The sequence below is a fragment of the Pinus tabuliformis genome, chromosome 8 (assembly GCF_031772625.1).
Source record: "Pinus tabuliformis cultivar Carrire ecotype Pingquan chromosome 8, CPIR1, whole genome shotgun sequence".
In the NCBI taxonomy this organism is placed as follows: Eukaryota; Viridiplantae; Streptophyta; class Pinopsida; order Pinales; family Pinaceae; genus Pinus; species Pinus tabuliformis.
Genome location: NC_142294.1, coordinates 1,737,403,100 through 1,737,475,188, shown reverse-complemented (window position 1 = coordinate 1,737,475,188; position 72,089 = coordinate 1,737,403,100). Strand labels below are relative to the sequence as shown.

Genomic DNA, 72,089 nt, shown 5'->3' with positions numbered 1-72,089 from the left:
AGAGTCACTATATGAAAGGAGAAAAACCCAACAATAAGAAAAATATCAATAGACAGTTGGGGGACAAGACATCATCCAAGGAAAAGACAATTCCCATTGGCTAGGACATGTAGGATGAGGTAAGAGTGTGGTTCAATTTTCCAAGGAGAAAGGTATAAGACAAGGGGGAAGTCAAATTTATAAAGGCAATGAACATAGAAAAAGAGCGACTAAACTTTGAACTGCAGAGAACAAGTAATCAAATATAATAAGAGAAACATAACCATAATGAGAAAAACATAGAGAAAAGAAGTGGTAAGTCAAGAAAAACATAGAGTAGTAGATCTATTTTTGCCTTTCATGTACTAAAATATGCTCTTTAATTCCACTTCGAAGCCCAAACCCTTTTAATCGCGATCCAATTCTGTAGCCATCGCTCTTCACCCTCCTCACTAGGCCAAGGCATATTTTCTCTCTGCATCTTATCTTTCAGTTCACCCACCAATTGCAGAACAATTTCCCGAATTTTGTGGAGTTTGCTTAAGTCTCCTTTTCCTACACAAGTTTGTCTAGAGCTTCTATTTTTTCAGCAACACCCTTTTTCGTATCTTCTCATAGAAACTTATCATACTTATCAAAAACACAACACTGTAAGGCAATTGACACTAGAAACTTATCAAACTTACCAAAAACACCAAACTGTAAGGCAATTGACCCAGGAATTCACACCCATGAAGGCACTTTCCCTCTCAAATAAGCAATATTGCGAAATTTAGCCCCCAACCAGTTCATTAGAAAATTCATCAGCTGAGATTGCATATTTTCCATTGAATTTTATTTTTTTTCTTTAATGTTTTTTTGTGAGATACTCGATGCCCTTGATGGCCTTGTCAAAGATTTTCTGAGTCATCCAAAACTTCATTAACCTTGATTTCATTATAGACTAGGTCTGATGAAGTAGGCTGTATCGACAATGCTTTTCCTTCCTTTGCTCGAAGGTCATCGAGAATGTTTGGATCAAGGCAGGTTGCAAAGCACACCTTGCTATTCCTTTGCCCGCACCAACACATGAGATAAAACATCAGGCATGTCAGGCGTCAAAATGGCAACTACACCATCCGTCATTTCTTCCTCTCCCTTTACTCTGTTTGTGATAAAGATTGTTTTCTGACCATAGGCTTCATTTTGAACTTTAGCTAATTCATCGATCGTAATTCCACTCACTTTAACTGGACTGATCATCTTCCAGGTGCCAAGATGTGCTCGTAAGTGGTACTTTTTCATTCTCCAGCCCTTGGACGAGGGTTCCAAAGCCGCAGTGAAAACCATTGCGATTGCAGTCGAAGCCGGAAAAGGCTGAGCCGTCGTTCTGAAAGTCCGAAATGTTTTTGACTCCACTGCAATTGAGCTGCCCCCTTGAAGCACTACGGTGAAGCCCTTCACCGGTGGCTCATACTGATCAGAGCTCTTAGGAACCAGCATATTGAGTCGAACAACTTGGTCTGCAGCCATATGGAATAATTTCCATGCATCTTGGTCCGCAGCGTTGCTCGAAAGTCTCGAGCCCTCCTAGGCAAACAACGATTCCTCCTCGGCCCACTGCTTAATGTAGAATGCAACGACCTCAACATTTGATATTGAAACAAAGTCCAATGAAAACCAAAAACATCATAAATCCATTCAAGCATAAAATCGAAAGCAAGAAAAACTAACACCATGAACATACCTTCTCGTTACTGTTGTCCACAAAAGCTCGTTGCTTCGAAGAAGCCCAATTCATGGCGGCATGAACACAGATGATCACTTGTTGACCGTTTTCATCATCACCCGACATAGCGTAACTAACCCCCTCGGCCAATCTGACAATATAGTCATCTTTTCAATCTGTTTTACTCAGCTCGGGGTGATTCTCCAGGGGAATCGACCTCACCCAAACCCCATTCCATTCATAGAGAATACGAGCATGGTAAAATAAGGAGTTCGCAGAGGGGTAAGCGCAGAGCATCAGGCGCGGGTGAGTTCGCAGAGCCGGAAGCGCAGAGCATCAGAGCTTGAATGGGCGCGGGTGGAAATTTCGAATGGAGGGAATTACTCTCCCATGAATTCCAGCTAATTACTCCCCCCAGGAATTACTCCCGATCGGTCAGGGATGTCAGGCGATCGGTCAGGGATGTCAGGGCGGTGAGGGAGGGTGGCCGAGGAAGGTGGTGGTGGAGCTGAGAGATGGTGGCGGAAGAGGGAGAGTTTTCCGGTAGCCGGAGCCGGACGATTTTCCGGCCAGTGCCGGAAAAAGGTCCATTCTACTGGCTAGGTAGACTACTCCATAATAATGTGCTATTCAAGCTGGTGTCATGGAATATTAGAAGAAAATTTAGAAGTCTTATGGTGACACTAGATTCAAATGATTCTTAAGCCTAGGGGCACCCGTGGAATATCAATCATGGTAGGAAGGTCTAGAGTTTTGAAATTCCAGGAGAAAAAAGGGGAAAACCACCTTAGGATAAAGGTTGTGTGCATTTAGCCATTAGGAGGTTGTAGGGTAGCTAGGAGGGGTGCTTATAAATGACACAATATGGAATTACTAGTTTAGAGTAGTTACGTATAGGTTATATGTCTTTTTGGATGTGTGCTTATGCATATGATTGAGATGCTTAAAGAAGATGAGGAAAACTTCTAGAATAAATACATATAATGACAAAATGAAGGTCACTATTGATTATGAGACAAAATGTGGCAAGCCTCTTCTTTAATGAGTTTGTTATATGGATTGAGTGGTATGCATAAGACGATGGGATATTGTAAGGATGATTGTAATAAGCAGTAATAAATTGGAAGTTGAAGTTAATTTTAGTGTGCTAATATAGGGATCTTAATCAAGGACTCTCACATTGGTGAGGCAAGGTTGAATGTTGTATTTTAGATGTTTTATGGTGCATTATATGTATCAAAACCTTTAAAAGCAAAGAGGAGATTATATTGTAGTTTCATTTATTCCCAACTTAGAAGTAAGATTCTTATATATGCTTAGTTGTTGTTGGATTAGGTAATAAAATCCTTTGGATTACAAATTTTAATGATTACATGCAAATTTGTGCAAGAGGGTAAGTGGTTTCACACCATGGATTTCTTTGTTGTGGATGAGAAGGGTGGTTTCTTTTGTATTATGATGTAAGGAAATTAACTTCCATGATTTTTATGAACATCTTTTATTATGGAAGTTATATTATAAAAAAGTAGTATGATGGACATTTTGACATTTGGCTTATATTTTAATAAGAGGTTTAATAGTTACAATGATTGTTATGTTTAAATTTTGTGAATTATAAACTAATTACTATGGATTCAAGTAAAGAACCTAATTATTTATTATTTTTAATAATTTAAAACCATAAATATCATATTGAAATGATTAGCATGGCATATGTAAATGTATAAAAACTTATTATAAGAAAATAATAAAAAAATATTTTAAATTATAAAATAAAGTTTTAAAATTCTAATAGCAAATTATAATTATTATAAAAAAATAAATTACTAAAATTAAATCATTTTGAATATTAGCGACTTTATTATCAAACACTTTACCTTATAGGGGTATATTGATACTCGGAACAAGTTAAAGTGGAAAAATGATATGATATTAGAACATACAATGGGATATGATTCAAGAATATAAAAATCTATAGAAATGATGAGTCAGTGACAATTCTATTAGTGATAATTATATTTGGTATAAGATAGTGTCTCATCTTTATTTCTAGTGGTGCAGTATCTTTATGGCATTGGGTTATTCGTTATCATCTATTGGTTATAAGTTTTTAGCTCTGGTCATGGAGTATAGATTGATTATAAATTTTTAGCTCTACTCATAAAGTATGGATGTAACTGATGTTAATATTGAAACTCTAGTTTTAATAACCAACCCTTCCACTTTTCATGCTATCTATATAAAATTATTTATATATTAATAGAAACCTTTTTATATTAACTTATAAAAAATAAAACATCATGATTTTAATATAATGATTTAAAATATTTATTTAATAAAAATGTATATATAAATTATTATATTTTTAAATAAGTAAATTTACTTAAAATTTCAACCTCATATTTAAAGAAAAAAACTCCTCACATTTATTTATGCATACTTTATAATCTAAAAAAACTCCTAACATTTATTTATGCCTACTTAATTTTTTCAATAAATTATAACTGTAAAATAAATTGTAACTAAAAGATATTGTAGTTGTCCTTACAACCCGATCACATGAAGTAAGAGTGACCAATTTAAGATTCTGCCATTTATTAATTTCATGGTTTTTTTTTACCTTTATCTCATACATAACGAAAGTCACAAAATTTCATTAAATGTATCTACCTACAAAGTAAGAGGACTATTTGGGATTTTCGAAGTGTTCCGAGCATGGTTAAGGAGTAAAAAAAATTATACATAAATTAAATCATTCAGAGTCAGCCGAAAAGCTTCACTCCAAGAATCGTTTCAAAAAAGACTTGTTGAGAACAGTCTCAAATTATAAATAAGATATCACAACATTTTGAGCAGGGAAACATTGTTGAGAAATGTGATTCGTTTCTTCTTTTTTCCAAAGTAATGATGGCCACTACTACTATTGCCTAGGAGACAATCCACACCTGCTGGCAGAGTCCAGGGTGAGGTAAGCGTCTTCTTATCCGTCTTCTTTAGATCCCACGGCAACACTTTCAACCGTGATTGGCACTGGGTATCAGCGTATTGGTTAACATACATGAGAATACCCAGAAACTACAACAACAACTCCCAGGAATCTGAAGACTTCACAGATCCTGAAAGGTTGTGCTGAGTGCCATAGGCGAATATACAGATTTTCTGGTAATCATAGTCCAAAAGTGGGCTTGACTTCACAGAGGAACCAATGGACTCGGATTGGCAAAGTTCATTTCACAATAGTAAATTGAAATAAAATACACACTGTTTCCGTCTGGCTCGTTGGAGACCTGCAACCGCTGTTGATGTTCCGGCTTGGCCAGGGTAAACACAGTCGCGAAGATAGCCCAAGCCACACAATACATTTCGACTCTTTGAAAGATAATATGAGAAGTGATCCTACGGATTTTCGAAATATTCATACAGTCCCTCCCATATTTCATTTCAAATTTTGAAATTTCCCGCTGGCTGAGTTTGAAATATCCTAGGAAGGAGTGCTCCGATGGATGTCGGGTCGGGCTGTACTATATCTGCATTAATTACATGGAATACTGGAGCTTGCATATGGTAGAGTGATGGAGTTGCCCGAATGTCCATGGATATGTATGGCTTTCATGGCTCATGGTAGCCATAAGGTACTGGCAACCAATAAATCTTATGCATTAATAGCCCAATAACATGGGATTTATTGGTTGCCATTTTAAAATACTTGGTCTCCTCCACCGTCTCAAGCTTCTGGATTGAGCAAGGCCAATGTGGGTTGCATTAATTCTTTAACTCTCGTCATGTCTTCTTCATTTGTTTCCTTAGATTCTGAAGCTCATTATGCAGTTGGGGAGAATGTGACTTCAAAAGGCAGTAGATCATTTGAGTCTCGTGGTATCAAGTAGAGTTAGTATGCTCCCTATAACGATCCAGTGAGATCTCGTAAGTTCAATAGATAAAGCCATTGCCCAGACAAGGAGGAAGCTTTGAAATGCCCAGGTTACAGAGCATATATGATTAAGAAACAACATCAGAGTTTAACAAAGTATCGGTGGTATTTTTGTGAAAAAGGGATTTCAATTCCGTTAGGACCGAGGAGACTCAACACTATATGCTTTTGTTTATTTGTGTTAGAGACTATGCCTATGGTTTATGGTCCATCGACCATTTAACTCTCTCCAAATGATGGTTTATTTTTCAATAATAAGGATGCAACAAGAGTAGGAAGATCTAGCTAACATTCTTTTCTTGTATCGCAGCCCATTGCAGATCATAGGGTCCCTGTGGATGCATATGGAGGTACAGAGAATGTTGTACGAACCGCTAGAGGTAAGGGCTATAGTTCCTTTCTCGGCTTCCATTCGTTGCACATGACTCTGCTATGCCATAGACAAGTCCGAACTTACTATGTCACATTGATTATGTGCCTCTCTTTTGAGCAGGTCCAAAGACACTTGCAAACTCGCATGGAGGTAACATAAGAGTACTTGTACACAAGGGAAACTGTAGCAAGTTACGACCTAGGCCAGGAATTGTGGCCAACTCGAATTTCCATTTCCCAATTTCCGAAGGTTTTTATGGGTATTTATTTCAAGCTATTTATGTTGAATATTTGTAGGAAGGAAGAGTAGGGAAGTAGTATAGTGGCCCTCTTAAATTATACTAGTTAGAACCCAAGAGGAAACGTATACCATGGATCCTTGGAGTCATTGGGCTCTGCGCTCTTTTCTACCTCTTGGGTAGATGTTAGAATACTTGGTCTCCGCCATCTAAAGCTCCTAGATTGAGCAATGTCAATTTGGGCTGCAATTCCTTAATTCCGGTAGTTTCTTCTTCATTTATTTCCTTTAGATTTTGGAGCCCATTATATAGTTGGGGGAAATTAGGCTTCAAAAGACAGCAAAACATTTGAGTCCAGAGATACCAAGTACAATGAGTATATTGCCTGTCGTTATCCAGTGAGATCTCGTAAGTTGGATGGAAGGGGTTGATAAACAGATAATGCCATTGCCCAGACAAGGAAGAAACTTTGAAATGCATAGTTTACAGAGCATATCAGTTTACAAAACACCGTCGGATTCTTGACAAAGTTTCTATGGTGTTTTTGTGAAAAACGGATTTCAATTCTGTTAGGACTGAGGTGAGTCGAGACCGTGTGCTTTGGTTTATTTCTATTAGGGACTGCAGATCTGTTTTATGTTCCATGGACCATTTTGTCCTCTCCAAATGATTGCTTATTTTTCAAGACTAATGAGGTAATAAGAGAAGGGATATCTAGCTAACATTCTTTTCATGTATCTAAGCACACTGCAGATCATGGCGTCCTTGTGGATGTAGATGGAGGCACAACACCGTTAGAGGCAAGGGCTATAGTTCCTTTCGTGGCCTCCATTCATTGTACATGACTCTGCTATGCCATATAGAAATCTGAACTTAAAATGTCGCGTTGATTTTGTGCCTCTCTTTTCAGCAGGTCCAAAGACACTTCCAAGTTTGTAGGGAAGTAACAGAGAAAGTGCTTGCAGCTAGTTCAACAGAAAGCAAGGGAAACTCTAGCACGTTACAAAGTGGGGTCAATCGGATTCGTTGGCCTCAATAGTTAAAAGCGAATGTTTTAAGTCTACATTTTTTTATTTGATTTTATCTGATATGCCTAAAATATCTTGGCTATTTCCAGCATATGAAATTTCCCGTTAATAAGTCTAGCCATATGGCCACCTCACTTCGAATGAGAGTTCAGAGAAGATCCTGCATATAATTTGCAGGTTGGTGGTAGAAAACAATCGATGCATGCATATGATAAGGTAGTGCAGTTTCATCCAGAAGAAATAAGACAAGATATGAGGCTGCAAAAATTGGCAGGAGAAGAAAATATTCCTTCTCCTTTCTCTAGGACCAAGGACTCTTCAGTTGTTTTGCAAGAGAAGTATACTAGCTACATAGTACGAGCAGAAGAAAATGGAAATGATAAAAGGGGAAGCGTGGGAATGAATGGTGTGTTTGTTGTTCAAACCTTGGAAACAACATTATGCTTTTCTGGTGCTCTATCTCTGCATAAGGTAATCAGCCTTTTCTGTTGCTCTATCTCTGCATAAAAGTAATCAGCCTTTTTTCTGGTGCTCTCTCTCTACATAAAAGTAATCAACGTCTTTTCCGGTGCTCTATCTCTGCATAAAAGTAATCCGCCTTGTTTTTGGTGCTATATCTCTGCATAAAAGTAATCAGCCTTTTCTAATGCTTTATCTCTGCATAAAAGTAATCAACCTTTTCTAGTGCTCTATCTCTGCATAAAAGTAATCAGCCATTTCTAGTGCTCTATCTCTACATAAAAACATTTAGCTTTTTCTAGTGTTTTGTCTCTGCATGAAAATAGTCAAATAAATGAGACAAACACAATTTAATATGAATAAATATAAAACATGTTCCAATGGGAATAATAAATTTTTGAAATGACCACTGGACTTGAATTCCAATGGTTATACCACCATATCCCCCAGGAAAGGGAGGTTGATGTGAATGGTTTTGGATTGAGAAAATGAGCATTGTATCTCAATGTGGCTTAGTTTTTGGCACATATGAGCAACCAGTAACTGCGTTCATGAACGTGATTCATAGCCAGTAGCCATTGCATTATGGCTTTATACATTGCTGGGAGATGAGAGATCCTTTCTTCTTTTCCCCTTAAGTTCCAACCCTGATCGAGTCCTTTTCTAGTGTACCAATAAGATTGGAACCATTCTATAGAATGTACGATGATGTAAATAATGCCATTATACAATATTACAACTATATACTCTGGAAATTCTTTGTCTCCGATTGTTCTTTGTACGACTGAGTTGGGTCAAGATTACTTTTAACATTGAAAATTTCATATAAATTACAATGCATGCCTAAGAGGTTTGGTTTGATCTATCTTCCAAAAAACATTCATGTTAGCATGACAGAATTTATGTATATACTAACTAATATTGTATTTGTAAAGAATCTCCCGTACTTTTTTTGAATCTTGTGTTGCTGAAACTCAAAATTCAAATTCTCGTGAAACAAATATTTTTGTTTAGCATGAACATACACACCAGTCTCTCTCCCTAGCCTTTTCCTTGTCTCTCTCCCTAGCCTTTTCCTAAAAAGAAAGAGGTTGAAGTGACCTAATGAAAATATGGATTCGATGATGTAAGGCATTGTGAGTACTTAACGTGGGTGTATTGTTCCTATTTAATCATAGCTTATTATTAATATGTTTCTGCAGAGTCATTATAAAATAGTTGACCGACAGGTAACAAAAAGTCCTCAATTTTGAGTTGTAAAGCTAAGGGTTCAAAAATTTACTCCATGCTTATTAAGCACTCAGTCAATGTTTATTAGGCACCCGCATTCTCCTTTAAGTCTGCATTGGCAACTTATGACATTTATATGAACATTGTGCCTATGGTTTATTTTTCAATAGTAATGATGCAACAAGAGAAGGAAGACCTAACTAACATTATTTTCTTGTATAGCAGCACATTGGAGATCTTAAGGTCCCTGTGGATGCAGATGGAGGTACAGAGAAGGTTGTATGAACCGCTGGAGGTAAGGGATATAGGCTCTTTCTCGGCTTCCATTCATTGCACACGACTCTACTATGCTATAGACAAGTCTGAACTTAAAATGTCACATTGATTGTGTGCCTCTCTTTTGAGCAGGTCCAAAGACACTTGCAAACTTGTAGTGAGGTAACATAAGAGTACTTGTGGTCAGTTCAAGAGTTAACGCAAGGGAAACTCTAGCAAGTTACAACCTGGAGTCAATTGGATTGGTAGCTACCTGTTCGAGAAATTCTGATTTCACATCAAAAGTGAAAAGCGAATGTTTTAAGTCTATTTTTTTTGTTTTTTTTACTATGCCTAAAATATTTTGTGTATTTCCAGAATCTGAAATTTCCCATCAATTGGGCTATACTACAGACTCATCTGCATACACCTTCCTCACTTTGAACATTGAGAGTTCAACTACAGAAAATTTGCAGGTTGGTGGTGGAAAAATGTCAAGGTATGCATATGATTCAATGGTGCAGTTTTCGCAGGAAGAAATAAGAAAATATATGAGGCTGCAAGAATTGGCAGGGGAAGAAAATATTTCTTCTTCTTTCTCTTTCTCTGGGACCAAGGACTCTTCAATTATTTTGCACGAATTGTCTACTAGTGGCATAGTACACGCAGAAGAAAATGGCAATCCTTTGTCTGAAGAAAAAGGAAGCTTGTGAGGGAATGTCATGCTTTCTGTTCAACCCATGGTAACGGCATTAGCGTTTTCTAGTGCTCTGTCTCTCCATAAAACTAATCAACCTTTTCTAGTGCTCTATCTCCGCATAAAAATAAGCAGCCTTCTCTACTGCTCTATCTTTGCATGAATATAATCAACCTTTTCTAGTGCTCTATTTCCGCATGAAAATATTATATGAATCAAGTTAAAAAAATGCTCAAACAAGAATTAATGAATTCTCAAAATGGCAGCGGAATTGGACTGGAATTCCAATGGTTATACCACTATATCCACCATGGAAAGGGAGCTTGATGTGAGTGGTTTTGGGTGAATCAGATGAGCATTGTATATCAATGTACCTTAGAATTTGGCACATATGAGAAAGTTGTAATTGCATTCATGAATGAGATTCAAAGCCAATGGCCATTGCATTATGGCTTTGTACATCGCTGGGAGATGAGAGATGTTATCCTTTTCCCCCTTAAGATTCAACCTTGATCAAGTCCTTTTCTAGCGTACCAATAGGATAGGCAACATTCTATAGATGTATGATGATGTAAATATATACAACTATATACTCTGGAAATTATTTGTCTTTGAATTTTCTTTGTACGACTAAATTGGGTCAAGACTACTTTTAACATTGGAAAGCTCATATAAATTACATTGCATGCCTGAGAAGTTTGGTTTGCTCCATCTTCCCAAAAAAAAATCATTCATGTTAGCATGGCAAAATCTGTGTAGCTACTAACTGATATTTCATCTGTAAAGAATCTCATGTATGTTTTTTAAATCTTGTGCTGGTGAAACTCAATATTCAAATTCCCGTTAAACAGATATTCTGGTTTAGCATGGACATACACACAGGTCTATCTCCCTAGTCTTTACCCAAAAAGAAAGAGGTTGAAGTAAGCTAATGAAAATATTGATTCGATAATGGAAGGCATTGTGAGTACTTAACATGGGCAGGTTGTTCCCTATTTAATCATAGCTTACTATTAATCTATGTCTGCAGAATCACTATAAAATGGTTGACCAACAGATAACAGAAAGTTCTCAAGTTTGAGTTTTTGAAGCCAAGGGTTCAAAAATTTACTTACTGCTTATTAGACACTCACTCAATGGTTATTACGCACCCGCATTCTCCTTCAAGTCTGCAGTGGCAACTTAGGACATTTATATGAACACTGTTGTCAATGTCAATGATCACGGTATGAGAGAAGTTTGCAGCGTTAACATAAATATTCATCACAAACGTATATTATTGACATGTAAGCGCAAAGGAGATAGAAGAATACGCAAACTAAGAAAACGTCACTTTATAGGGTGAAAGAAACTATTAACAAATGGATTATGTACTTCCTATTCCATATAAGCGATGGTGGAATTTCGAAAAAAGGTTTCTGCAATTTGTCTTCATACATTTTTTCGTTGGTAAAGAAGTGTCCTTCCATTTAGAAAGAATGTTTGCACTGTGTCATGTCAAATCTACCTAGGTATTGTAACCAATCAGATTTTGGGATACATATTTTTATATTCGACATAACTAGTTTGATAAACAGATAACACCACTGCCCAGATAAGGATGAAGCCTTGAAATGCCCAGGTTACAAAAGCAGGTCCGTTTAAACAACACCGTTAGGATTTGACAACGTCTCCAAGGTGTTTTTGTAAAAAATGGTTTTCAATTCTGTCGGGACTGAGGAGAGTCACAACTATGTGCTGTGGTTTATTTCTGTTAGAGACTATGCCTCTGGTTTATGGTCCTTAGGTCCCTAGACCATTTTAGCCCCTCGAAATCATGTTTTTTTTCAAAGACTAACGATGCAAGAAGAGAAGGTATATCTAGCTAACACATTTTTATTTTTATTTTCCTTGTATCTCAGCACTTTGCGGATCATATAGTCCATGTGGATGCAGATGGAGGTACAGAGAAGGTCATGAAAACCACCAGAGCTAAGGGCTATAATTCCCATAATTCCCATCTTGGCTTCCATTCTTTGTATGTGACTCTACTATGCCATAGAGAAGTCTGAATTTAAAATGTCATGTTGATTGCGTGCCTCTTTTTTGAGCAAGTTCATAGACACTTGCAGCTTCGTATGGGAGCAAAAAGAAATCTTTTGCAGTCAGTTCTAGAGAAAGCGGGGAAACTCTCGCAAGTTACAACTTGGGGTCAAGTGGATTGGAAGTTACTTGTTCAAATTTTTTTGAGAAGGCCTCAAGACTGAAAAGTGAATGTTTTTACATCTACATTTTCTAATCTGACTTTCTTTACACTGACTAAAATAATATCTAGTCTATTTCCAGAATTTCAAATTTTCTGTCAATAATTCTAGGCTGCAGATTGGTCTAGATACAGTTCCCTCGCTTCGAATGAGAGTTCAACGAAGATTCCCGCAAAAAAGTGTCAAGATATGCATATGGTATACAATAGTGCAGTTTTAGTAGGAAGAAATCAATAAAGATACGAGGCTGCAAGAATTGTCAGGAGAAGAAAATATTTCTTCTCTTTTTTCTAGGACCAAGGACTCTTCAACCATTTTGAATGAGAAGGCTACTAGTGACATAGTACAAGCATAAGAAAATGACAGTCGTTTATCTGGGAGGAAAAGGAAGCTTGTGAATCAATGGAGTGGTTGTTCTTCAACCCATGCCAACAACATTAGCCTTTTCTAGTGCTCCGTCTCTGCATAAAAATGTGTCAGCCTTTTCTAGTGCTCCGTCTTGGCATGAAAATGGTCAAATGCACGAGGCAGCAAAATTTTATGTGAATCAAGATAAAACATGTTCCAATGGGAATATTAAATTCTCACACTCGCTGCGAAATTGGACTTGAATTCTAATGGTTATACCATTGTATCCTTCGAGGAATGGGGGCTTGATATGAATGGTTTTGGGTGGAGAATATGAGTCTTTGGCACATATGGGCACGCAGTAGTTGCATTCATGAATGGGGAATAGAGCCAATAGCCATTGTATTATGGCTTTATACACCGGTTAGAGATGAGAAATCATTTCGTCTTTTTCCCTTGAGTTTTAACCCCGATCAAGTCCTCTGCTAGCGCATCAATAGGATACGTGGCAATCTACGTTATATGTGCGATGATGTCGATAATGCACTTACGCAACTACATGCACTGGAAATTCTTTGGCTTCAATTGTTCTTTGTGCCACTGAGTTGGGTCAGTGCCACTTTTGACATTGCAAAGTTCACAAAAATTATAATGCATGCCTGAGATGTTTTGTTTGGTCCATTTTTCGAGAAACCATTCATGTTCCCATGTTAGAATTTATCTATGCGTTGACTAATATTGTATTTGTAAAGAAGCTCTTGTATTTTCTTTTAATCTCGTGGCGGTGAAACTCAAGCATCAAATTCTCTCCTTGTTGGTGAAAATCGTGGTTCAAATTTGCGACAAACAATTTTTTTGGTTAAGCATAGGTATACACACCGGTCTCTCCCCTAGATTTTGCCTAAAGAAAAAGAGGTCAAGGTGACGTAATGACAATTTTGATTCGATAATGTAAGGCATTATGAGTACTTAACATGGGTGGACTGTTGACTTGGGTATTCCTATTTAATTAAATTATAGCTCATTATTAGTCAATGGCGGCAGAGTCATTATAAAAAGGTTGACCAGTAGATGATATGAATTTCTCAAATTTCATGAAGTGAAACACGGGGCTCAAAACCTCACTTCATGTATATTAAGCACCTAGACCCTTTGTATTAGGCCCCAACATTCTCCTTTAAGCTTTCACTTGCATTGCCAACTTATGGCATTTATGTGAACACTTTTGCCAATGCCACTAATCATTGTACAAGACAAGTGTGCAGGGTTAGCAAGAATACTCATCATGGATGGATATGATTGACACGTAAGAAAAGGAGATAGGTAGAAGAATATACGCCACTGAGAAAAAAATCACTTTATATGGCGAAATAAACTATTAAAAATTGCATTCTATAGGCCATGTCACATATATGTGATGGTGGAATTGTCCCAAAATGGTTATGTCGATTGTCTTCACATATCTCTCTTTTTAGAGCTATTTTGTTTCCTTGTGAAGTATCCTTCTAGCAAGATTGTTTGCATTGTGTCGTGTAAAAGGCACCCGCGCATTGCCGTCAATCACAGTTTGAGATACATATGAATGAATTTGATTATATCTTGCCTAGACCAATTCGTGTCTCCCCTTGAAATCCCGAGGCCTTCATGTGACAACATTACATTGTTTTTTATCCTATAGAATTTCTTTGGTAAGATTCCCTAATTTCGATTGCCCCTTTTACTATGATGGTTTTGAGCATTGAGCATTGTTTGTCTAGTCCGATGACATAATTGCTTTATTTTTAAAAATTTGGATATCATTAAATTTGAGCCACCTTAAAGCAATTTTTAAAACCATGGCTCATGAACTTGGTGAGGCTGGAGTGCACGAGTTCAATTCGAACTTTCCCAAATCTCAACAACAAAAATAATTCAAAATGGAAGTTTTTCTTTTCCTTTTAGGCACTTACATGTTATAGTGGTGAACTTTTCCCTTCACCTGCAAGTTGGATTGACTTGGCAGTAAACACGCCATGAGTTACTCATAGCTAAGGATCTAACTCACGGTTACTAATGCGTTTGACTCACCACTGGAGAGTTTGACTCGACTACGAAGACTCAAACTTGGGTCCAAGGTAATTAAATTTGACAAAAAGGGCGAGTAGCATGTTGACTTGACAGTAATCAATTTTATTAACTATGCGCCATAGAACCCATATTAGTGGTTTATGCCGCTTTGGATTTGAATGTGTGACCTCTTAGGAATAGTCACATGTTCTTGACCATTAAGGCTAATCATGTTGTACTCTAAGTTATTTGTTTTCGTTAATCTATATTGGTTATGGTGTTTAAATGAATATTAGTAGCGCTAGAGCTCGAACTAATACCGTTTAACACTAAAATCATTAATTAAATTGGAACTGGATTTAGAATCAGACACATTATCACAAATCGGATTCCAAATCAAAATAGTTAACCCTTAAATTAGGACCTCCTTAGAACTGGAGTTGGACAGGATGAAGCAAAATAAGGAGCAGGATTAGAACCAAAACCAAAAAGGTTCAACCTCAAAGTCATGAACGAGAGAAAAATGTTCAACCTAGACATATATAAAATGTTCAATTATATATATCCAAGCTATTAAACAACACTTGCATAAATAATAATAATAATAAAACAATGTAAGCTACTAAACAACAATTATAGAAAGTATTTTTGATGTACAGAGAATGTAAGGGTAAATACATGGAATCTATTGACATTTAATTGAAATATATTTTGAACAAATATACATAACATTGTTGATCTAAATTGTGTAAAGAGTGCAAAAATAATTATACTATAATCTACAATTAATGTATGTATGTGGTCCAAAATGTTCTTTCATATATATATATATATATCCAACCTATTAGACACCAATGCTATAAAAGTTTTTAATGCATAAAGAATGTAAGCGTAAATACATGACGCCCAGTGGAATCTAATGGCACTCAATCAATACATTTTTGAATCAAAATACATAATGTTGAGGATCTAAATTGTCTCAATAGTCCAAAAACAATTACAAATCCTCATCCAAATATTGGTTTTCTACCATCTGTACATCAGTGTATACTCAATGTCCAATACCAATGTTTGTACCTTGCCACAATGAATGCCATTTCACGTCACAATTCGATCAAGATAAGTCCATTGAAGATGGGTGGAATCATTAAATAGATCGAAACCAAGCTTTGGGTAGTTGCGGTGTTTAACAAAAAAAAAAAAAATGGGGATGGCGCAACACCAATTAAATTAATTGTTTTGCCTACGATTTATCACGATAGCCAATTTTAAAGGATTTTGTCTAGTTTTGATCAATGCACAACATGAGAAGTGAAAACTAGTTTGAATGACTAGTGTTGTTTAGAAGTGACCAAAATTTGGTTGAATTAGTGAATTTTGGTGCAGAATGATCGATATCAATAACACCTGTTCCTTTAATTTTATATTTGTTTAATTTTCAACATCCCTCCAATAAGATTGAAGAACTAATCTCACGCCATGCTAAAACATCACGATATGCTTTGCCACTAGAGCAAACAACCACTTTGATAGGGTGTTCAAAATCATGAGCATTGGGTCAACACAAATTTCAACCCCAAACAAAGAATACCAGTGTCATCGCGGTTTAATATAGATTTCATGTATAAGTTATAGACTAGAGACTAATGTCACATTGTTCAAGATGCACAGGATCATGTGGTGAAGAGATGGGATTAGATTCATCGTGTTACAACAAACAATCCCACATAATAAGAATAATGATTAAGATAGATTATGAACAACGAGCACAAGAATAAAAGGTTACAACAATGCATCGAATATGCACACCAAAACATATCTGCACTAGTACATCAGTGGTGTACATGCATATTATTCACAAGGTGGATAATATATACATGCGCCACCAAAAGTCATACATCAAGCATTTCTTCAATGGATTCATCCTTAATGGTTACATTGCCCATCTAACCATTAGCCACATCGGAATGTTATTGCTCAGTTTTGGTCCGTAGGTGTCAGCGTTACAAACTCAACAGCCTCTCAATGAGTTTCAATGTGCTCTATTGTACCAATTTCACCATCGTTAATTCCCCTTACTTTTGTCTCATTGACCTATAATATTAATCCTGTTCCAAATCCACCTGACTTAATATCCAAAATAGTATCGATCTCAGTACCTTCAAGAATATTACCTCATCCATCTAGATTTTTATGCTTAGAAAGTTGCTTCCTTGCGATGGAAATACAAATATACTTTAATTTCCTTCTAGACTGTAGGATGTGATTGTGGTGGGTTGTCCTCACAACTTATGGGGTGAGGGACGGGGAGCGATTTTGACAAGTAACATGATTTCATCCCAAAGTTGAGAGTTGCATGGACTAAGATAATCAGTGGGCAAACTCAACCTTTTTGGTGAGTTTATTTTTTAAGACGAGGTAAGGTTTTGTGTTGACCTACTCATTTTTTCAAACTTTCGTTGATTTGGGTCTGCTTAAAATGAACCAAAACCTCTAATGGAACAGTTCCATGGTAAAAATTCCCATTAATCACGTGGAGCGTAACATTTGGCATTATTCCTAATAGATTCGAGCAATAATTTTAAGGGGAAAGAGACTAGGCTTGTCCGCTATCTAAGTTACTCCAAATTGCTATCATCCGCTTAGATACCCATGATAATAAACTAATACCTTTTTTGAAACCATAAATTGGAATTTATACCCACTTTCTCCGAAACCTTACATCCAAAATCCCACTCCATTTCTTCTTCTTGCCACCTCTTAAAACACTTAAAAGGTTCCATTTAATGAATATTCATGGCTTTTATTGTAGCAATGGCCGCGAACTTTAATTAGTATGTGGAACAACTAGAACCTTTTCATATGAAATTCTTGCCCAAATCTCGTAAGGTTTTTCTTCGAAGTTCTAATTCCACCTTGTTGATGGGAAATTTGAGGATGAGACTTTGGCATTTGGGGTTTTGGTCCATTTTAAGTCAAGGCGTGTTGACCAAGAACCCGTAATTCCTCATCCACCGTGACATACAAGGATTCAAGGGTAAGAGGTGATGTTGAGCTAGGAGAGATGGCAAATTAGAAGAAGGGAGGCTTGGGGGGGAGCGTAAAAGTCAAAGGAGTAGTTTAGCAATTGTAGCCAAATTTCGCCAACCCACAATAATTCATTAAAGAAGAAGGATTTTGACCATGGAATTCTAAATAGCACGGTCTAAGATTAGTTCTTCGATCGGATGGAAGGGATGCCACAAATTATAGAAATATGAAATTAATGGAAATTGTTGAACTCAAGCTATCAATGTTGGTCGAATTGCACCAAAATCTGTTGGCCATAGTTCCCGTCAATTAGAGTTCCTAATTGGAAAAAGGATATATGACCTTGGGAACTTTGAATGGTAGGAACTATGACCGACAAGCAAAGGTCATAGTTACCCCGTTGGTCAAGGTTTCTTCCTCAAAGTTCCTATCGGTCAGAGTCCTTGACTAAGAAAGGGTGGTATGACCTTAGGAACGTTGACCGAGAGGACCTATTCCCTGCGATTACGACAGGAAAATGAAAGTCATAGTTACTTTGTTGGTCAAATTTCCTTCACCACTATTCTTGTTAGTCAAAGTTCCTCACCGGAAAAGCTCCAAATCTGATAGGAACCATTCCTAGAAAAATGACTGATGGATGAAGGTCATATCCCCTTTGTTAGTCAAAGCTCCCGATGTCACAGTTGTTTACTAATAAAGGCACTGTGACCTCAAGAACTCTGATTGATATGAACTACGACCGACATATGAAGGTCCTAGTTCCTTTGCCACCCAAAGTTCTTTCATCATAGTTCCTATTAGTTAGAGTCCCTAACTAACAAAGGAACTATGACCTGGGGAATTTTCATTGGTAGGAAATACTCCCTAGAACTATGATCTACAAATGAAGGTCATAGTTCATTTCTCAGTCGAATTTCATTCGTCGTAGTTCTTGTGGTCATAGTTCATGTCTGTCGAATTTCTTGATTAATAAAGGAACTGTGACCTCAAGAGCTTTGACTGGAGAGGACCATTCCCTAGGATTTGAACTGACAAATGAAGGTCATACATAGTTCCTTTGACAGTTAAAGTTCATATAATTCATGTCAATCAAAGTTCCCGACTAACAAAAGAACTATGACTTCATGAACTTTGATTGATAGGGACCATTACCTAGAACTACCACTGACAAATAGAGGCAATATTTACTTTGTCATATTTCATGTGGCCAAAGTTCATGACGGACAAAGGGACTAGACATCATTTTTAAATTAAAATATCTGGATGATTTTAAAAGAGCATTTCATGTGGTCAGAGTTTATGACGGACAAAGGGACCATGACCTCATTTTTAAAATAAAATATGTGGATGATTGATTTTAGACTTTAGTGGTCCATACTAATTTTGATAATCCGAAAGACATTATCAAATATCTGGATGATATATTTAAAAAAGAAAAAAAGGCAAGCCGACATCTTAAAATATTAAAAAAAAATCTGGGTGATATATTTTAGAAAAAAGCGCGGGCACGTTAAAATATCTAGATGATATATTTAGAAATATAAGCGGATGATATATTTAAAATAATATATATGAAATGGATGATATATTTAAATATAAATGAAATTAAAATGGAAATATCTAGATGATATATTTAGAAATATAAGCGGATGATATGTTTAAAAAAATATGAAATGGATGATATATTTTAACAAAAGAATAAAAAAATATGAAATGGATGATGATATATTTAAATATAAATGAAATTAATGATATATTTAAAAGAATATGAAATGGATGATATATTTTAACAAAAGAATAAAAAAATATGAAATGGATGATGATATATTTAAATATAAAATGAAATTAATTATTAATTAAAAAAGCGGGCACATTATCCTTCCACTGCACTGCAGGGAGCGGGAGGTAGTCGTTGCTCTGTGAAGCCAGCCTCACGCGTTCCCCTCCTCTCTAAGGCGCGTGACACTTCCCGGAAGAAGCTCCCGGACCCTGCCCTTCGACAGGGGGCCATGTACTAACTCTCTACTTGGACCAGGGCGCACCCACACATCCAACTACACCTCACGCCCACCAATATCAATGCTTTGGTTTCTGTGCCCCTGGCGCGTGTGGGATATATGTGACTCTCTCACTCACTCACTCACCATTACATTTCTATCCTCTGTGTCTCTGTCTTTGCTCGGCTCATCGCATTGTGGTACCAATTCAATTCTTATTGTGAAAATCCATTCGTATTTTTGTCAAGGACAACGAGCAGAACACAGCTGGACGTGGAGAACAGAATCGATTTCTCACACTCACAATACGCATTTCACACCACATTCGCGCATTTAAATGTAAAACTTCCTTTCTGGACGTGCAGAAGAGAACTAACTACCTTTACACTACTACATCAACCAATTGCTCACACACACACAGACAGCTCCAGCTTTAAAATATGCATATTTCAAACCAAACGTTTTCTGAATTCGCCCCTTCCACGAATCAAGTGTAAGTAAACTTGCATTTCTCCTGTTTCTTGCAAATCCATGTGAACATGCCTCTTCTCTTCACCATTGTTCAGAAATTTCGATGGCCCTTCTCTTCACCAACGATTTCATTTTGAGAGAAAAATTCGATGGCCCTTCTCTTCAGGAGCGATTTTATTTTGAGAAATTTCGATGGCCCTTCTCTGCAGGAACGATTTAATTTTGAGAAATTTCGGCCTGCTCTCAATTTCCACGTCCAGATGAAGATGAAGAGGGGTGTTCAGGACTTGGAGTAATTTCGGCCTGCTCTCAATTCCCACATCCATATGAAGATGAAGAGGGGTGTTCAGGATTTGGAGTAATTTCGAGCTTCCACATCCCTTGAAGACGGGCCTTCCCGATTTTGAGGATTTCGGCCTGCTTTCATTTCCAATTTCAATATTTCAGCGTCATAGCAAGCAGAGGAAAACCAAAATTGATTCACCATCAAAATCTGTCAAACATAATGGGAGTCCGATGCATATTGGCAGAGTTGGATATCGCTTGTGGACTTCCCCGCCAATCCAATCTATTACTTTTGCACGCCGCAAGTATAAAAAACCTGCACTTAAAATCACCGTCCATTGTTCGCCGGAAGCACCACGTCCAAGTCTGGTTGCCTTCCAAAACTTGACAATGTACCACTCTAACTGCAACTCAAACCCCGGTCTCTCTCTCGTTGTTAAGAGGGGAAAATGCACTGAAAATTGTCACAGGTTGTGTCAAAATGACTATATATACATATATATATGGGGTAATGTCTTTATTTGAAGTTACTCATTGTATCTTCTTCCTATAGCAAACACCTAGTTCATGAATTTTCCTGCACAGCATTGGTCGTCATGAATATTAGCCTGTAATCTCTAACAACTCCAACTTCATTATTCTATAAGCGACACTTGGAAAAGAGAAGATCAAATACCTCTCCTCTGTCACCACCTCTCCTTCTTGTGATAAAATTGTGACGATAGGCACAACACTTTGTATTGATATGAATAACAAACACATTTTAAGGATTGAGGAGAGTGGGTACTAGTGCTTCTGTGGAATTTTACTTGAAAAACTCAAGATTATGTTGTTGTAAGTGGGTTCAGCCATACACCCTCTTACCTCGAAAGGCCCGTTGGAATTGTGAACATATATGATGAAAATGGCTTCATTTGCAAGCATGTCACCACATCCGAGCGCATAGGACCCGGACGAGAATATTGACGGTGGAAGTGTTGTGGAGAACCAATTAATAAGCCGTGAATGGGGGTCATCTATTCTTGCAAAGTCCCCTAGGGATTTGCACCCAACCCCACCCTTTTTTTCACAACCACGAGCTTACACATGAGCATGCCATCGACTAGACTTGAGCCTTGAAGGGGGAAATAACAACTTCTCACTTTCATCAACCCAACACGTCACTGTCGGCAACAGAAGACCAATTTGAAACTAACTCTTACTGCAACTTCACCCATGAATGTTGTCAAAGTTAAATCGATTCAATTTGGCCTAACTTCATAATTGTGTGCAATCTCTATATGGAGTCGAGTTGTGGCAAAACTTTGGCCATTTGTAGCCCTTGCTAATAAAAAGATGCCAAAAAAAGAGTGGGCCTAGAATTGTAGGGATAAATGTGAGAGCCCTAGCATCCTCATTAACGCTGGAAGTGACAATAACTTTAAATTTGTTGCTGTGTGGAAAGTTTATCATTATAATGAAATGAGGAATTTGTTGATTGCAATTATTTGGAATGGATGATCTATTAGTGATTTCATTGGGTTCGATTTGCTAGACGAGGTTATAGTACGCATAAAAGGAAGGTAAACACGTTAAATTTGATGGGGGTTGGGCTAGGCGGGATGTCCCTTTGTGGCCTGCTCTATTCTTTGTATGTATTCAAGGGAATATTGTTGTAATGAAGCATCTCCTGTTCTTCTTCTTCTTCTTTCCCATGATAGTGGTCAAGTCAAATTGTCCTGTTTTGGCATACTTCTGTAATTTTGTGGCCTTTCTCTATCGGGTTGATACATGGCCCAAAGAGTTTGGTTCTTTACTTCTTACGCAATACAAATGTTTTAGAGAAACACAATACGAGATTTCGAAGTGGCGCGCAAGAAATGTGAGGTAGGTAATCATATTTATAGACCACGCAGGGTTGTCAAGAATTGAATTTTGTGAGAGGATAAAATACCTGTTGGGGTGAGAGTTTAAGAGCAATTTTCCTTTCGAGTACAACCATCAATATCATTAAAGCCAATCTTGTTAAATTTTCGAGGGTTAGTTCATAAATGTACGCCATTTGCCCATGGAGAAATGATGTGGCGACAACATTTTGTTGTTCATAAATCTTGTCAATATGATCAAGTTCGATTGGAAAGGAAAGAATCAAATCTAACAAGAAACATTATAAATGGATTCAAGGCCTTTGTTTCCTTAACAAACTCAAGCGGATTAGGTGACCACCAGGTATACTAGACGGATTTTGAAATCATTACCCACATACAAGGAAATTTCCATTGAATATGCGATGTTGATTCACTTACTGTAAAGTCCGCCGCTCTTTAAATTCATGCAATCTTTTCTTTCCTGCTGTCCTCCAATTTCCAAGTCAGGTGATGGGTGTTAGTTGTGGAGAGAAACGAGAATATAGTAACAAGATTGGGCTACACCATTAAGCCATTTTGTTCTTGAAAGGGGAACAAGAGTGGCAAGCTTCAATTCATTGATTGTTTTCTAATGATGATATTATGGTTGTGTTGTGCTCCACAACAACCCCCCATTTCATAACATTTTTATTCCCAAAATTATCATATGAAATGGGTCCCTTAGAGTTTAATTGGTATCAACATTGTATCTTTCAAAATGGTCCGAAAACCAAATGAATACATTATATAAAAAACCTTTTGAAAAACCCATGTGATCAAATAAAACAATCCTTTTTCATTGCGATAAAGCGATCACAAGATCGCATATCGCAATGACATAAGGGAGCATAAGTAAGTGGCACATTGGTCTCCGCCGATGCGATATCGCTATCGGCTATCGGCAATACTTCATGCACATTTTAAAGCGCCCCCATGCCATTAGCCCCGATGCGATGCGCAATCAGCGATCGGTGATCGGCGATATATAATACATATCTTATGTGATGCCAATACCCCGATGCGATGCGATATCGCAATCGACAATCGGCCGTATTTCATCCACATTGTTAAGGCGCCCGGGTAATATATTCCGATGCGATGCAATATCGCAATTGGCAAATCGGCGGCAGGCTATCAATATTATATATAATCCTCATTCTCCCGACGCGATGCGATATCGCTATCGGCGATCGGAGGTTTTGAATAGTGTCAATACAAAAGGTTTAAGGTTGCCCCGATGACCGATTGCGATAAAGCACAGTTTTCGAAAAAGTCGTTAAATGAAGGGATATCATGATTTGTTTCATATTAAAGGCTTGATCCGTCCAACAATGATTCGCCTGCGCACAACCGCCAAAATGCCCACAGCACGCTTAAATGAATCATTCGGCCGATTAACGATATAATGGGCATTTAAGATTGGCAGGTTTTAAACGGCCATTTAATGTGATCGTAAGTCCTAAAATCCTCCCATGGATTGTGTCTGCGCCCATTTTAAAAGCTAATCCCTTATTACGCATCTGTCAATATTTCTCATCACTTGCAAGTTTTCATTGCTATTTCTCTGTATTACGTATATTTGCGCCTCTGTGCAGAATTCATCCAAAGGAGAAAGCTCAAGCAAAATGGGGAAGAAATCCAAGAAGACCACAGGCGCTTCCACTACGCCAGCTGCAGGACAGGTTCTCACTGACAAGAAGAAAGGATTAATTTCGGATACAACATGTTCAGGTCTCGGTAGAACTACTTGGCAGGGTACCTACAACTTAATCGAAATTGAAGAACCTACGGTGACAATAGTAGAAGCCACTACTGATTCCACTCGGAAATCTGAGTGCACTCTTAAGGATTTAGCTGACTCCTTCCTTCACAGGATAGCAGCCAGGGAGCAAATTCTCCCATACACAGATGTAGTACGTTGGGCAATTGAAGAAATCCCAATCATGGACAGAACCTTCAGCACCAGGGATGGGAGGATTTTCGGGTCGTTCAAAGCTGAGGACTTGAGGCAAATGTACCATTTGCCTAAGCCAGAGAAGATATACAATAAGGCGTTCCTGGAAAAATTCGCAAACGAGAATGAAGTTGAATCCGAACCCATCAGGGATTGGAGACAAAATCCGGCAAAGCACAAACATGAGTCTTCCGGTAAGTACTCAGTTGATTCCCTGGCTTCTCCTTATTGCTACGCTGGAATAATGATGTGTAGATTGTGGGGATTGCATGACTCCTCTAATTTCACCATAGAGATGGTTCCTTTAATGGAAGCTGCAGTGAACAGTCAAATAATGGATTGGGCCACTATTCTCTCAGATAAACTAGCCAAAGCTGTTCTTGATTTTAGAAATCAGACTGTCATCTCTGAAAGGAAAATTCCCCCATTCTATTACAGTGCATATATTTTAGATACATTATGTTTCAATTCTGAATTTCCCGTGCTCGGCTGGAGGTGGACGCCACAAGATCCCACGGCTATCCACATATACCATCAGAAATTATGGAAGTCCTCTTACAAGCACCATCTGTACCAAATCTGCAATGGCTTTATGGTGCCTATTTATTATTCTATTTTTGATAAACCCATTCCCAAGATTTCCTATCAAGCTTCGTTTGATTTAACAGCGGTAGGGAGTTGGTTTGGAGAGGAGAGATTTACCTACATAAGAGTTTTCGGCAGCCAAGCCAACCCACATGTTCTCCATTTGTACATACCAGATAAACTGCTAGCAAGAGAAATCGCTTATCAGATTACGGCTGAGAGTGTTACACAGACTCTCAAGAAAGAAAAGAAGAGGGGCTGGCCCTCTTTTCCCTTGAGGTGTGGTGTCTATACTCTGCATGATCTCAAACATGCAGAAAAGGAAGCCACAAAGATTCAATCCTTAACTCTGGCGACTATCCCAAATAGGCCATTTGATCCAAAGAAAGTTGCCTATAATGCACTAGAACAGGCCAAATTGACAAAATTTGAGCATAAAGAAGATATGTTTGACGACCTGTTCGTTTCAGCCGAATCAATAGGTCAGGCTAAAGAATTCGCTAGAATGAAATATAATGATGAAGGGTTGACTGAGTTTAATAAACTTAGAGAACAGAGGTTGCAAACTCTGCCTCTAGATTTACTAGCAACAACCCCGGCGACATCATCAAGCGAGCCTGATCGGCAACAATCAAAGGAACCTCCAGTTATAACAAAAGAACTAGAGAAACCACAGGAGGAAAATCAGAAGAAAGAACAGGAGGAGAAGCAGAGAAGAGAAAAAGAGGAGAAGCTAAAGAAAGAACAAGAGGAGCAACAGAAGAAAGAGCAGGAAGAAGTGCGGAAGGAGTCCCAAGCCGAAAAGCAAAAACAAACCACCATTGATGTCAATATAGATACTCATATTGACCCTAAATTGCTCCAGGAATGGAAGCAATTTGACTCTATCATCAGTGGGTTGGAATGTTCCAAGGATATAGACACTTCTAAGACAAACGATACACAGGACATCACTTCACCTCAGGTTCTAAGTGGAACCAGCGGCCCACCCATTTCTAAGGATGTTGAGGTAATACCGAAAGACCCCTCCGACCAAATCATTCTCTAGGTAGAGGATATTCCTCCCCTGGATGTCTTCTACAGCCCAAGGCATAAAGCAGTGGTTAAACGACAAAGGAAAAGAAGAAGGATTGATCAACCTTCCCTTTTCCCAGAGCAAACTGTTACGGGCAGCGTGGTTTGGAAGGAGGAATTCGACCCCTCCGATGACCTGACAAAACTGTCACAGTATGCGGGAGCCTATTCGGCAGCGACAATCGATAAGGTATCGGAGGTAAGTCTTCTACTGAAAACCAAGGATCAAGAAATTTTCGCATTACAGGCAGAATTGGTTGAGACAAAGCAGAAGGCAGAGCAGGCAGAGCAGCAATTGTTGACACAACAGCAAGTGAACAGTAAATTAACTCAGCAATTGCAGGCAGAAAAGAAAAGGATCGACCAAAGCGCGATCCAGAAACAGAAGGAATTATCAGAGGCATTGTCACAATTAAGGGCAGCAAACGAGCAGATGATGAAAACAAAGGATGAGCAAATCACTCAATTGTCATCGCAGCTCGAAATAATAAAGGGCACTCCACAAGTGGTTGAATTCAGAGCAGAAGCATTACAAATAAACACTGCATTAATATCTCAAATTAGGTTTCTGTGTCAACAAATCGCTCAGGCAGAGCCACTCTGTGAATTAACGACATCCATAAATCAACAGGTAGAGAAGGCCAGGAATGAATTGGATCAAACCGAAGAAATCATAACTGCATTTCTTGACTGGCAAGACTCTGAACAAGGAAGAGCAGAAAATTTGCCCAGAATCTTAGAAACACATAAAGATATACTTTTCACAGAATGGCAGTCTCAGATGATGAAAGCAGAGAGGGCAGCTTCAAGATGTAAATCAACTTCCAGCAATCTGGTTGAACTAGTTAACAATACTCTCTACTTATCAAATATGATTTCCCAATGTACACCAGGAAAGTTGACAACAACAAACACATTGGAGCAATCATGTTATCCTGATTTAGAGGAAAAGGGGAGATTAATCGCTGGGATTAACAGTTTAATATGGAAGCATATTGGCTCTTCCTGGTAAAGCCGCATACACAGAGAGCCGACCTTAAGTGCCTAACAGATGCGATCGGGTATATAATTCCCGATATTCAGGATGCCACCTATGCCGCCCAGCTCAGTTCGCGCCTCAACAAAACTCCTGAAGTAGAGCCAATGCTTGCGATAAGTCAGCTCAGATTTAAAGGCAAGCAGCCTACTTGATGAATCATGCCGCCGATTGCCAGATCGCTGAGAAAAATAGGATCAAGATTTATTGATACCGATTTAGTAGGATTTTAGTTTAGTAGATATTTAGATTAATTTAGTATTTATAGACCCTTTCATTGTTTTGGAAAGGGTCGTAAAGTTTTGTACCAGACTTAAAGACTGAAGTTTGCACTATTGTGCTTCAGTCAATATTCTTTTATGAAACTGGACCAGTTGTTCTTAATTCAACAAGGAGGCTTTTTATGCAATTGTGCACTATTGTCTTTGTTGAGAATGTTTCTGCGTTGAAAGAAGAATTACAAGTAGCGATTGATATCGGGAGTTTCAAAGCAGCTCATATTGTATTTCTATCTATGTCTGAATTCATTCCTGTTATGTGAATTGTTATTTGATTATCCTTGCTATTGTTGATTATATGCATGTGCTTTAACAGCAATTCTACATTCTTTCCACTATTGAATGTTTTATGATATGCTTTCCTTTTAATCATGTATATGTCGATAATATAAATGATGAGTGTGGTAATATCGCTTTAATCGCTTTGCTTAACTATTTAGGCACAGTAATCTTGAATGAAATAATATCTATGTCTGTTAGATGGAGTCATTTATATGCCTGTCTTTAGACACAGACCTTCAAACGCTACACTTTAAAGCTCAATAGATTCCCGGGATAGTCCATAATTTTTGTATTCTTGTCAATAGACTTAGTTATTCGCTCATCGCTAGCTCAGTTTATACATCACCCATTCATCCCATTTATCCACTTTTGGGAAAATGGTCCCATTATCCCCAGTCGGAGCCACTATTCCAAACGGAAAAGGAGCTGTACTAAGGTCCGGACCGGGTGGTTATCCCCGATGTTGTTGCAGCGATTTTCGAGGCCTCAACAGGTTGTTGATGGGGATTCAAGGTTATGATTGGTTGGAACCTATTGCGTAGCTTCTATGGGAGAAATTAATTTCAAAATCGAAGTGCCTTTGTGTAGTTGTTCCTTTGGATCTTGCTCAATGGTTCGCAATCATGTGGGTCATTGCTCTTTCTTCTCAAATATGATATCATTAGATACTTGGGAGTTGTTACAAGAATCATACCCATCAAAGTTCAAGATCGGTTCTGAGTCCTTAAAAAATGAATTGCACTTATGTATTCGATAAGCCAATAACTTGGTTATGTCCCATTCATATACAATCTAGCATGCATGGTAGCACTTTCGAACTATGTAAGCTAGGTAATTGTTCCTATCCCATTGCTTGTGACTTAGCTCACACAACGAGGTTTGATTATTGGTTTAAAAAAACAAAAAACAAAAAAACTTGGTCCGCTCTTGCCCGTGGATAGAGGGGCAGAAGATTTGAAGCATAAATGACATAATGGTCGAGAGCACACAAGGAAGGCCTCTCATAGGTAAGGAAGGACTAGGAAGACCATTACGAAGAAGTCAAACTCCAAATTAGAGAGGAGGGCCTCTCTTAATTGGAACAGGAAACAAAAAGTAAAGCCAACACCAACCTATTCAAAGCCAAAAAGGCCAAAGTATATTTTTGGATGTTAAAATCCTGAAGCCTCTAGTTGAGAGCAAGCGTCTGGAATAGCATATGATACCCTCGCTTTAGGGGGTATCTTCCTTGATGGTTTCTCTGAAAGTGAAAGACATCCCAAGCATCTTCCTAGAGGCATATGGCGATGACATCTAGTGGTTAGCCTTGATCAAATTTGTGCTTGTCCCTAAGTCCTCTCTATTTTTGGTCAACCGCTTGTTATCTTGGTGGACATTCTTAATGAGATTGGTCAAATGACATGGACCTTCCTAGACACTTTCGTTTAGTGATTCAAGCATGGTGATAACATTAGAGTGCGATTCATCCTCCATTCATTTTGAAGTAAGATTTCATTAAGCGATTAAAATGACTAATTGAACAATAAAGCCATTAGGGTTTCAAACCCAAATGGAAAGAAGTAGAACAAAATGTGAGAGCCTCCAAAAACCGGTAGGCCAAAATGATGTTGGCCTACAAAAATAAGTATGCCACAGGTGTGTGAGTTAACGACAAACAAGAATCTGAAGAACCATTATTGGAGGCTACCGGCATGAGTGGTTTAGTGACAAGTGGTAAGGTGATTGGAATTTGAATGGTTGTAGATGAGTCGAGGTGCAAGTCTTGTGTGATTTCGACATCGTGAAAATCCTCATCAGAGTAGTTGAAGGGTTGCTATGAGCAGTATTTCAAAATCAAGCCCTAGTTGGCAATGGGGAGTTTGGAGAAGAAAATGAGCCTCCCTCGACAAGGGAACTCTACGAACCATAAAGGGAAGTCTTGTGAGTAAGAAGAATGAGACAAAGAGTCGAGCATAGAAGAAGTTCCAAATAAAAATAGTAATTACTATGAGAGATTCAATGACATGATATCATCCTGGATAGAAATAAAATGATTCTCTCCCGGCATGGGAACTCGAGGAATGATAAAAAGAAGCCTCGAGAGGAAGATCGATAAGACAAAGCTCCAAGCAGAGAAAACATGCATATTATATAGGTCATCCAAAATGACTTGGAGAATCTCATTGTCACCTAAATCTAGAGAAGCGAAAATCCACAAAGGGAATAGTTCAAGGGCATTTAAGAAAAATTCAATGTTTTGTGTCGCTTTAGAGATCCTTAAGCGCATGGAGAAACCATGTCCGAGTATCTCACTTTCTACCTAAAGCTTGACTTAAAAATAAATGGCTTTAGACAATTTTCATCCTACACGGAAAAGAAGTGCCAAATGGAAAAAGTAACATCGAAATCATTTTGAAAAAAAAAAATCAAGTAATTTTAGATTTGGACCATTCTTAACCTACATAAGAATAGTGATTTCACCATTTTCCATTGGCCCTTTTCGAGCATCTTCTACCAATTTAAGTTTATGGATAATCATAATAAACATTTCTAGGACTCCGTAGCTCTAACCGACCCATTTACACCTCCGCTAGAGCTATGAGGTTGACATTGACATTGGTACATGTCACCTGCATGTACCTACTCCCCGAGCACCCATTTCAAAATTTCGTTGTACCTCCCGAGTTCCGTACATATTGTCTCATTCCTCTTCACTGGTTGTTGGCTACCCCATAGCTACAACTCGAACTAACGCGAAAATTGGAAAGGGGATTTCTGAAACAGATGATCCGGTGTCCGAGTTAAGGAACAAGGAGGAGTAGCTGAGCAAAACTTGTTTGTTAGTGTTGGTAGCTTACGTCCACACACTAAGATGTACACCATGGTTTTAGCGGTATCTCAAGTGGTGGCAGGAATTGTGGCTAGATCGAATGTCCATTTCTAAATTTGATCGATGAAGTATTATAGTTCTATATAAATTGATTAAGAAACACCACTTTAAACATGGTGTTTTGTTATGAATTACAAACTCTGCACACTCAAGCCATAGAGAGGACTCTGATAGAATATTTGGCCCTTTGAGGCATTTGGTGACAAGACTCGGCCTTGCAGATAGTGATATTGTTAGGTGCGAGTATTTTGAAAGCGTGTCTTGTGGGTATCTATATATATACACACAGTGAGCTCATTATTGTATATGCTCTTGCTTTAATACGTGTATTTTTGTTTTAGAATTTTGCGATGGTCATGGATTCATCATTTGGAAAATTGAAAGGTTTGTTCTATTATGTAGCATGATGTTTTTGGTTCAACTCAATGTATGAAGCTTTCTATACCAAGGTTCTGTGGGGGGTATCATCGTTTAGAGTGCACTGTGTAGCTTGATTCCATTTTTATTTGAAAAAACTAGAGTTTATATCTTTATCGATAGGCCATTGTATCCTTGATTCCATTTTTATTTGAAAAAACTAGAGTTTATATCTTTATCGATAGGCCATTGTATCCTCGGTTTGCCATTAACAGGATAACCCCAATATATTTAGTTGTTGAAGTAGTGGACTAACATATTCAGGAATCCATAGACTTTTATGGGTATTTATTTCAAGGTATTTATGTTGAATATTTGGTTGTTTTCGCGGGAAGGAAGAGCTGGGAAGGAGTATAGTGGCCCTCTTAAATTATACCAGCTAAAACCCAAGAAGAAACATGTAACTTGGATCCTTGGAGTCATTGGGCTCTGTGCCCTCTTCTACCTCTTGGGTGGATTTTAAAATACTTGGTCTCCTCCACCGTTCAAGCTTCTGGATTGAGCAAGGCCAGTGTGGGTTGCATTAATTCTTCAACTCTCATCATGTCTTCTTCATTTGTTTCCTTAGATTCTGAAGCTCATTATGCAGTTGGGGAGAATGAGACTTCAAAAGGCAGTAGATCATTTGAGTCTCGTGGTATCGAGTAGAGTGAGTATACTCCCTATAATGATCCAGTGAGATCTCGTAAGTTCAATAGATAAATCCTTGGCCCAGACAAGGAGGAAGCTTTGAAATTCCCAGGTTACAGAGCATATATGATTAAGAAACAACATCAGAGTTTATGGGTATTTATTTCGAGGTCTTTATAACCCCAATATATTTAGTTGTTGAAGTAGTGGACTAACATATTCAGGAATCCATAGACTTTTATGGGTATTTATTTCGAGGTCTTTATGTTGAATATTTGGTTGTTTTCGCGGGAAGGAAGAGCTGGGAAGGAGTATAGTGGCCCTCTTAAATTATACCAGCTAAAACCCAGGAAGAAACGTGTAACCTGGATCCTTGGAGTCATTGGGCTCTGTGCCCTTTTCTACCTCTTGGGTGGATTTTAAAATACTTGGTCTCCTCCACCGTCTCAGGCTTCTGGATTGAGCAAGGCCAATGTGGGTTGCATTAATTCTTTAACTCTCATCATGTCTTCTTCATTTGTTTCCTTAGATTCTGAAGCTCATTATGCAGTTGGGGAGAATGTGACTTCAAAAGGCAGTAGATCATTTGAGTCTCGTGGTATCAAGTAGAGTGAGTATACTCCCTATAACGATCCAGTGAGATCTCGTAAGTTCAATAGATAAAGCCATTGCCCAGACAAGGAGGAAGCTTTGAAATGCCCAGGTTACAGAGCATATATGATTAAGAAACAACATCAGAGTTTAACAAAGTATCGGTGGTATTTTTGTGAAAAAGGGATTTCAATTCCGTTAGGACCGAGGAGACTCAACACTATATGCTTTTGCTTATTTGTGTTAGAGACTATGCCTATGGTTTATGGTCCATCGACCATTTAACTCTCTCCAAATGATGGTTTATTTTTCAATAATAAGGATGCAACAAGAGTAGGAAGATCTAGCTAACATTCTTTTCTCGTATCGCAGCCCATTGCAGATCATAGGGTCCCTGTGGATGCAAATGGAGGTGCAGAGAATGTTGTACGAACCGCTAGAGGTAAGGGCTATAGTTCCTTTCTCGGCTTCCATTCGTTGCACATGACTCTGCTATGCCATAGACAAGTCCGAACTTACAATGTCACATTGATTATGTGCCTCTCTTTTGAGCAGGTCCAAAGACACTTGCAAACTCGCATGGAGGTAACATAAGAGTACTTGTACGCAAGGGAAACTGTAGCAAGTTACGACCTAGGCCAGGAATTGTGGCCAACTCGAATTTCCATTTCCCAATTTCCGAAGGTTTTTATGGGTATTTATTTCAAGCTATTTATGTTGAATATTTGTAGGAAGGAAGAGTAGGGAAGTAGTATAGTGGCCCTCTTAAATTATACTAGTTAGAACCCAAGAGGAAACGTATACCATGGATCCTTGGAGTCATTGGGCTCTGCGCTCTTTTCTACCTCTTGGGTAGATGTTAGAATACTTGGTCTCCGCCATCTAAAGCTCCTAGATTGAGCAATGTCAATTTGGGCTGCAATTCCTTAATTCCGGTAGTTTCTTCTTCATTTATTTCCTTTAGATTTTGGAGCCCATTATATAGTTGGGGGAAATTAGGCTTCAAAAGACAGCAAAACATTTGAGTCCAGAGATATCAAGTACAATGAGTATACTGCCTGTCGTTATCCAGTGAGATCTCGTAAGTTGGATGGAAGGAGTTGATAAACAGATAATGCCATTGCCCAGACAAGGAGGAAACTTTGAAATGCATAGTTTACAGAGCATATCAGTTTACAAAACACCATCGGATTCTTGACAAAGTTTCTATGGTGTTTTTGTGAAAAACGGATTTCAATTCTGTTAGGACTGAGGTGAGTCGAGACCGTGTGCTTTGGTTTATTTCTATTAGGGACTGCACATCTGTTTTATGTTCCATGGACCATTTTGTCCTCTCCAAATGATTGCTTATTTTTCAAGACTAATGAGGTAATAAGAGAAGGGAGATCTAGCTAACATTCTTTTCATGTATCTAAGCACACTGCAGATCATGGGGTCCTTGTGGATGTAGATGGAGGCACAACACCGCTAGAGGTAAGGGCTATACTTCCTTTCGTGGCCTCCATTCATTGTACATGACTCTGCTATGCCATATAGAAATCTGAACTTAAAATGTCGCGTTGATTTTGTGCCTCTCTTTTCAGCAGGTCCAAAGACACTTCCAAGTTTGTAGGGAAGTAACAGAGGAAGTGCTTGCAGCTAGTTCAACAGAAAGCAAGGGAAACTCTAGCATGTTACAAAGTGGGGCCAATCGGATTCGTTGGCCTCAATAGTTAAAAGCGAATGTTTTAAGTCTACATTTTTTTATTTGATTTTATCTGATATGCCTAAAATATCTTGGCTATTTCCAGAATATGAAATTTCCCGTTAATAAGTCTAGCCATATGGCCACCTCACTTCGAATGAGAGTTCAGAGAAGATCCTGCATATAATTTGCAGGTTGGTGGTAGAAAGCAATCGGTGCATGCATATGATAAGGTAGTGCAGTTTCATCCAAAGAAATAAGACAAGATATGAGGCTGCAAAAATTGGCAGGAGAAGAAAATATTCCTTCTCCTTTCTCTAGGACCAAGGACTCTTCAGTTGTTTTGCAAGAGAAGTATACTAGCTACATAGTACGAGCAGAAGAAAATGGAAATGATAAAAGGGGAAGCGTGGGAATGAATGGTGTGTTTGTTGTTCAAACCTTGGAAACAACATTATGCTTTTCTGGTGCTCTATCTCTGCATAAGGTAATCAGCCTTTTCTGTTGCTCTATCTCTGCATAAAAGTAATCAGCCTTTTTTCTGGTGCTCTGTCTCTACATAAAAGTAATCAACGTCTTTTCCGGTGCTCTATCTCTGCATAAAAGTAATCCGCCTTGTTTTTGGTGCTATATCTCTGCATAAAAGTAATCAGCCTTTTCTAATGCTTTATCTCTGCATAAAAGTAATCAACCTTTTCTAGTGCTCTATCTCTGCATAAAAGTAATCAGCCATTTCTAGTGCTCTATCTCTGCATAAAAACATTTAGCTTTTTCTAGTGTTTTGTCTCTGCATGAAAATAGTCAAATAAATTAGACAAACACAATTTAATATGAATAAATATAAAACATGTTCCAATGGGAATAATAAATTTTTGAAATGGCCACTGGACTTGAATTCCAATGGTTATACCACCATATCCCCCCAGGAAAGGGAGGTTGATGTGACTGGTTTTGGATTGAGAAAATGAGCATTGTATCTCAATGTGGCTTAGTTTTTGGCACATATGAGCAACCAGTAACTGCGTTCATGAACGTGATTCATAGCCAGTAGCCATTGAATTATGGCTTTATACATTGCTGGGAGATGAGAGATCCTTTCTTCTTTTCCCCTTAAGTTCCAACCCTGATCGAGTCCTTTTCTAGTGTACCAATAAGATTGGAACCATTCTATAGAATGTACGATGATGTAAATAATGCCATTATACAACTATATACTCTGGAAATTCTTTGTCTCCGATTGTTCTTTGTACGACTGAGTTGGGTCAAGATTACTTTTAACATTGAAAATTTCATATAAATTACAATGCATGCCTAAGAGGTTTGGTTTGATCTATCTTCCAAAAAACATTCATGTTAGCATGACAGAATTTATGTATATACTAACTAATATTGTATTTGTAAAGAATCTCCCGTACTTTTTTTGAATCTTGTGTTGCTGAAACTCAATATTCAAATTCTCGTGAAACAAATATTTTTGTTTAGCATGAACATACACACCAGTCTCTCTCCCTAGCCTTTACCTAAAAAGAAAGAGGTTGAAGTGACCTAATGAAAATATGGATTCGATAATGTAAGGCATTGTGAGTACTTAACGTGGGTGTATTGTTTCCTATTTAATCATAGCTTATTATTAATATGTTTCTGCAGAGTCATTATAAAATAGTTGACCGACAGGTAACAAAAAGTCCTCAATTTTGAGTTTGTAAAGCTAAGGGTTCAAAAATTTACTCCATGCTTATTAAGCACTCAGTCAATGTTTATTAGGCACCCGCATTCTCCTTTAAGTCTGCATTGGCAACTTATGACATTTATATGAACATTGTGCCTATGGTTTATTTTTCAATAGTAATGATGCAACAAGAGAAGGAAGACCTAACTAACATTATTTTCTTGTATAGCAGCACATTGGAGATCTTAGGGTCCCTGTGGATGCAGATGGAGGTACAGAGAAGGTTGTATGAACCGCTGGAGGTAAGGGATATAGGCTCTTCCTCGGCCTCCATTCAGTGCACACGACTCTACTATGCTATAGACAAGTCTGAACTGAAAATGTCACATTGATTGTGTGCCTCCCTTTTGAGCAGGTCCAAAGCCACTTGCAAACTTGTAGTGAGGTAACATAAGAGTACTTGTGGTCAGTTCAAGAGTTAACGCAAGGGAAACTCTAGCAAGTTACAACCTGGAGTCAATTGGATTGGTAGCTACCTGTTCGAGAAATTCTGATTTCACATCAAAAGTGAAAAGCGAATGTTTTAAGTCTATTCTTTTTGTTTTTTTTACTATGCCTAAAATATTTTGTGTATTTCCAGAATCTGAAATTTCCCATCAATTGGGCTATACTACAGACTCACCTGCATACACCTTCCTCACTTTGAACATTGAGAGTTCAACTACAGAAAATTTGGAGGTTGGTGGTGGAAAAATGTCAAGGTATGCATATGATTCAATGGTGCAGTTTTCACAAGAAGAAATAAGAAAATATATGAGGCTGCAAGAATTGGCAGGGGAAGAAAACATTTCTTCTTCTTCTTCTTTCTCTTTCTCTGGGACCAAGGACTCTTCAATTATTTTGCACGAATTGTCTACTAGTGGCATAGTACACGCAGAAGAAAATGGCAATCCTTTGTCTGAAGAAAAAGGAAGCTTGTGAGGGAATGGCATGCTTTCTGTTCAACCCATGGTAACGACATTAGCGTTTTCTAGTGCTCTGTCTCTCCATAAAACTAATCAACCTTTTCTAGTGCTCTATCTCCGCATAAAATAAGCAGCCTTCTCTACTGCTCTATCTTTGCATGAATATAATCAACCTTTTCTAGTGCTCTATTTCCGCATGAAAATATTATATGAATCAAGTTAAAAAAAAAATGCTCTAACAAGAATTAATGAATTCTCAAAATGGCAGCGGAATTGGACTGGAATTCCAATGGTTATACCACTGTATCCACCATGGAAAGGGAGCTTGATGTGAGTGGTTTTGGGTGAATCAGATGAGCATTGTATATCAATGTACCTTAGAATTTGGCACATATGAGAAAGTTGTAATTGCATTCATGAATGAGATTCAAAGCCAATGGCCATTGCATTATGGCTTTGTACAGCGCTGGGAGATGAGAGATGTTATCCTTTTCCCCCTTAAGATTCAACCTTGATCAAGTCCTTTTCTAGCGTACCAATAGGATAGGCAACATTCTATAGATGTATGATGATGTAAATATATACAACTATATACTCTGGAAATTATTTGTCGGTTAATTTTCTTTGTACGACTAAATTGGGTCAAGACTACTTTTAACATTGAAAAGCTCATATAAATTACACTGCATGCCTGAGAAGTTTGGTTTGCGCCATCTTCCAAAAAAAATCATTCATGTTAGCATGACAAAATCTATGTAGCTACTAGCTGACATTTAATTTGTAAAGAATCTCATGTATGTTTTTTAAATCTTGTGTGGGTGAAACTCAATATTCAAATTCCCCTTAAACAAATATTCTGGATTAGCATGGGCATACACACAGGTCCATCTCCCTAGTCTTTACCCAAAAAGAAAGAGGTTGAAGTAAGCTAATGAAAATATTGATTCGATAATGGAAGGCATTGTGAGTACTTAGCACGGGCAGGTTGTTCCCTATCTAATCATAGCTTACTATTAATCTATGTCTGCAGAATCACTATAAAATGGTTGACCAACAGATAACAGAAAGTTCTCAAGTTTGAGTTTTTGAAGCCAAGGGTTCAAAAATTTACTTACTGCTTATTAGACACTCACTCAATGGTTATTACGCACCCGCATTCTCCTTCAAGTCTGCACTGGCAACTTAGGACATTTATATGAACACTGTTTTCAATGTCAATGATCACGGTATGAGAGAAGTTTGCAGCGTTAACATAAATATTAATCACAAACGTATATTATTGACATGTAAGCGCAAAGGAGATAGAAGAATACGCAAACTAAGAAAACGTCACTTTATAGGGTGAAAGAAACTATTAACAAATGGATTGTGTACTTCCTATTCCACATAAGCGATGGTGGAATTTCGAAAAAAGGTTTCTGCAATTTGTCTACATATATTTTTTCTTTGGTAAAGTGTCCTTCCTTTTAGAAAGAATGTTTGCACTGTGTCATGTCAAATCTACCTAGGTATTGTAACCAATCAGATTTTGGGATACATATTTTTTTATTCGACATAACTAGTTTGATGAACAGATAACACCACTGCCCAGATAAGGATGAAGCCTTGAAATGCCCAGGTTACAAAAGCAGGCCCGTTTAAACAACACCGTTAGGATTTGACAACGTCTCCAAGGTGTTTTTGTAAAAACTGGTTTTCAATTCTGTCGGGACTGAGGAGAGTCACAACTATGTGCTTTGGTTTATTTCTGTTAGAAACTATGCCTCTGGTTTACGGTCCTTAGGTCCCTAGACCATTTTAGCCCCTCGAAATGATGTTTTTATTTTTTTCTAATACTAACGATGCAAGAAGAGAAGGTATATCCAGCTAACACATTTTTTATTTATTTTTTCCCTGTATCTCAGCACTTTGCGGATCATATAGTCCCCGTGGATGCAGATAGAGGTACAGAGAAGGTCATGAAAACCACTAGAGCTAAGGGCTATAATTCCCATAATTCCCAGCTTGGCTTCCATTCTTTGCATGTGACTCTACTATGCCATAGAGAAGTCTGAATTTAAAATGTAATGTTGATTGCGTGCCTCTCTTTTGAGCAAGTTCATAGACACTTGCAACTTCGTATGGGAGCACAAAGAAATCTTTTGCAGTCAGTTCTAGAGAAAGCGGGGAAACTCTCGCAAGTTACAACTTGGGGTCAATTGGACTGGAAGTTACTTGTTCAGATTTTTTTGAGAAGGCCTCAAGACTGAAAAGTGAATGTTTTTACATCTACATTTTCTAATTTGACTTTCTTTACTTTGACTAAAATAATATCTGGTCTATTTCCAGAATTTCAAATTTTCTGTCAATAATTCTAGGTTGCAGATTGGTCTAGATATAGTTCCCTCGCTTCGAATGAGAGTTCAACGAAGATTCCCGCAAAAAAGGTGTCAAGATATGCATATGGTATACAATAGTGCAGTTTTAGTAGGAAGAAATTAATAAAGATACGAGGCTGCAAGAATTGTCAGGAGAAGAAAATATTTCTTCTCTTTTTTCTAGGACCAAGGACTCTTCAACCATTTTGAATGAGAAGGCCACTAGTGACATAGTACAAGCATAAGAAAATGACAGTCGTTTATCTGGGAAGAAAAGGAAGCTTGTGAATCAATGGAGTGGTTGTTCTTTAACCCATGCCAACAACATTAGCCTTTTTTAGTGCTCCGTCTCTGCATAAAAATGTGTCAGCCTTTTCTAGTGCTCCGTCTCTGCATGAAAATGGTCAAATGCACGAGGCAACAAAATTTTATGTGAATCAAGATAAAACATGTTCCAACGGGAATATTAAATTCTCACACTGGCTGCGAAATTGGACTTGAATTCTAATGGTTATACCATTGTATCCTTCGAGGAATGGGGGCTTGATATGAATGGTTTTGGGTGGAGAATATGAGTCTTTGGCACATATGAGCAAGCAGTAGTTGCATTCATGAATGGGGAATAGAGCCAATAGCCATTGTATTATGGCTTTATACATTGGTTAGAGATGAGAAATCATTTCGTCTTTTTCCCTTGAGTTTTAACCCCGATCAAGTCCTCTGCTAGCGCATCAATAGGATACGTGGCATTCTACATTATATGTGCGATGATGTAGATAATGCACTTATGCAACTACATGCACTGGAAATTCTTTGGCTTCAATTGTTCTTTGTGCCACTGAGTTGGGTCAGTGCCACTTTTGACATTGCAAAGTTCACATAAATTATAATGCATGCCTGAGATGTTTTGTTTGGTCCATTTTTCGAGAAACCATTCATGTTCCCATGTTAGAATTTATCTATGCATTGACTAATATTGTATTTGTAAAGAAGCTCTTGTATTTTCTTTTAATCTCGTGGCGGTGAAACTCAAGCTTCAAATTCTCTCCTTGTTGGTGAAAATCAAGGTTCAAATTTGCGACAAACAATTTTTTTGGTTTAGCATAGGTATACACACCGGTCTCTCTCCCCTAGATTTTGCCTAAAGAAAAAGAGGTCAAGGTGACGTAATGACAATTTTGATTCGATAATGTAAGGCATTATGAGTACTTAACATGGGTGGACTGTTGACTTGGGTATTCCTATTTAATTAAATTATAGCTCATTATTAGTCAATGGCCGCAGAGTCATTATAAAAAGGTTGACCAGTAGATTATATGAATTTCTCAAATTTCATGAAGTGAAACACGGGGCTCAAAACCTCACTTCATGTATATTAAGCACCCAGACCCTTTGTATTGGGCCCCCACATTCTCCTTTAAGTTTTCACTTGCATTGCCAACTTATGGCATTTATGTGAACACTTTTGCCAATGCCACTAATCATTGTACAAGACAAGTGTGCAGGGTTAGCAAGAATACTCATCATGGATGGATATGGTTGACACGTAAGAAAAGGAGATAGGTAGAAGAATATACGCCACTGAGAAAACAATCACTTTATATGGCGGAATAAACTATTAAAAATTGCATTCTATAGGTCATGTCACATATAAGTGATGGTGGAATTTTCCCAAAATGGTTATGTCGATTGTCTTCACATATCTCTATTTTTAGAGCTATTTTGTTTCCTTGTGAAGCATCCTTCTAGCAAGATTGTTTGCATTGTGTCGTGTAAAAGGCACCTGCGCATTGCCGTCAATCACAGTTTGAGAAACATATGAATGAATTTGATTATATCTTGCCTAGACCAATTCGTGTCTCCCCTTGAAATCCCGAGGCCTTCATGTGACAACATCACATTGTTTTTTATCCTATAGAATTTCTTTGTTAAGATTCCCTAATTTCGATTGCCCCTTTTACTATGATGGTTTTGAGCATTGAGCATTGTTTGTCTAGTCCGATGACATAATTGCTTTATTTTTAAAAATTTGGATATCATTAAATTTGAGCCACCTTAAAGCAATTTTTAAAACCATGGCTCATGAACTTGGTGAGGCTGGAGTGCACGAGTTCAATTCGAACTTTCCCAAATCTCAACAACAAAAAATTCAAAGTGGGAGTTTTTCTTTTCCTTTTAGGCACTTACATGTTATAGTGGTGAACTTTTCCCTTCACCTGCAAGTTGGATTGACTTGGCAGTAAACACGCCATGAGTTACTCATAGCTAAGGATCTAACTCACGTTTACTAATGCGTTTGACTCACCACTGGAGAGTTTGACTCGACTACAAAGACTCAAACTTGGGTCCAAGGTAATTCAATTTGACAAAAAGGGCGAGTGGCATGTCGACTTGACAGTGATCAATTTTATTAACTATGCGCCACAGAACCCATATTAGTGGTTTATGCCGCTTTGGATTTGAATGTGTGACCTCTTAGGAATAATCACATGTTCTTGACCATTAAGGCTAATCATGTTGTACTCTAAGTTATTCGTTTTCGTTAATCTATATTGGTTATGGTGTTTAAATGAATATTAGTAGCACTAGAGCTCGAACTAATACCGTTTAACACTAAAATTATTAATTAAATTGGAACTAGGTTTAGAATCAAACACATTATCACAAATCGGATTCCAAATCAAAATAGTTAACCCTTAAATTAGGACCTCCTTAGAACTGGAGTTGGACAGGATGAAGCAAAATAAGAAGCAGGATTAGAACCAAAACCAAAAAGGTTCAACCTCAAAGTCATGAACGGGAGAAAAATGTTCAACCAAGACATACATAAAATGTTCAATTATATATATCCAAGCTATTAAACAACACTTGCACAACTAATAATAATAATAAAACAATGTAAGCTACTAAACAACAATTATAGAAAGTATTTTTGATGTACAGAGAATGTAAGGGTAAATACATGGAATCTATTGACATTTAATTGAAATATATTTTGAACAAATATACATAACATTGATGATCTAAATTGTGTAAAGAGTGCCAAAAAATTATACTATAATCTACAATTAATGTATGTATATGGTCCAAAATGTTCGCTCATATATATATATATATATATATCCAACCTATTAGACACCAATGCTATAAAAGTTTTTAATGCATAAAGAATGTAAGGGTAAATACATGACGCCCAGTGGAATCTAATGGCACTCAATCAATACATTTTTGAATCAAAATACATAATATTGAGGTTCTAAATTGTCTCAATAGTCCAAAAATACTTATAGTATAGTCTACAATCAAATCATCATCCAAATATTGGTCTTTTACCATCTGTACATCAGTGTATACTCAATGTCCAATACCAATGTTTGTACCTTGCCACAATGAATGCCGTTTCACGTCACAATTCCATCAAAGATAAGTCCATTGAAGATGGGTGGAATCATTAAATAGATAGAAACGAAGCTTTGGGTAGTTGCGGTGTTTAAAAAAAAAAAAATGGGGATGGCGCAACACCAACTAAATTAATTGTTTTGCCTGTGATTTATCACAATAGCCAATTTTAATGGATTTTGTCTAGTTTTGATCAATGCACAACATGAGAAGTGAAAACTAGTTTGAATGACTAGTGTTGTTTAGAAGTGACCAAAATTTGGTTGAATTAGTGAATTTTGGTGCAGAATGATCGATGTCAATAACACCGGTTCAACAATTTCCTTTAATTTTATATTTGTTTAATTTTCAACATCCCTCCAATAAGATTGAAGAACTAATCTCACGCCATGCTCTAACATCTCGATATGCTTTGCCACTAGAGCAAACAACCACTTTGATAGGGTGTTCAAAATCGTGAGCATTTGGGTCAACACAAAGTTCAACCCCAAACTAAGAATACCAGTGTCATCGCGGTTTAATATAGATTTCATGTATAAGTTATAGACTAGAGACTAAGCTCACATTGTTCAAGATGCACAAGATCATGTGGTGAAGAGATGGGATTAGATTCATCGTGTTACAACGAACAATCCCACATAATAAGAAGAATGATTAAGATAGATTATGAACAACAAGCACAAGAATAAAAGGCTACAACAATGCATCGAATATGCACACCAAAACATATCTGCACTAGTACATCAGTGGTGTTCATACATATTATTCACAAGGTGGAAAATATATACGTGCGCCACCAAAAGACATACATCAAGCATTTCTTCAATGGATTCATCCTTAATGGTTACATTGTCCATCTAATCATTAGCCACACCAAAATGTTATTGCTCAGTTCTGGTCCGTAGGTGTCAGCGTTACAACCTCAGCAGCCTCTCAATGAGTTTCAATGTGCTCTATTGTACCAATTTCACCATCTTTAATTCCCCTTACTTTTGTCTCATTGACCTATAATATTAATCATATTCCAAATCCACTTGAATTAATATCCAAAATAGTATCCATCGCAGTACCTTCAAGAATATCACCTCATCCATCTAGATTTTTATGCTTAGAAAGTTGCTTCCTTGCGATGGAAATACAAATATACTTTAATGTCCTTCTAGACTGTAGGATGTGATTGTGGTGGGTTGTCGTCACAACTTATGGGGTGAGGGACGGGGAGCGATTTTGACGAGTAACATGATTTCATCCCAAAGTTGAGAGTTGCATGGACTAAGATAATCAGTGGGCAAACTCAACCTTTTTGGTGAGTTTATTTTTTAAGACGAGGTAAGGTTTTGTGTTGACCTACTCATTTTTTCAAACTTTCGTTGATTTGGGTCTGCTTAAAATGAACCAAAACCTCTAATGGAACAGTTCCATGGTAAAAATTCCCATTAATCACGTGGAGCGTAACATTTGGCATTATTCCTAATAGATTCGAGCAATAATTTTAAGGGGAAAGAGACTAGGCTTGTGCGCTATCTAAGTTACTCCAAATTGCTATCATCCGCTTAGATACCCATGATAATGAACTAATTCCTTTTTTGAAACCATAAATTGGAATTTGTACCCACTTTCTCCGAAACCTTACATCGAAAATCCCACTCCATTTCTTCTTCTTGCCACCTCTTAAAACACTTAAAAGGTTCCACTTAATGAATATTCATTGCTTTTATTGTAGCAATGGCCGCGAACTTTAATTAGTATGTGGAACAACTAGAACCTTTTCATATGAAATTCTTGCCCAAATCTCACAAGGTTTTTCTTCGAAGTTCTAATTCCACCTTGTTGATGGGAAATTTGAGGATGAGACTTTGGCATTTGGGTTTTTGGTCCATTTTAAGTCAAGGCGTGTTGACCAAGAACCCGTAATTCCTCATCCACCGTGACATACAAGGATTCAAGGGTAAGAGGTGATGTTGAGCTAGGAGAGATGGCAAATTAGAAGAAGGGAGGCTTGGGGGGGAGCGTAAAACTCAAAGGAGTAGTTTAGCAATTGTAGCCAAATTTCGCCAACCCACAAGCATTCATTAAAGAAGAAGGATTTTGACCATGGAATTTTGAATAGCACGGTCTAAGATTAGTTCTTCGATCGGATGGAAGGGATGCCAAAAATTAAATAAATATGAAATTAATGGAAATTGTTGGACTCAAGCTATCAATGTTGGTCGAATTGCACCAAAATCCGTTGGCCATAGCTCCAGTCAATTAGAGTTCCTAATTGGAAAAAGGATATATGACCTTGGGAACTTTGAATGATAGGAACTATGACCGACAAGCGAAGGTCATAGTTACCCCGTTGGTCAAGGTTTCTTCCTCAAAGTTCCTATCGGTCAGAGTCCTTGACTAAGAAAGGGTGGTATGACCTTAGGAACGTTGACTGAGAGGACCTATTCCCTGCGATTACGATGGGAGAATGAAAGTCATAGTTCCTTTGTTGGTCAAATTTCCTTCACCACTATTCTTGTTAGTCAAAGTTCCTCGCCGGAAAAGTTCCAAATCGCTGAAGGAACTATGACCTCAAGAAATTTGATTGATAGGAACTATTCCTAGAAAAATGACTGATGGATGAAGGTCATATCCCCTTTGTTAGTCAAAGCTCCCGATGTCACAGTTGTTTACTAATAAAGGTATTGTGACCTCAAGAACTCTGATTGATATGAACTACGACCGACATATGAAGGTCCTAGTTCCTTTGCCAACCAAAGTTCCTTCATCATAGTTCCTATTAGTTAGAGTCCCTAACTAACAAAGGAACTATGACCTGGGGAATTTTCATTGGTAGGAAATACTCCCTAGAACTATGATCTACAAATGAAGGTCATAGTTCATTTCTCAGTCGAATTTCATTCGTCGTAGTTCTTGTGGTCATAGTTCATGTCTGTCGAATTTCTTGATTAATAAAGGAACTGTGACCTCAAGAGCTTTGACTGGAGAGGACTATTCCCTAGGATTCGAACTGACAAATGAAGGTCATACATAGTTCCTTTGACAGTTAAAGTTCATATAATTCATGTCAATCAAAGTTCCCGACTAACAAAAGAACTATGACTTCATGAACTTTGATTGATAGGGACCATTACCTAGAACTACCACTGACAAATAGAGGAAATATTTACTTTGTCATATTTCATGTGGTCAGAGTTCATGACAGACAAAGGGACTAGGCATCATTTTCAAGTTAAAATATCTGGATGATTTTAAAAGAGCATTTCATGTGGTCACAGTTTATGACGGGCAAAGGGACCATGACCTCATTTTTAAAATAAAATATGTGGATGATTGATTTTAGACTTTAGTGGTCCATACTAATTTTGATAATTCGAAAGACATTGTCAAATATCTGGATGATATATTTAAAAAAGAAAAAGGCAAGCCGGCAAAAAAAATCTGGCTGATATATTTTAGAAAAAAGCGCGGGCACGTTAAAATATCTAGATGATATATGTAGAAATATAAGCGGATGATATATTTAAAAAAAATATGAAATGGATGATATATATATATATATATATGAAATGGATGATATATTTAAATATAAATGAAATTAAAATATCTAGACGATATATTTAGAAATATAAGCGGATGATATATTTAAAAAAATATGAAATGGATGATATATTTAAAAGAATAAAAAAATATGGAATGGATGATGATGATATATTTAAATATAAATGAGATTAATTAAAAAAGCGGGCACGTTATCCTTCCACTGCAGGGAGCGGGAGGTAGTCGTTGCTCTGTGAAGCCAGCCTCACGCGTTCCCCTCCTCTCTAAGGCGCATGACACTTCCCGGAAGAAGCTCCCGGACCCTGCCCTTCGACAGGGGGCCATGTACCAACTCTCTACTTGGACCAGGGCGCACCCACACATCCAATTACACCTCACGCCCACCACTATCAACGCCTTGGTTTCTGCGCCCCTGGCGCGTGTGGGATATATGTGACTCTCTCACTCGCTCACTCACCATTACATTTCTATCCTCTGTGTCTCCGTCTTTGCTCGGCTCATCGCATTGTGGTACCAATTCAATTCTTATTGTGAAAATCCATCCATATTTTTGTCAAGGACAACGAGCAGAACACAGCTGGACGTGGAGAACAGAATCGATTGCTCACACTCACAATACGCATTTCACACCACATTCGCGCATTTAAATGTAAAACTTCCTTTCTGGACGTGCAGAAGAGAAGTGCCTTTACACTACATCAACCAATTGCTCACACACAGACAGACAGGCAGCTTTAAAATATGCATATTTCAAACCAAACGTTTTCTGAATTCGCCCCTTCCACGGATCAACTGTAAACTTGCCTTTCTCCTGTTTCTTGCAAATCCATGTGAACATGCCTCTTCTCTTCACCATTGTTCAGAAATTTCGATGGCCCTTCTCTTCACCAACGATTTCATTTTGAGAAAAAAATTCGATGGCCCTTCTCTTCAGGAACGATTTTATTTTGAGAAATTTCGATGGCCCTTCTCTGCAGGAACGATTTAATTTTGAGAAATTTCGGCCTGCTCTCAATTTCCACATCCAGATGAAGATGAAGAGGGGTGTTCAGGATTTGGAGTAATTTCGGCCTGCTCTCAATTCCCACATCCATATGAAGATGAAGAGGGGTGTTCAGGATTTGGAGTAATTTCGAGCTTCCACATCCCTTGAAGACGGGCCTCCACGATTTTGAGGATTTCGGCCTGCTTTCATTTCCAATTTCAATATTTCAGCGTCACAGCAAGCAGAGGAAAACCAAAATTAATTCACCATCAAAATCTGTCAAACATAATGGGAGTCCGATGCATATTGGCAGAGTTGGATATCGCTTCTGGACTTCCCCGCCAATCCAATCTATTACTTTTGCGCGCTGCAAGTATAAAAAACCTGCACTCAAAATCACCGTCCATTGTTCACCGGAAGCACCACGTCCAAGTCTGGTCGCCTTCCAAAACTTGACAACGTACCACTCTAACTGCAACTGAAACCCTGGTCTCTCTCTCGTTGTTAAGAGGGGAAAAGGCACTGAAAATTGTCACAGGTTGTGTCAAAATGACTATATATACATATATATGGGGTAATGTCTTTATTTGAAGTTACTCATTGTATCTTCTTCCTATAGCAAACACCTAGTTCATGAATTTTCCTGCACAGCATTGGTCGTCATCTAGAAGAAAATAGAACTCACTCTTGTCGGACCAACAATTTGAGAGCAACGCTGCTTACGATTTTGCTCGAGCCAAATTGGTCCGTTTTGGCGTAGTTTCATAGTTGCATGCCCTTCCTCCATGTAGTTGACATGTCACACATTAACGGGATTGCTTAGCAACATCGCACACCATTTTTTGCGCTTCTTTCACTTATGCTCTCCATGTTCCACGGGTAATAGGGTTTTAAATACATTACATATTGGGTTCCACAGCATGCATATACATTTGCATTTTCATTGCCAACTTCATAAGCTAGTTTTGTCTCAAGTACTCATCAAACAACATTGCCCATCTATGATAAGCTAGATCTTTGCTTTGCGGACAAAAATACAATATTAGCCTGTAATCTCCAACAACTCCAACTTCATTATTCTATAAGCGACACTTGGAAAAGAGAAGATCAAATACCTCTCCTCTGTCACCACCTCTCCTCCTTGTGATAAAATTGTGACGATAGGCACAACACTTGTATTGATATGAATAACAAACACATTTTAAGGATTGGGGAGAGTGGGTACTAGTGCTTCTGTGGAGTTTTACTTGAAAAACTCAAGATTATGTTGATGTCAGTGGGTTCATGCATACACCCTCTTACCTCGAAAGGCTCGTTGCAATTGTGAACATATACGATGAAAATGGCTTCATTTGCAAGCATGTCACCACATCCCAGCACATAGGACCCGGGCGAGAATATTGATGGTGGAAGTGTTGTGGAGAACCAATTAATAAGCCGTGAATGGGGGGCATCTATTCTTGCAAAGTCCCCTAGGGATTTTCACCCAACCCCACCCTTCTTTTCACAACCACGAGCATACACATGAGCATGCCATCGACTAGACTTGAGCCTCGAAGGGGGAAATAACAGCTTCTCACTTTCATCAACCCAACACGTCACTGCCGGCAACAGAAGACCAATTTGAAACTAACTCTTACTGCAACTTCACCCATGAATGTCGTCAAAGTTAAATCGGTTCAATTTGGCCTAACTTCATAATTGTGTGCAATCTTTATATGGAGTCGAGTTGTGGCAAAACTTTGGCCATTTGTAGCCCTTGCTAATAAAAAGATGCCAAAAAAAGAGTGGGCCTAGAATTGTAGGGATAAATGTGAGAGCCCTAGCATCCTCATTAATGCTGGAAGTGACAATACCTTTAAATTTGTTGCTGTGTGGAAAGTTTATCATTATAATGAAATGAGAAATTTGTTGATTGCAATTATTTAGAATGGATGATCTATTAGTGATTTCATTGGGTTCGATTTGCTAGACGAGGTTATAGTACGCATAAAAGGAAGGTAAACACGTTAAATTTGATGGGGGTTGGGCTAGGCGGGATGTCCCTTTGTGGCCTGCTCTATTCTTTGTATGTATTCAAGGGAAGATTGTTGTAATGAAGCATCTCTTCTTCTTCTTCTTCTTCTTTCCCATGATAGTGGTCAAGTCAAATTGTCCTGTTTTGGCATACTTCTGTAATTGTGTGGCCTTTCTCTATGGGGTTGATATATGGCCCAAAGATTTTGGTTCTTTACTTCTTACGCAATACAAATGTTTTAGAGAAACACAATACGAGATTTCGAAGTGGCGCGCAAGAAATGTGAGGTAGGTAATCATATTTATAGACCACGCATGTTGGAGTGAGAGTTTAAGAGCAATTTTCCTTTCGAGTACAACCATCAATATCATTAAAGCCAATCTTGTTAAATTTTCGAGGGTTAGTTTCATAAATGTACGCCATTTGCCCATGGAGAAATGATGTGGCGAGAACATTTTGTTGTTCATAAATCTTGTCAATATAATCAAGTTCGATTGGAAAGGAAAGAATCAAATCTAACAAGAAACATTGTAAATGGATTCAAGGCCTTTGTTTCCTTAACAAACTCAAGCGGATTAGGTGACCACCAGGTATACTAGGCGGATTTTGAAATCATTACCCACATACAAGGAAATTTCCATTGAATATGCGATGTTGATTCACTTATTGTAAAGTCCGCCGCTCTTTAAATTCATGCAATCTTTTCTTTCCCGATGTCCTCCAATTTCCAAGTCAGGTGATGGGTGTTAGTTGTAGAGAGAAACGAGAATATAGTAACAAGATTGGGCTACACCATTAAGCCATTTTGTTCTTGAAAGGGGAACAAGAGTGGCAAGCTTCAATTCATTGATTGTTTTCTAATGATGATATTATGGTTGTTGATGGGGATTCAAGGTTATGATTGGTTGGAACCTATTGCGTAGCTTCTATGGGAGAAATTAATTTCAAATTCGAAGTGCCTTTGTGTAGTTGTTCCATTGGATCTTGCTCAATGGTTCGCAATCATGTGGGTCATTGCTCTTTCTTCTCAAACATGATATCATTAGATACTTGGGAGTTGTTACGAGAATCATACCCATCAAAGTTCAAGATCGGTTCTGAGTCCTTAAAAAATGAATTGCACTTATGTATTCGATAAGCCAATAACTTGGTTATGTCCCATTCATATACAATCTAGCATGCATGGTAGCACTTTCGAATTATGTAAGCTAGGTAATTGTTCCTATCCCATTGCTTGTGACTTAGCTCACACAACGAGGTTTGATTATTGGTTTAAAAAAACAAAAAACAAAAAAACTTGGTCCGCTCTTGCCCGTGGATAGAGGAGAAGAAGATTTGAAGCATAAATGACATAATGGTCGAGAGCACACAAGGAAGGCCTCTCATAGGTAAGGAAGGACTAGGAAGACCATTACGAAGAAGTCAAACTCCAAATTAGAGAGGAGGGCCTCTCTTAATTGGAATAGGAAACAAAAAGTAAAGCCAACACCAACCTATTCAAAGCCAAAAAGGCCAAAGTATATTTTTGGATGTTAAAATCCTGAAGCCTCTAGTTGAGAGCAAGCGTCTGGAATAGCATATGATACCCTCACTTCAGGGGGTATCTTCCTTGATGGTTTCTCTGAAAGTGAAAGAAATCCCAAGCATCTTCCTAGAGGCATATGGTGATGACATCTAGTGGTTAGCCTTGATCAAATTTGTGCTTGTCCTTAAGTCCTGACTATTTTTGGTCAACCGCTTGTTCTCTTGGCGGACATTCTTAATGAGATTGGTCAAATGACATGGACCTTCCTAGACACTTTCGTTTAGTGATTCAAGCATGGTGATAACATTAGAGTGCGATTCATCCTCCATTCATTTTGAAGTAAGATTTCATTAAGCGATTAAAACGACTAATTGAACAATAAAGCCATTAGGGTTTCAAACCCAAATGGAAAGAAGTAGAACAGAATGTGAGAGCCTCCAAAAACCGGTAGGCCAAAATGATGTTGGCCTACAAAAATAAGTATGCCACAGGTGTGTGAGTTAACGACAAACAAGACTCTGAAGAACCATTATTGGAGGCTACCGGCATGAGTGGTTTAGTGACAAGTGGTAAGGTGATTGGAATTTGAATGGTTGTAGATGAGTCGAGGTGCAAGTCTTGTGTGATTTGGACATCGTGAAAATCCTCATCAGAGTAGTTGAAGGGTTGCTATGAGCAGTATTTCAAAATCAAGCCCTAGTTGGAAATGGGGATTTTGGAGAAGAAAATGAGCCTCCCTCGACAAGGGAACTCTACGAACCATAAAGGGAAGTCTTGTGAGTAAGAAGAATGAGACAAAGAGTCGAGCATAAAAGAAGTTCCAAATAAAAATATTAACTACTATGAGAGATTCAATGACATGATACCATCCTGGATAGAAATAAAATGATTCTCTCCCGGCATGGGAACTCGAGGAATGATAAAAAGAAGCCTCGAGAGGAAGATCGATAAGACAAAGCTCCAAGCAGAGAAAACATGCATATTATATAGGTCATCCAAAATGACTTGGAGAATCTCATTGTCACCTAAATCTAGAGAAGCGAAAAGCCACAAAGGGAATAGTTCAAGGGCATTTAAGAAAAATTCAATGTTTTGTGTCGCTTTAGAGATCCTTAAGTGCATGGAGAAACCATGTCCGAGTATCTCACTTGCTACCTAAAGCTTGACTTAAAAATAAATGGCTTTAGATACTTTTCATCCTACACGGAAAAGAAGTGCCAAATGGAAAAAGTAACATCGAAATCATTTTGAAAAAAAAAAATCAAGTAATTTTAGATTTGGACCATTCTTAACCTACATAAGAATAGTGATTTCACCATTTTCCATTGGCCCTTTTAGAGCATCTTCTACCAATTTAAGTTTATGGATAATCATAATAAACATTTCTAGGACTCCGTAGCTCTAACCGACCCATTTACACCTCCGCTAGAGCTATGAGGTTGACATTGACATTGGTACATGTCACCTGCATGTACCTACTCCCCGAGCACCCATTTAAAAATTTCATTTTACCTCCCGAGCACCCATTTCAAAATTTCGTTGTACCTCCCGAGTTTCCGTACACATTGTCTCATTCCTCTTCACTCGTTGTTGGCTACCCCATAGCTACAACTCGAACTAACGCGAAAATTGGAAAGGGGATTTTCGAAACAGATGATCCGTTGTCCGCAACGCGAGGGGATGATGGAGTTAAGGAACAAGAAGGAGTAGCTGAGCAAAACTTGTTTGTTAGTGTTGGTAGCTTACGTCCACACACTAAGATGTACACCATGGTTTCGGCGGTATCTCAAGTGGTGGCAGGAATTGTGGCTAGATCGAATGTCCATTTCTAAATTTGATCGATGATGTACTATAGTTCTATATAAATTGATTAAGAAACACCACTTTAAACACGGTGTTTTGTTATGAATTACAAACTCTGTACACTCAAGCCAAAGAGAGGACTCTGATAGAATATTTGGCCCTTTGAGGCATTTGGTGACAAGACTCGGCCTTACAGATATTGATATTGTTAGGTGCGAGTATTTTGAAAACGTGTCATGTGGGTATCTATATATATATATATATATATAGACACACACACAGTGAGCTCATTATTGTATATGCTCTTGCTTTAATATGTGTATTTTTGTTTTAGAATTTTGTGATGGTCATGGATTCATCATTTGGAAAATTGAAAGTTTTGTTCTATTATGTAGCATGATGTTTCTGGTTCAACTCAACGTATGAAGCTTTCTATACCAAGGTTCTGTGGGTGGGTATCGTCGTTTAGAGCGCACTGTGTAGCTTGATTCCATTTTTATTTGAAAAAAACTAGAGTTTATATCTTTATCGATAGGCCATTGTATCCTCGGTTTGCCATTAACAGGATAACCCCAATATCTTTAGTTGTTGAAGCAGTGGACTAACATATTCAGGAATAAGGTTTGTTCTATTATGTAGCATGATGTTTCTGGTTCAACTCAATGTATGAAGCTTTCTATACCAAGGTTCTGTGGGTGGGTATCGTCGTTTAGAGCGCACTGTGTAGCTTGATTCCATGTTTATTTGAAAAAACTAGAGTTTATATCTTTATCGATAGGCCATTGTATCCTCGATTTGCCATTAACAGGATAACCCCAATATCTTTAGTTGTTGAAGCAGTGGACTAACATATTCAGGGATCCATAGTTTTTATGGGTATTTATTTCGAGGTCTTTATGTTGAATATTTGGTTGTTTTCGCGGGAAGGAAGAGCTGGGAAGGAGTATAGTGGCCCTCTTAAATTATACCAGCTAAAACCCAGGAAGAAACGTGTAACCTGGATCCTTGGAGTCATTGGGCTCTGTGCCCTTTTCTACCTCTTGGGTGGATTTTAAAATACTTGGTCTCCTCCACCGTCTCAAGCTTCTGGATTGAGCAAGGCCAATGTGGGTTGCATTAATTCTTTAACTCTCATCATGTCTTCTTCATTTGTTTCCTTAGATTCTGAAGCTCATTATGCAGTTGGGGAGAATGTGACTTCAAAAGGCAGTAGATCATTTGAGTCTCGTGGTATCAAGTAGAGTGAGTATACTCCCTATAACGATCCAGTGAGATCTCGTAAGTTCAATAGATAAAGCCATTGCCCAGACAAGGAGGAAGCTTTGAAATGCCCAGGTTACAGAGCATATATGATTAAGAAACAACATCAGAGTTTAACAAAGTATCGGTGGTATTTTTGTGAAAAAGGGATTTCAATTCCGTTAGGACCGAGGAGACTCAACACTATATGCTTTTGCTTATTTGTGTTAGAGACTATGCCTATGGTTTATGGTCCATCGACCATTTAACTCTCTCCAAATGATGGTTTATTTTTCAATAATAAGGATGCAACAAGAGTAGGAAGATCTAGCTAACATTCTTTTCTCGTATCGCAGCCCATTGCAGATCATAGGGTCCCTGTGGATGCAAATGGAGGTGCAGAGAATGTTGTACGAACCGCTAGAGGTAAGGGCTATAGTTCCTTTCTCGGCTTCCATTCGTTGCACATGACTCTGCTATGCCATAGACAAGTCCGAACTTACAATGTCACATTGATTATGTGCCTCTCTTTTGAGCAGGTCCAAAGACACTTGCAAACTCGCATGGAGGTAACATAAGAGTACTTGTACGCAAGGGAAACTGTAGCAAGTTACGACCTAGGCCAGGAATTGTGGCCAACTCGAATTTCCATTTCCCAATTTCCGAAGGTTTTTATGGGTATTTATTTCAAGCTATTTATGTTGAATATTTGTAGGAAGGAAGAGTAGGGAAGTAGTATAGTGGCCCTCTTAAATTATACTAGTTAGAACCCAAGAGGAAACGTATACCATGGATCCTTGGAGTCATTGGGCTCTGCGCTCTTTTCTACCTCTTGGGTAGATGTTAGAATACTTGGTCTCCGCCATCTAAAGCTCCTAGATTGAGCAATGTCAATTTGGGCTGCAATTCCTTAATTCCGGTAGTTTCTTCTTCATTTATTTCCTTTAGATTTTGGAGCCCATTATATAGTTGGGGGAAATTAGGCTTCAAAAGACAGCAAAACATTTGAGTCCAGAGATATCAAGTACAATGAGTATACTGCCTGTCGTTATCCAGTGAGATCTCGTAAGTTGGATGGAAGGAGTTGATAAACAGATAATGCCATTGCCCAGACAAGGAGGAAACTTTGAAATGCATAGTTTACAGAGCATATCAGTTTACAAAACACCATCGGATTCTTGACAAAGTTTCTATGGTGTTTTTGTGAAAAACGGATTTCAATTCTGTTAGGACTGAGGTGAGTCGAGACCGTGTGCTTTGGTTTATTTCTATTAGGGACTGCACATCTGTTTTATGTTCCATGGACCATTTTGTCCTCTCCAAATGATTGCTTATTTTTCAAGACTAATGAGGTAATAAGAGAAGGGAGATCTAGCTAACATTCTTTTCATGTATCTAAGCACACTGCAGATCATGGGGTCCTTGTGGATGTAGATGGAGGCACAACACCGCTAGAGGTAAGGGCTATACTTCCTTTCGTGGCCTCCATTCATTGTACATGACTCTGCTATGCCATATAGAAATCTGAACTTAAAATGTCGCGTTGATTTTGTGCCTCTCTTTTCAGCAGGTCCAAAGACACTTCCAAGTTTGTAGGGAAGTAACAGAGGAAGTGCTTGCAGCTAGTTCAACAGAAAGCAAGGGAAACTCTAGCATGTTACAAAGTGGGGCCAATCGGATTCGTTGGCCTCAATAGTTAAAAGCGAATGTTTTAAGTCTACATTTTTTTATTTGATTTTATCTGATATGCCTAAAATATCTTGGCTATTTCCAGAATATGAAATTTCCCGTTAATAAGTCTAGCCATATGGCCACCTCACTTCGAATGAGAGTTCAGAGAAGATCCTGCATATAATTTGCAGGTTGGTGGTAGAAAGCAATCGGTGCATGCATATGATAAGGTAGTGCAGTTTCATCCAAAAGAAATAAGACAAGATATGAGGCTGCAAAAATTGGCAGGAGAAGAAAATATTCCTTCTCCTTTCTCTAGGACCAAGGACTCTTCAGTTGTTTTGCAAGAGAAGTATACTAGCTACATAGTACGAGCAGAAGAAAATGGAAATGATAAAAGGGGAAGCGTGGGAATGAATGGTGTGTTTGTTGTTCAAACCTTGGAAACAACATTATGCTTTTCTGGTGCTCTATCTCTGCATAAGGTAATCAGCCTTTTCTGTTGCTCTATCTCTGCATAAAAGTAATCAGCCTTTTTTCTGGTGCTCTGTCTCTACATAAAAGTAATCAACGTCTTTTCCGGTGCTCTATCTCTGCATAAAAGTAATCCGCCTTGTTTTTGGTGCTATATCTCTGCATAAAAGTAATCAGCCTTTTCTAATGCTTTATCTCTGCATAAAAGTAATCAACCTTTTCTAGTGCTCTATCTCTGCATAAAAGTAATCAGCCATTTCTAGTGCTCTATCTCTGCATAAAAACATTTAGCTTTTTCTAGTGTTTTGTCTCTGCATGAAAATAGTCAAATAAATTAGACAAACACAATTTAATATGAATAAATATAAAACATGTTCCAATGGGAATAATAAATTTTTGAAATGGCCACTGGACTTGAATTCCAATGGTTATACCACCATATCCCCCCAGGAAAGGGAGGTTGATGTGACTGGTTTTGGATGGAGAAAATGAGCATTGTATCTCAATGTGGCTTAGTTTTTGGCACATATGAGCAACCAGTAACTGCGTTCATGAACGTGATTCATAGCCAGTAGCCATTGCATTATGGCTTTATACATTGCTGGGAGATGAGAGATCCTTTCTTCTTTTCCCCTTAAGTTCCAACCCTGATCGAGTCCTTTTCTAGTGTACCAATAAGATTGGAACCATTCTATAGAATGTACGATGATGTAAATAATGCCATTATACAACTATATACTCTGGAAATTCTTTGTCTCCGAATGTTCTTTGTACGACTGAGTTGGGTCAAGATTACTTTTAACACTGAAAATTTCATATAAATTTACAATGCATGCCTAAGAGGTTTGGTTTGATCTATCTTCCAAAAAACATTCATGTTAGCATGACAGAATTTATGTATATACTAACTAATATTGTATGTGTAAAGAATCTCCCGTACTTTTTTTGAATCTTGTGTTGCTGAAACTCAATATTCAAATTCTCGTGAAACAAATATTTTTGTTTAGCATGAACATACACACCAGTCTCTCTCCCCTAGCCTTTTCCTAAAAAGAAAGAGGTTGAAGTGACCTAATGAAAATATGGATTCGATGATGTAAGGCATTGTGAGTACTTAACGTGGGTGTATTGTTTCCTATTTAATCATAGCTTATTATTAATATGTTTCTGCAGAGTCATTATAAAATAGTTGACCGACAGGTAACAAAAAGTCCTCAATTTTGAGTTTGTAAAGCTAAGGGTTCAAAAATTTACTCCATGCTTATTAAGCACTCAGTCAATGTTTATTAGGCACCCGCATTCTCCTTTAAGTCTGCATTGGCAACTTATGACATTTATATGAACATTGTGCCTATGGTTTATTTTTCAATAGTAATGATGCAACAAGAGAAGGAAGATCTAACTAACATTATTTTCTTGTATAGCAGCACATTGGAGATCTTAGGGTCCCTGTGGATGCAGATGGAGGTACAGAGAAGGTTGTATGAACCGCTGGAGGTAAGGGATATAGGCTCTTCCTCGGCTCCATTCAGTGCACACGACTCTACTATGCTATAGACAAGTCTGAACTGAAAATGTCACATTGATTGTGTGCCTCCCTTTTGAGCAGGTCCAAAGCCACTTGCAAACTTGTAGTGAGGTAACATAAGAGTACTTGTGGTCAGTTCAAGAGTTAACGCAAGGGAAACTCTAGCAAGTTACAACCTGGAGTCAATTGGATTGGTAGCTACCTGTTCGAGAAATTCTGATTTCACATCAAAAGTGAAAAGCGAATGTTTTAAGTCTATTTTTTTTGTTTTTTTTACTATGCCTAAAATATTTTGTGTATTTCCAGAATCTGAAATTTCCCATCAATTGGGCTATACTACAGACTCACCTGCATACACCTTCCTCACTTTGAACATTGAGAGTTCAACTACAGAAAATTTGGAGGTTGGTGGTGGAAAAATGTCAAGGTATGCATATGATTCAATGGTGCAGTTTTCACAAGAAGAAATAAGAAAATATATGAGGCTGCAAGAATTGGCAGGGGAAGAAAACATTTCTTCTTCTTCTTCTTTCTCTTTCTCTGGGACCAAGGACTCTTCAATTATTTTGCACGAATTGTCTACTAGTGGCATAGTACACGCAGAAGAAAATGGCAATCCTTTGTCTGAAGAAAAAGGAAGCTTGTGAAGGAATGGCATGCTTTCTGTTCAACCCATGGTAACGACATTAGCGTTTTCTAGTGCTCTGTCTCTCCATAAAACTAATCAACCTTTTCTAGTGCTCTATCTCCGCATAAAATAAGCAGCCTTCTCTACTGCTCTATCTTTGCATGAATATAATCAACCTTTTCTAGTGCTCTATTTCCGCATGAAAATATTATATGAATCAAGTTAAAAAAATGCTCAAACAAGAATTAATGAATTCTCAAAATGGCAGCGGAATTGGACTGGAATTCCAATGGTTATACCACTGTATCCACCATGGAAAGGGAGCTTGATGTGAGTGGTTTTGGGTGAATCAGATGAGCATTGTATATCAATGTACCTTAGAATTTGGCACATATGAGAAAGTTGTAATTGCATTCATGAATGAGATTCAAAGCCAATGGCCATTGCATTATGGCTTTGTACAGCGCTGGGAGATGAGAGATGTTATCCTTTTCCCCCTTAAGATTCAACCTTGATCAAGTCCTTTTCTAGCGTACCAATAGGATAGGCAACATTCTATAGATGTATGATGATGTAAATATATACAACTATATACTCTGGAAATTATTTGTCGGTTAATTTTCTTTGTACGACTAAATTGGGTCAAGACTACTTTTAACATTGAAAAGCTCATATAAATTACACTGCATGCCTGAGAAGTTTGGTTTGCGCCATCTTCCAAAAAAAATCATTCATGTTAGCATGACAAAATCTATGTAGCTACTAGCTGACATTTAATTTGTAAAGAATCTCATGTATGTTTTTTAAATCTTGTGTGGGTGAAACTCAATATTCAAATTCCCCTTAAACAAATATTCTGGATTAGCATGGGCATACACACAGGTCCATCTCCCTAGTCTTTACCCAAAAAGAAAGAGGTTGAAGTAAGCTAATGAAAATATTGATTCGATAATGGAAGGCATTGTGAGTACTTAGCACGGGCAGGTTGTTCCCTATCTAATCATAGCTTACTATTAATCTATGTCTGCAGAATCACTATAAAATGGTTGACCAACAGATAACAGAAAGTTCTCAAGTTTGAGTTTTTGAAGCCAAGGGTTCAAAAATTTACTTACTGCTTATTAGACACTCACTCAATGGTTATTACGCACCCGCATTCTCCTTCAAGTCTGCACTGGCAACTTAGGACATTTATATGAACACTGTTTTCAATGTCAATGATCACGGTATGAGAGAAGTTTGCAGCGTTAACATAAATATTAATCACAAACGTATATTATTGACATGTAAGCGCAAAGGAGATAGAAGAATACGCAAACTAAGAAAACGTCACTTTATAGGGTGAAAGAAACTATTAACAAATGGATTGTGTACTTCCTATTCCACATAAGCGATGGTGGAATTTCGAAAAAAGGTTTCTGCAATTTGTCTACATATATTTTTTCTTTGGTAAAGTGTCCTTCCTTTTAGAAAGAATGTTTGCACTGTGTCATGTCAAATCTACCTAGGTATTGTAACCAATCAGATTTTGGGATACATATTTTTTTATTCGACATAACTAGTTTGATGAACAGATAACACCACTGCCCAGATAAGGATGAAGCCTTGAAATGCCCAGGTTACAAAAGCAGGCCCGTTTAAACAACACCGTTAGGATTTGACAACGTCTCCAAGGTGTTTTTGTAAAAACTGGTTTTCAATTCTGTCGGGACTGAGGAGAGTCACAACTATGTGCTTTGGTTTATTTCTGTTAGAAACTATGCCTCTGGTTTACGGTCCTTAGGTCCCTAGACCATTTTAGCCCCTCGAAATGATGTTTTTATTTTTTTCTAATACTAACGATGCAAGAAGAGAAGGTATATCCAGCTAACACATTTTTTATTTATTTTTTCCCTGTATCTCAGCACTTTGCGGATCATATAGTCCCCGTGGATGCAGATAGAGGTACAGAGAAGGTCATGAAAACCACTAGAGCTAAGGGCTATAATTCCCATAATTCCCAGCTTGGCTTCCATTCTTTGCATGTGACTCTACTATGCCATAGAGAAGTCTGAATTTAAAATGTAATGTTGATTGCGTGCCTCTCTTTTGAGCAAGTTCATAGACACTTGCAACTTCGTATGGGAGCACAAAGAAATCTTTTGCAGTCAGTTCTAGAGAAAGCGGGGAAACTCTCGCAAGTTACAACTTGGGGTCAATTGGACTGGAAGTTACTTGTTCAGATTTTTTTGAGAAGGCCTCAAGACTGAAAAGTGAATGTTTTTACATCTACATTTTCTAATTTGACTTTCTTTACTTTGACTAAAATAATATCTGGTCTATTTCCAGAATTTCAAATTTTCTGTCAATAATTCTAGGTTGCAGATTGGTCTAGATATAGTTCCCTCGCTTCGAATGAGAGTTCAACGAAGATTCCCGCAAAAAAGGTGTCATGATATGCATATGGTATACAATAGTGCAGTTTTAGTAGGAAGAAATTAATAAAGATACGAGGTTGCAAGAATTGTCAGGAGAAGAAAATATTTCTTCTCTTTTTTCTAGGACCAAGGACTCTTCAACCATTTTGAATGAGAAGGCCACTAGTGACATAGTACAAGCATAAGAAAATGACAGTCGTTTATCTGGGCGGAAAAGGAAGCTTGTGAATCAATGGAGTGGTTGTTCTTTAACCCATGCCAACAACATTAACCTTTTTTAGTGCTCCGTCTCTGCATAAAAAAGTGTCAGCATTTTCTATTGCTCCGTCTCTGCATGAAAATGGTCAAATGCACGAGGCAACAAAATTTTATGTGAATCAAGATAAAACATGTTCCAACTGGAATATTAAATTCTCACACTGGCTGCGAAATTGGACTTGAATTCTAATGGTTATACCATTGTATCCTTCGAGGAATGGGGGCTTGATATGAATGGTTTTGGGTGGAGAATATGAGTCTTTGGCACATATGAGCAAGCAGTAGTTGCATTCATGAATGGGGAATAGAGCCAATAGCCATTGTATTATGGCTTTATACATTAGTTAGAGATGAGAAATCATTTCGTCTTTTTCCCTTGAGTTTTAACCCCGATCAAGTCCTCTGCTAGCGCATCAATAGGATACGTGGCATTCTACATTATATGTGCGGTGATGTAGATAATGCACTTATGCAACTACATGCACTGGAAATTCTTTGGCTTCAATTGTTCTTTGTGCCACTGAGTTGGGTCAGTGCCACTTTTGACATTGCAAAGTTCACATAAATTATAATGCATGCCTGAGATGTTTTGTTTGGTCCATTTTTCGAGAAACCATTCATGTTCCCATGTTAGAATTTATCTATGCATTGACTAATATTGTATTTGTAAAGAAGCTCTTGTATTTTCTTTTAATCTCGTGGCGGTGAAACTCAAGCTTCAAATTCTCTCCTTGTTGGTGAAAATCAAGGTTCAAATTTGCAACAAACAATTTTTTTGGTTTAGCATAGGTATACACACCGGTCTCTCTCCCCTAGATTTTGCCTAAAGAAAAAGAGGTCAAGGTGACGTAATGACAATTTTGATTCGATAATGTAAGGCATTATGAGTACTTAACATGGGTGGACTGTTGACTTGGGTATTCCTATTTAATTAAATTATAGCTCATTATTAGTCAATGGCCGCAGAGTCATTATAAAAAGGTTGACCAGTAGATTATATGAATTTCTCAAATTTCATGAAGTGAAACACGGGGCTCAAAACCTCACTTCATGTATATTAAGCACCCAGACCCTTTGTATTGGGCCCCCACATTCTCCTTTAAGTTTTCACTTGCATTGCCAACTTATGGCATTTATGTGAACACTTTTGCCAATGCCACTAATCATTGTACAAGACAAGTGTGCAGGGTTAGCAAGAATACTCATCATGGATGGATATGGTTGACACGTAAGAAAAGGAGATAGGTAGAAGAATATACGCCACTGAGAAAACAATCACTTTATATGGCGGAATAAACTATTAAAAATTGCATTCTATAGGTCATGTCACATATAAGTGATGGTGGAATTTTCCCAAAATGGTTATGTCGATTGTCTTCACATATCTCTATTTTTAGAGCTATTTTGTTTCCTTGTGAAGCATCCTTCTAGCAAGATTGTTTGCATTGTGTCGTGTAAAAGGCACCTGCGCATTGCCGTCAATCACAGTTTGAGAAACATATGAATGAATTTGATTATATCTTGCCTAGACCAATTCGTGTCTCCCCTTGAAATCCCGAGGCCTTCATGTGACAACATCACATTGTTTTTTATCCTATAGAATTTCTTTGGTAAGATTCCCTAATTTCGATTGCCCCTTTTACTATGATGGTTTTGAGCATTGAGCATTGTTTGTCTAGTCCGATGACATAATTGCTTTATTTTTAAAAATTTGGATATCATTAAATTTGAGCCACCTTAAAGCAATTTTTAAAACCATGGCTCATGAACTTGGTGAGGCTGGAGTGCACGAGTTCAATTCGAACTTTCCCAAATCTCAACAACAAAAAATTCAAAGTGGGAGTTTTTCTTTTCCTTTTAGGCACTTACATGTTATAGTGGTGAACTTTTCCCTTCACCTGCAAGTTGGATTGACTTGGCAGTAAACACGCCATGAGTTACTCATAGCTAAGGATCTAACTCACGGTTACTAATGCGTTTGACTCACCACTGGAGAGTTTGACTCGACTACAAAGACTCAAACTTGGGTCCAAGGTAATTCAATTTGACAAAAAGGGCGAGTGGCATGTCGACTTGACAGTAATCAATTTTATTAACTATGCGCCATAGAACCCATATTAGTGGTTTATGCCGCTTTGGATTTGAATGTGTGACCTCTTAGGAATAATCACATGTTCTTGACCATTAAGGCTAATCATGTTGTACTCTAAGTTATTCGTTTTCGTTAATCTATATTGGTTATGGTGTTTAAATGAATATTAGTAGCACTAGAGCTCGAACTAATACCGTTTAACACTAAAATTATTAATTAAATTGGAACTGGATTTAGAATCAAACACATTATCACAAATCGGATTCCAAATCAAAATAGTTAACCCTTAAATTAGGACCTCCTTAGAACTGGAGTTGGACAGGATGAAGCAAAATAAGAAGCAGGATTAGAACCAAAACCAAAAAGGTTCAACCTCAAAGTCATGAACGGGAGAAAAATGTTCAACCAAGACATACATAAAATGTTCAATTATATATATCCAAGCTATTAAACAACACTTGCACAACTAATAATAATAATAAAACAATGTAAGCTACTAAACAACAATTATAGAAAGTATTTTTGATGTACAGAGAATGTAAGGGTAAATACATGGAATCTATTGACATTTAATTGAAATATATTTTGAACAAATATACATAACATTGATGATCTAAATTGTGTAAAGAGTGCCAAAAAATTATACTATAATCTACAATTAATGTATGTATATGGTCCAAAATGTTCGTATATATATATATATATATATATATATATATATATATATCCAACCTATTAGACACCAATGCTATAAAAGTTTTTAATGCATAAAGAATGTAAGGGTAAATACATGACGCCCAGTGGAATCTAATGGCACTCAATCAATACATTTTTGAATCAAAATACATAATATTGAGGTTCTAAATTGTCTCAATAGTGCAAAAATAATTATAGTATAGTCTACAATCAAATCATCATCCAAATATTGGTCTTCTACCATCTGTGCATCAGTGTATACTCAATGTCCAATACCAATGTTCGTACCTTGCCACAATGAATGCTGTTTCACGTCACAATTCCATCAAGATAAGTCCATTGAAGATGGGTGGAATCATTAAATAGATCGCAACAAAGCTTTGGGTAGTTGCGGTGTTTAAAAAAAAAAAAATGGGGATGGCGCAACACCAATTAAATTAATTGTTTTGCCTGTGATTTATCACAATAGCCAATTTTAATGGATTTTGTCTAGTTTTGATCAATGCACAACATGAGAAGTGAAAACCAGTTTGAATGACTAGTGTTGTTTAGAAGTGACCAAAATTTGGTTGAATTAGTGAATTTTGGTGCAGAATGATCGATGTCAATAACACCGGTTCAACAATTTCCTTTAATTTTATATTTGTTTAATTTTCAACATCCCTCCAATAAGATTGAAGAACTAATCTCACGCCATGCTCTAACATCTCGATATGCTTTGCCACTAGAGCAAACAACCACTTTGATAGGGTGTTCAAAATCGTGAGCATTTGGGTCAACACAAAGTTCAACCCCAAACTAAGAATACCAGTGTCATCGCGGTTTAATATAGATTTCATGTATAAGTTATAGACTAGAGACTAAGCTCACATTGTTCAAGATGCACAAGATCATGTGGTGAAGAGATGGGATTAGATTCATCGTGTTACAACGAACAATCCCACATAATAAGAAGAATGATTAAGATAGATTATGAACAACAAGCACAAGAATAAAAGGCTACAACAATGCATCGAATATGCACACCAAAACATATCTGCACTAGTACATCAGTGGTGTTCATACATATTATTCACAAGGTGGAAAATATATACGTGCGCCACCAAAAGACATACATCAAGCATTTCTTCAATGGATTCATCCTTAATGGTTACATTGTCCATCTAATCATTAGCCACACCAAAATGTTATTGCTCAGTTCTGGTCCGTAGGTGTCAGCGTTACAACCTCAGCAGCCTCTCAATGAGTTTCAATGTGCTCTATTGTACCAATTTCACCATCTTTAATTCCCCTTACTTTTGTCTCATTGACCTATAATATTAATCATATTCCAAATCCACTTGAATTAATATCCAAAATAGTATCCATCGCAGTACCTTCAAGAATATCACCTCATCCATCTAGATTTTTATGCTTAGAAAGTTGCTTCCTTGCGATGGAAATACAAATATACTTTAATGTCCTTCTAGACTGTAGGATGTGATTGTGGTGGGTTGTCGTCACAACTTATGGGGTGAGGGACGGGGAGCGATTTTGACGAGTAACATGATTTCATCCCAAAGTTGAGAGTTGCATGGACTAAGATAATCAGTGGGCAAACTCAACCTTTTTGGTGAGTTTATTTTTTAAGACGAGGTAAGGTTTTGTGTTGACCTACTCATTTTTTCAAACTTTCGTTGATTTGGGTCTGCTTAAAATGAACCAAAACCTCTAATGGAACAGTTCCATGGTAAAAATTCCCATTAATCACGTGGAGCGTAACATTTGGCATTATTCCTAATAGATTCGAGCAATAATTTTAAGGGGAAAGAGACTAGGCTTGTGCGCTATCTAAGTTACTCCAAATTGCTATCATCCGCTTAGATACCCATGATAATGAACTAATTCCTTTTTTGAAACCATAAATTGGAATTTGTACCCACTTTCTCCGAAACCTTACATCGAAAATCCCACTCCATTTCTTCTTCTTGCCACCTCTTAAAACACTTAAAAGGTTCCACTTAATGAATATTCATTGCTTTTATTGTAGCAATGGCCGCGAACTTTAATTAGTATGTGGAACAACTAGAACCTTTTCATATGAAATTCTTGCCCAAATCTCACAAGGTTTTTCTTCGAAGTTCTAATTCCACCTTGTTGATGGGAAATTTGAGGATGAGACTTTGGCATTTGGGTTTTTGGTCCATTTTAAGTCAAGGCGTGTTGACCAAGAACCCGTAATTCCTCATCCACCGTGACATACAAGGATTCAAGGGTAAGAGGTGATGTTGAGCTAGGAGAGATGGCAAATTAGAAGAAGGGAGGCTTGGGGGGGAGCGTAAAACTCAAAGGAGTAGTTTAGCAATTGTAGCCAAATTTCGCCAACCCACAAGCATTCATTAAAGAAGAAGGATTTTGACCATGGAATTTTGAATAGCACGGTCTAAGATTAGTTCTTCGATCGGATGGAAGGGATGCCAAAAATTAAATAAATATGAAATTAATGGAAATTGTTGGACTCAAGCTATCAATGTTGGTCGAATTGCACCAAAATCCGTTGGCCATAGCTCCAGTCAATTAGAGTTCCTAATTGGAAAAAGGATATATGACCTTGGGAACTTTGAATGATAGGAACTATGACCGACAAGCGAAGGTCATAGTTACCCCGTTGGTCAAGGTTTCTTCCTCAAAGTTCCTATCGGTCAGAGTCCTTGACTAAGAAAGGGTGGTATGACCTTAGGAACGTTGACTGAGAGGACCTATTCCCTGCGATTACGATGGGAGAATGAAAGTCATAGTTCCTTTGTTGGTCAAATTTCCTTCACCACTATTCTTGTTAGTCAAAGTTCCTCGCCGGAAAAGTTCCAAATCGCTGAAGGAACTATGACCTCAAGAAATTTGATTGATAGGAACTATTCCTAGAAAAATGACTGATGGATGAAGGTCATATCCCCTTTGTTAGTCAAAGCTCCCGATGTCACAGTTGTTTACTAATAAAGGTATTGTGACCTCAAGAACTCTGATTGATATGAACTACGACCGACATATGAAGGTCCTAGTTCCTTTGCCAACCAAAGTTCCTTCATCATAGTTCCTATTAGTTAGAGTCCCTAACTAACAAAGGAACTATGACCTGGGGAATTTTCATTGGTAGGAAATACTCCCTAGAACTATGATCTACAAATGAAGGTCATAGTTCATTTCTCAGTCGAATTTCATTCGTCGTAGTTCTTGTGGTCATAGTTCATGTCTGTCGAATTTCTTGATTAATAAAGGAACTGTGACCTCAAGAGCTTTGACTGGAGAGGACTATTCCCTAGGATTCGAACTGACAAATGAAGGTCATACATAGTTCCTTTGACAGTTAAAGTTCATATAATTCATGTCAATCAAAGTTCCCGACTAACAAAAGAACTATGACTTCATGAACTTTGATTGATAGGGACCATTACCTAGAACTACCACTGACAAATAGAGGAAATATTTACTTTGTCATATTTCATGTGGTCAGAGTTCATGACAGACAAAGGGACTAGGCATCATTTTCAAGTTAAAATATCTGGATGATTTTAAAAGAGCATTTCATGTGGTCACAGTTTATGACGGGCAAAGGGACCATGACCTCATTTTTAAAATAAAATATGTGGATGATTGATTTTAGACTTTAGTGGTCCATACTAATTTTGATAATTCGAAAGACATTGTCAAATATCTGGATGATATATTTAAAAAAGAAAAAGGCAAGCCGGCAAAAAAAATCTGGCTGATATATTTTAGAAAAAAGCGCGGGCACGTTAAAATATCTAGATGATATATGTAGAAATATAAGCGGATGATATATTTAAAAAAAATATGAAATGGATGATATATTAAATATATATATATATATATATGAAATGGATGATATATTTAAATATAAATGAAATTAAAATATCTAGACGATATATTTAGAAATATAAGCGGATGATATATTTAAAAAAATATGAAATGGATGATATATTTAAAAGAATAAAAAAATATGGAATGGATGATGATGATATATTTAAATATAAATGAGATTAATTAAAAAAGCGGGCACGTTATCCTTCCACTGCAGGGAGCGGGAGGTAGTCGTTGCTCTGTGAAGCCAGCCTCACGCGTTCCCCTCCTCTCTAAGGCGCATGACACTTCCCGGAAGAAGCTCCCGGACCCTGCCCTTCGACAGGGGGCCATGTACCAACTCTCTACTTGGACCAGGGCGCACCCACACATCCAATTACACCTCACGCCCACCACTATCAACGCCTTGGTTTCTGCGCCCCTGGCGCGTGTGGGATATATGTGACTCTCTCACTCGCTCACTCACCATTACATTTCTATCCTCTGTGTCTCCGTCTTTGCTCGGCTCATCGCATTGTGGTACCAATTCAATTCTTATTGTGAAAATCCATCCATATTTTTGTCAAGGACAACGAGCAGAACACAGCTGGACGTGGAGAACAGAATCGATTGCTCACACTCACAATACGCATTTCACACCACATTCGCGCATTTAAATGTAAAACTTCCTTTCTGGACGTGCAGAAGAGAAGTGCCTTTACACTACATCAACCAATTGCTCACACACAGACAGACAGGCAGCTTTAAAATATGCATATTTCAAACCAAACGTTTTCTGAATTCGCCCCTTCCACGGATCAACTGTAAACTTGCCTTTCTCCTGTTTCTTGCAAATCCATGTGAACATGCCTCTTCTCTTCACCATTGTTCAGAAATTTCGATGGCCCTTCTCTTCACCAACGATTTCATTTTGAGAAAAAAATTCGATGGCCCTTCTCTTCAGGAACGATTTTATTTTGAGAAATTTCGATGGCCCTTCTCTGCAGGAACGATTTAATTTTGAGAAATTTCGGCCTGCTCTCAATTTCCACATCCAGATGAAGATGAAGAGGGGTGTTCAGGATTTGGAGTAATTTCGGCCTGCTCTCAATTCCCACATCCATATGAAGATGAAGAGGGGTGTTCAGGATTTGGAGTAATTTCGAGCTTCCACATCCCTTGAAGACGGGCCTCCACGATTTTGAGGATTTCGGCCTGCTTTCATTTCCAATTTCAATATTTCAGCGTCACAGCAAGCAGAGGAAAACCAAAATTAATTCACCATCAAAATCTGTCAAACATAATGGGAGTCCGATGCATATTGGCAGAGTTGGATATCGCTTGTGGACTTCCCCGCCAATCCAATCTATTACTTTTGCGCGCTGCAAGTATACAAAACCTGCACTCAAAATCACCGTCCATTGTTCACCGGAAGCACCACGTCCAAGTCTGGTCGCCTTCCAAAACTTGACAATGTACCACTCTAACTGCAACTGAAACCCTGGTCTCTCTCTCCTTGTTAAGAGGGGAAAAGGCACTGAAAATTGTCACAGGTTGTGTCAAAATGACTATATATACATATATATGGGGTAATGTCTTTATTTGAAGTTACTCATTGTATCTTCTTCCTATAGCAAACACCTAGTTCATGAATTTTCCTGCACAGCATTGGTCGTCATCTAGAAGAAAATAGAACTCACTCTGGTCGGACCAACAATTTGAGAGCAACGCTGCTTACGATTTCGCTCGAGCCAAATTGGTCCGTTTTGGCGTAGTTTCATAGTTGCATGCCCTTCCTCCATGTAGTTGACATGTCACACATTAACGGGATTGCTTAGCAACATCGCACACCATTTTTTGCGCTTCTTTCACTTATGCTCTCCATGTTCCACGGGTAATAGGGTTTAAATACATTACATATTGGGTTCCACATAATGCATATACATTTGCATTTTCGTTGCCAACTTCATAAGCTAGTTTTGTCTCAAGTACTCATCAAACAACATTGCCCATCTATGATAAGCTAGATCTTTGCTTTGCGGACAAAAATACAATATTAGCCTGTAATCTCCAACAACTCCAACTTCATTATTCTATAAGCGACACTTGGAAAAGAGAAGATCAAATACCTCTCCTCTGTCACCACCTCTCCTCCTTGTGATAAAATTGTGACGATAGGCACAACACTTGTATTGATATGAATAACAAACACATTTTAAGGATTGGGGAGAGTGGGTACTAGTGCTTCTGTGGAGTTTTACTTGAAAAACTCAAGATTATGTTGATGTCAGTGGGTTCATGCATACACCCTCTTACCTCGAAAGGCTCGTTGCAATTGTGAACATATACGATGAAAATGGCTTCATTTGCAAGCATGTCACCACATCCCAGCACATAGGACCCGGGCGAGAATATTGATGGTGGAAGTGTTGTGGAGAACCAATTAATAAGCCGTGAATGGGGGGCATCTATTCTTGCAAAGTCCCCTAGGGATTTGCACCCAACCCCACCCTTTTTTTCACAACCACGAGCATACACATGAGCATGCCATCGACTAGGATTGAGCCTCGAAGGGGGAAGTAACAGCGTCTCACTTTCATCAACCCAACACGTCACTGCCGGCAACAGAAGACCAATTTGAAACTAACTCTTACTGCAACTTCACCCATGAATGTCGTCAAAGTTAAATCGGTTCAATTTGGCCTAACTTCATAATTGTGTGCAATCTCTATATGGAGTCGAGTTGTGGCAAAACTTTGGCCATTTGTAGCCCTTGCTAATAAAAAGATGCCAGAAAAAGAGTGGTCCTAGAATTGTAGGGATAAATGTGAGAGCCCTAGCATCCTCATTAATCCTGGAAGTGGCAATACCTTTAAATTTGTTGCTGTGTGGAAAGTTTATCATTATAATGAAATGAGAAATTTGTTGATTGCAATTATTTAGAATGGATGATCTATTAGTGATTTCATTGGGTTCGATTTGCTAGACGAGGTTATAGTACGCATAAAAGGAAGGTAAACACGTTAAATTTGATGGGGGTTGGGCTAGGCGGGATGTCCCTTTGTGGCCTGCTCTATTCTTTGTATGTATTCAAGGGAAGATTGTTGTAATGAAGCATCTCTTCTTCTTCTTCTTCTTCTTCTTCTTTCCCATGATAGTGGTCAAGTCAAATTGTCGTGTTTTGGCATACTTCTGTAATTGTGTGGCCTTTCTCTATGGGGTTGATATATGGCCCAAAGATTTTGGTTCTTTACTTCTTACGCAATACAAATGTTTTAGAGAAACACAATACGAGATTTCGAAGTGGCGCGCAAGAAATGTGAGGTAGGTAATCATATTTATAGACCACGCATGTTGGAGTGAGAGTTTAAGAGCAATTTTCCTTTCGAGTACAACCATCAATATCATTAAAGCCAATCTTGTTAAATTTTCGAGGGTTAGTTTCATAAATGTACGCCATTTGCCCATGGAGAAATGATGTGGCGAGAACATTTTGTTGTTCATAAATCTTGTCAATATAATCAAGTTCGATTGGAAAGGAAAGAATCAAATCTAACAAGAAACATTGTAAATGGATTCAAGGCCTTTGTTTCCTTAACAAACTCAAGCGGATTAGGTGACCACCAGGTATACTAGGCGGATTTTGAAATCATTACCCACATACAAGGAAATTTCCATCGAATATGCGATGTTGATTCACTTATTGTAAAGTCCGCCGCTCTTTAAATTCATGCAATCTTTTCTTTCCCGGTGTCCTCCAATTTCCTAGTCAGGTGATGGGTGTTAGTTGTAGAGAGAAACGAGAATATAGTAACAAGATTGGGCTACACCATTAAGCCATTTTGTTCTTGCAAGGGGAACAAGAGTGGCAAGCTTCAATTCATTGATTGTTTTCTAATGATGATATTATGGTTGTTGATGGGGATTCAAGGTTATGATTGGTTGGAACCTATTGCGTAGCTTCTATGGGAGAAATTGATTTCAAATTCGAAGTGCCTTTGTGTAGTCGTTCCATTGGATCCTGCTCAATGGTTCGCAATCATGTGGGTCATTGCTCTTTCTTCTCAAACATGATATCATTAGATACTTGGGAGTTGTTACGAGAATCATACCCATCAAAGTTCAAGATCGGTTCTGAGTCCTTAAAACATGAATTGCACTTATGTATTCGATAAGCCAATAACTTGGTTATGTCCCATTCATATACAATCTAGCATGCATGGTAGCACTTTCGAATTATGTAAGCTAGGTAATTGTTCCTATCCCATTGCTTGTGACTTAGCTCACACAACGAGGTTTGATTATTGGTTTAAAAAAACAAAAAACAAAAAAACTTGGTCCGCTCTTGCCCGTGGATAGAGGAGAAGAAGATTTGAAGCATAAATGACATAATGGTCGAGAGCACACAAGGAAGGCCTCTCATAGGTAAGGAAGGACTAGGAAGACCATTACGAAGAAGTCAAACTCCAAATTAGAGAGGAGGGCCTCTCTTAATTGGAATAGGAAACAAAAAGTAAAGCCAACACCAACCTATTCAAAGCCAAAAAGGCCAAAGTATATTTTTGGATGTTAAAATCCTGAAGCCTCTAGTTGAGAGCAAGCGTCTGGAATAGCATATGATACCCTCACTTCAGGGGGTATCTTCCTTGATGGTTTCTCTGAAAGTGAAAGAAATCCCAAGCATCTTCCTAGAGGCATATGGTGATGACATCTAGTGGTTAGCCTTGATCAAATTTGTGCTTGTCCTTAAGTCCTGACTATTTTTGGTCAACCGCTTGTTCTCTTGGCGGACATTCTTAATGAGATTGGTCAAATGACATGGACCTTCCTAGACACTTTCGTTTAGTGATTCAAGCATGGTGATAACATTAGAGTGCGATTCATCCTCCATTCATTTTGAAGTAAGATTTCATTAAGCGATTAAAACGACTAATTGAACAATAAAGCCATTAGGGTTTCAAACCCAAATGGAAAGAAGTAGAACAGAATGTGAGAGCCTCCAAAAACCGGTAGGCCAAAATGATGTTGGCCTACAAAAATAAGTATGCCACAGGTGTGTGAGTTAACGACAAACAAGACTCTGAAGAACCATTATTGGAGGCTACCGGCATGAGTGGTTTAGTGACAAGTGGTAAGGTGATTGGAATTTGAATGGTTGTAGATGAGTCGAGGTGCAAGTCTTGTGTGATTTGGACATCGTGAAAATCCTCATCAGAGTAGTTGAAGGGTTGCTATGAGCAGTATTTCAAAATCAAGCCCTAGTTGGAAATGGGGATTTTGGAGAAGAAAATGAGCCTCCCTCGACAAGGGAACTCTACGAACCATAAAGGGAAGTCTTGTGAGTAAGAAGAATGAGACAAAGAGTCGAGCATA

The 72,089-nt window shown here is 37.9% G+C and overlaps 2 non-coding genes across 2 annotated transcripts; both read right to left on the bottom strand.

Moving 5' to 3' along the window:
• Positions 1–45,723: 45,723 nt before the first annotated feature.
• LOC149243050 (signal recognition particle RNA) lies at positions 45,724–45,957 on the bottom strand. The gene has a single exon (XR_016246887.1).
• Positions 45,958–66,923: 20,966 nt separating this feature from the next.
• Positions 66,924–67,157, bottom strand: LOC149243049 (signal recognition particle RNA). Its single transcript, XR_016246885.1, has one exon.
• Between the last annotated feature and the right edge of the window lie 4,932 nt (positions 67,158–72,089).